At 33.4% G+C, this 72,089-nt stretch overlaps 2 pseudogenes; both read right to left on the reverse strand.

Annotated features, from left to right (window-relative positions):
* Window positions 1-35,403: 35,403 nt before the first annotated feature.
* On the reverse strand, window positions 35,404-36,862 carry LOC149554408 (protein TPR3-like; annotated as a pseudogene).
* An 11,699-nt stretch (window positions 36,863-48,561) lies between these two features.
* LOC149554409 (protein TPR3-like) lies at window positions 48,562-50,884 on the reverse strand (annotated as a pseudogene).
* Window positions 50,885-72,089: the final 21,205 nt, after the last annotated feature.

The raw sequence follows: 72,089 nt of genomic DNA on the forward strand, positions 1-72,089 counted from the left end.
AAATAGGTACATCAACTATGGAGATAGCTTCTACTGGTGAGATTGTGAGCTCAATAGCCTCATCAATTGATCAATCTTCACCTGTCTCCTCTCAGCTCTGGGTACCATCTATGCAAGTGTCTGCCACTTCATTAACCGAGCTGCAACCACCTTCTTTGACTGAGTTATCCTTAGTCACAGCAGTAAGTTTTTCAAGTATATCAACTTCTACTCCAGAGTGTACAGTAAGTGTACCTACAGGTACTACAATTTTGACTTCTCCTCCAATTTTGGCAACTGTTAGTTCTCCCACTCCATCCTGTACAACAATGTTGGGAGCAACACCAATTTTTGATACTATTAGCACTTCTCTCAGTCTTTCTCTAGTTAGTCCTATTCCAGTTTTGTCAGCTAGTCCAACATCATCAACTGTTGTTTCAATTTCAAAGGGCAAAGGCGTAGTCACTGCAGAAAAACCAAAGAGATACATGTTTTCTAGTAAGGCAGTGGATGAGGAAATAGATCTGGATAAGGACATTTTCATTCCTAAGATAGATCTAGATACTGCATTAGTTGATGAAATGAGAATGCTCAGTCAGCTATTAGAGCAGAAAGCTAGGCAAAAATAGCTGAGGCATGAGAGAGACCAGGAATATAGCATTATTGAGAATGTTAAGAATATCATAACAGATGCTATAGGTGTTGAAGTAGATTCGACTCAACACATTTTGATTCAGTTAGAAGAGGCTGTATATAAATTTAATGAAGATAGCTCCATCCAAGAGAAATTGATTGAAAAGGTAGAGAAGAAATTTATTTTGAGTAATTTTGAACATTCCTTTAATAATGTAACTTCACTTTTTGGCAAACTCTGTGATTTTACCGAGTTTACTAAGGAAATAAGAGAAAAGTTGAATAAAATTTATGCGGATATGAAGGTCAGTGCCCAAATGCTGCAATTTGACCATAGTGCAAGTTCATCCCATCATCTGAGAATAAGGTTTTTGTCAGAGAAACAGGCAGAATTGCTGAGAGAGGAAGCAAGGATCAGGTCTACTCTGATTGACATCCAGAATATGATCCTTCCTGTCATGGACACAATGCAGAAGCATATTGCTCATTCTAAAAGATTGATCCATGAAAACAACTTCTCTATTGCAGATCACATGATTGAACTCTCTGCAGAAGTTCAAATTGCACTCTCCACCAGCAAAATTTTGCAAGAAAATTGGGATAAGACTTTGGCTCTTATTCTCAAGGTACATTCAGAATTTATCTCTCATTTTGGAATCTCTGTGTAAATATATACTGTTTGGCATTATTGTCAAAAAGGGGGAGATAGACTTCAAGAGCTAACTGTGCAAAAGATATATGTATTGACTTATAAATACTGTACATATTGTATGGGGGAGATATATGTAAATAAAATGATATGTGTTGCAAGATTTGCAAAAAGATCAATTTTGAACTGTATGTCATTTTTTATTTTGCACATAAACTTTGATTCATAATTGTTTTTGTCACTAATGCCAAAGGGGGAGATTGTTGGCATAAAGGTATTTGCCATTAGTGACAACACTAATTATATAGTTCAAACCGAGCGTCAAAGACATAGTTCAAACCGAGCGTTGAAGACACAGTTCAAACCGAGCATCAAAGACATAGTTCAAACCAAGTAAATTTGCACTTAGTGTTAACTGAGTGGAGTGTTAACTGAGTAAAGATAGAAGCAGTGTTAACCGAGTAAAGATGGATGCAGTGTTAACCAAGTGAAGATGTACTTAGTGTTAATCGAGTAGAGATGGACTCAGTATTGATCGAGTGAAGAAGGACTCAGTGTTAATCGAGCTCAGTCGATTAACAAAGAAATTAGTTTTTACCAAGTGACACTATATCTACCGAGTCACCAATGGTTACTGAGTTCTAGGCAATGTTTTATGACTAGTATGAACCAAGCCCCTACCTTTACCGAGTGCATGATGATGTCATGTAATGTAGTGGATGTCGTGTATCAGAAGGTCATCAAGTCTGTTTGAAGAACCCGAGTTTATTTTACTATTTGGCTGACTTAGTTATATTTTGTTTACTTGTGTTCAGCCGACCTTGCATCTATAATTACTGAAATGGTATATATATGTGTATAATACAGAGTTGTAATTGTTGTAATGGATAAGAGACATGTATGAATATGTACATATTGTGATACAAGAGACATATGCAAATTCAGCAGCAGAGCAGTATATTAGCAAGGTTCACAAGGTGCAGTAAAGATTTCATCAATCACAAGAGGTGATTATTGAAAAGGATCTAATCAAGGTATATGTAGATCTGATTGGTTCATCCTAATAGGTGAATCATCTAAAAATCCTCTAACAAGGTAGACTTAACAGTCTTTGTATAAATCTCCTAACAGAGTGCATACTTGTAAAGTATGTTTTAAATCCTTTAACAAGGTGGATCTAGCAATCCTCTTTGCTCCTAATAGGGCAGATCACCAGAAGTGATCATTGTATGCCTTAACCGGCTAACTTCCTACTGCAGAAAAGAAGCTTTGTGGGTTTCATCCCCACCCCAGTTTTACTTTCTATTTTGGAAGGTTTTTGGGTCACCAAAATCTCTGTGCATGTGTTATGAATATTTATTTATTTCTTGCATGCATCAGATTAGGTGAATGAATGATTTTCTAGTTTATGTTGAATTAACTTAAAAGTTGTATTGTTACTGATTCACCCCTCCCCTCTTAGTAACTTGTTATATCTTGAATAGCTTGGTCTTTAGGCTTAGAGGAATCCACAACTCCATCATTAACCACTTGTTTTTTCTTATTCCAATATGTGTTCTTTCCTTTATCCTTATTATTGTTGTTGTTATTATGACCATTTTTGTTGTTGTTTCATTTTTGTTAAAATCTCTTGCTCTCTCAAAATATCCTCAATTCTAAATGTGACTTCAACCATGGTGTCAAAAGACTAAAAACCATCTTCTTAACTTCATACTTTATCTTAAGAATCATGTTACTAATGAGGATTTCAATCTTTTCTTTCTCAAGAATAGTCCTAGAATAATGAGAGCACTCTCATCTCCATCTTTACAAGAAAGTAACAAAGGACTCTCCTTGATTTTTCTTTGTGTAACATAAGTTCAATAGCAAGATAGATTGTGAAAGATTGTATGCAAAGTGTTGAACAATAGTCTAAATTAACTCAGGGAATGTCATAATAGGAGGAGTTATATTGGTAAACCATTACATTTCTTGAGCTTTAAGACTCCTTAAAAATAATCTCATAAGGTATGAGTCCTCATGATGAAACTCAAAACTCATAGTATATAACTGATGCATATGATCATTCGAATCCCCATTTCAATCATATTTGTCATATTGGGGGATCTAAATTTTTCTAGGAAAATCTTTCATGTCAACACTCTTATCAAAAGGATTAGGAAAAATTGAATCAAGTGAAAAAGAACTCTTGGGTGTTGATATTTGCTTCAATTGGTGAATTTCTTCTTTCATAGAGGGATCATTCTTTTGTATCTTTTTGTCTACATCAAAGTTGTAAGGGACCTTAGCACCCTTTTTAATTAAATGCTGAAAGCACGAATCTCTATTTTGGTCCCTATATGCTTCCATATGTTGCTAAAAATGTGACTCCAGTTGCATAGCCATGAAATCATAAGAATTACAGTCAAAGTTTGAGCTAGCACCTCCATATCTTAAACCATGATGAGCTTGTTGTGAATCTTATCTTAAAACTCTAGGAGATGTTGGTCTCCTATAATAATCATGTATTGAAGCTCTCCTTCCTCTAGGGCTAGGAGATTGTAAAGGAGATCGTGAGTGTCTTCCACTTTGTGGAGTCTTAGGAGGGGTGGATGGAGGAGATTTGTTTCCACCACCAATGTGTACATTTTTGAATTTATTGTCAAGTTGCAAATCCATGAGAAGGTATTGTGCTTCTTGAAATGCTTTCCATTCTATCTCAATCATAACTTTCCTTTCTTCCTCTAGGCATTTAATTTATTCTTCCTTCTTAGCTTGTTCTTCTATAAAAAATTTTCTCACATGCTCAAGTACTTTGAGTCTACCACTTGCATAACCTAAAGGTTTCATGAGTGGTATACATGTTCTTGACTATCTAGACGGGTTACCAATAAATGTTGCATTCACATGAGCACTAGAAGACTCACTAATTTGATCATCATATTGAGATTTCTCTTCTTGATAGGTATAATTCTTACCTTTCGCAGCCCTTTAGTGTGCATCTAAACATCTATCCTCAATACAGGGTGAGGTTGGTCTATTTTCATGAGTGAGATCACTACTCAAAAGGAAAACATAGTATTCACCACTTTAATTCTTCTTTTATGGAGCCATTGTAAAATCCATATCCATATCCAAGTGAGATGATGCTAAGGGTCTACTCCACTCAATAAGGTCATACAAAGATTTTGGAAGATTCTTAGGAAATTGAACAAACACAGGTTCTTTTCCCTTATGTCATTGACGAGTTTCAATTAAAGGTAATTGTTTACAGATGTCTTGAGGTCACTTTCCTTGATCTACTTGATATCTTTTTGTAACCAACATGGAAGGAAAGGTACTAGGTGCAAAGATAACACTAAGAAATATTGGTACCAAACTAGGATAGTAAAAGCATTCACTTATCCAAAAGAGATGTGATAAGATAGAATTTTGCAATAGACATAAACCAACACTACCACAAAGGTGCCCACAACTTTTGGTGAATTTTTGATATATAATTGAAAAGATCATTTGAGTAGAAATATTTTTGAAGAAGATTGTGTGTTTTAATCATTGTTTTGTCACTAATTTCAAACCTTCTATATGCTAGTAAGAAATTACTTATATGTTTCAAGGACTATCACTTAGTTGATTGATGAGAAATATTTGATCAACAAGATGTAACAAAAGTACCTAGAGGAAGGTTGAGTTATGATTATTTATTGAAGTGCAAGAATCAGTTATGATAGTGATCACATAATGTATTGATGATCTACTTCAGGTTACAAAGTGTCTAGATACATTTAGAAAGTTTAGAAGAATAAAGTTAAATAAAGTTTATTTGCCAAGCTTGACCAAGTTGATAGTAGGTTATGAGAAAAGTTAGTGCAAGCTGAGAAAAAAGTCAGTTGGAGCCGAGTGAAAACAAAATTCTAGTGGATGTTGAGCAAGTTAGTTGGTGACGAGTAATGTTTAGTTGATGTCAAACATCAATAAAATCTAGTTGATGTTGAGTGATTTTAAAATAGATGCCAAGTAACATGGTATGTGTTGAGCATCAGAAGATTGATAATGTCGAGCTACTGCATTACGACAAAGATCAAAGATTTTCCAAACAAAAGTTGACAAGTTTGTTTTCTTAGAACTTGTGAATTAGGAGGAAGATAAGATTGATGAGTTGGTGGCACATAATCTTATGTAAACCATATTAGAGGTGAATTCAAATGTATTTCAAAGAGAAGTTTCTAGAAAACACAAGATATGGGGTAGATACATTATATCCTACCTAATTTATTGAAAACCCTAATTTTAGTGATGTATAATGAGTGGGAAAAGTGTTCTAATTTCTTATATGTAGGAATGTCTAGTCATGAAGGAAAGTGTTGAAGCAAGGGGTTAGAGAGTTTTGGTGTGAAAATTTGACAAGGAGAAGGAAAGGGGTTCGCTTCATCAGGTGACCCAAGAGAAGAAGACTGCAATAGCATACTAAGCAAGAAGGCTTAAAGAGGATGAATGCTTGAAGGGTGAACAAGCTATCAGAGCTACAAAGATTGTTAACCAAGAAGAATTAAGGACTCAATAGTGATCTATAATCTACAAGTAAGGTTGTAAGTTGTATAAGATTATAGATCTATTATTACTTTCTAACAATTATATCAGCCTAGGGTAAATCCTTTGGAGTAAGGTTGACTTAATAGACACTGGAAAATCCTTTAATAGGGTGGAATTCCAAGTGAATGGCCTGCAATCCTCTAACAAGGTTCACTTTTAATAGGGTGATTGAAATCCCTTAAATGGGTCACATTTAATAGTGTGTGTTGTAACCTTTAATAGTGTTGGCCTTTAACAAGGCATCACTTGAGAAGAGTGACAAAGGAGTAGCATGTTACTGGTGGTTTTACCCAAATTGGGTTTCCACATTAAACCACTATGTCAAATGTGCTAATGGATATGTTGTGTTTTATGCTTTACATTTGTACAAGTTGTTTTGACAGTTACATATCAGTTTTAGGTGACACACAATGAATGCATGCATGGTTAAGAATGTTTTATGGGTTCACTAAATTGTGTAAAGCTTTATTTGTACATCTATACCTTGAATAATTGATTCAACCCCCCCCCCCCTCTTAGTTATTCTAAAAGAATTCCAATAATTGGTATCAGAGTAGTTTGCTTAAGAGGATAAGTTTTAAGGTACTAGAAGCACAAAGATCAAGATATCAAAAAGAGAGGTAGCCAAGCTCAATAGAGGTAACATTATTGTATGGAAAAGTTTGATGAAGCTACACCTTGGAGGACTTAGAGATTGTGCACAATGTTGCATTTCAATAGAACATATTGATCTATTAGGAGCCCTAATTGCTAAAGATTTGAAGAAAAAGAAAGAACATAATAAAGTGATGTTGGAGGTTGCCTCTACTTTAAGCTATGCAAAATTTGATGACATCAAAGGCCTTAAAAGTGTAAAGTAGATGTGGGATGCCCTAGACACCATCTAGAGAGGAGACAAAAATGTTCAAAGAGCCAAGTTAGAGAGCCTTAGATTTAAGTTTGATGACATCAGAATGGAAGAAGGTGAGAATATTTCTTAATATGTTGCTAGAATAAAAGAAGTTGTTAGTGCAATAAAAGGTGCTACTAGTAAAATAGATGATAATAATATGCTTACTAAAGTCTTGAGAACATTGTTGTCTGTGTATTCCATTAGAGTATCTTCAATCCAAGAGTTAAGATGTATACTAGGAAATGATCTAACCCTTGAAGGTTTGGTAGGAAGACTCATTTCTTTTGAGCTATCTAATTTTGACAACTACATACCAAAGAGTATTGAATAAAATTTCAAAGAAAATTTGTTACTAAAGGATTCTAAGGAGGTAAAGTAGAAGAAGAAGAAAAGAAAGATAAAGTATGCATCCAATGACAGTAACATAGATGAGGAAGACATCGAACAATTGAAAGCATTTCTAGCAAGAAGATTTCATAGAGGAAAAGTCAAATTCAAAGGTAAGCTACCTATCATTTGTTTTAATTGCAATGAAGTTGGCCATATTGCAACAAGATGTACATAGAAGAAGAACTACAGAGAAGGAAACACGCATAAAAAAAAAAGGAAAGATGATGGAAGAGACTATAGAGACAAAGGAAAGAAGTCATGATACATTGCTAATGAACATGACCCTAATTAAAATGATGATGAAGTGGTATATGTTGCAATAAAGGACAAATCTGATGAGGATGAGGCAACTGCACTTATGACTTGTGTGAACAAGAATGATAAATCAATCATTGATAATGGATGCTCACATCAGATGACTAGAGACAAAAGTAAGTTTATTACCTTAACCTATTATGATGGAAATAGTGTAAAATTTGGTAATGATGCACTATGTTCAATAAAAGGAAAAGGATCTATCAAACTCACAAACAAGATTTCATGTGATAATGCATATTATGTTGAAGGATTGAATTATAACTTGCTAATTATGTCATAGTTGAATAACTTGGGATGTAAAGTTGAGTTTGAAAATAAACTAGCCAAGATATATGATAAAAATGGAAATTTCATTGGAAAAGGTGGTCAAACTAGAAATAATTTTTTCTATCTAAATATAGAAGATGCTACTCGTCTTATTGCAAAATTTGATGATGTATGGATTTGGCACAAGAGATTATGTCATGTCAATTTTGATAATCTGATTAGTATCAATAACATGAAAAGAGTTAGAGATTTTCCTAAGTTGAAGAAATCAGAAAACATAATGTGCAAACAATGTCAACTAGGCAAGATGACAAAGCCAAGCTTTAAAATTAAAGCTCATACCTTTAAGAAAATATTTGAAATTGTTCATATTAACTTGTGTGGACCTATTGAAGTACAAAGCTACAAAGGAGATAAGTATATAATGTTGTTTGTTGATGATTACTCTAGAATGATGACAATCATGTTTTTAAAACAAAAATTAGATTCTTTTCAAATGTTTAAATGGTACTTGGTAAGGGTTGAAAAAGAAACAAGAGTTTGAAATGTTTGAGATTAGATAGAGGAGGAGAATTCACTTCAAATGAGTTTGAGATGTTCTATAATGAAAAAGGAATTAAGAGACATACATCTTCACCTAGGATCCCTCCACAAAATGGAATTTATGAAAGAAGAAATAGGTCTACAATGGACTGTGCTAGAACACTCATGATGGAGAAGAATGTTGCTCTAAAATGTTGGAGAGAAGTTGTAAGGATTGCTATATACACCTTGAGCCATGTACAAGTCAAGAAAGATACTCACTCAACACCTTTTGAACTGTGGCATGGTCATCCACCTAATGTGAAATACTTTAAGATATTTGGAAGCAAATGCTATATTCTTAAAGATGTTAGGAGTGGAAAGTTTGATGCAAAAAGTGAAGAAGGTATATTCTTTGGTTACTGCACAAGAAATAAAGCTTACAAGTATTTAAATACTAACACTAGCAAAATTTTTGAAAGTACAAATGTGAATTTTGATGAGTTTTTAGAAGTACATGAGGTTGAACCTACAAAAGAACTAGAAGCATACAAATCATTTGTATACTATTATGAAGGAATGCCTACTAAAGAAGATGCTACAAATCCTGTAGCAAGCCAATATAAAGTCTCAACAATTGTTGAGTCATAGCGTATGAATGTTGAGTTGCAGAATGAGAAAAATGCACAATCTGACTCTAAGATTAACACACATGAAAGAGATGCTAAAATGCCTGACAGAGATGTACACAATGATACTGAAGCTAAGAGATAGATTTCAGCCACAAGAACTAAGCCTAGACTATCCAAATATGTCAAAAAACACCACCCTGTAGATCAAATCATTGGAGATAAATATCCAAGGCCAATGAAAAGAAATAGGTTGAGAATTGAATCATGTTTGTTAAGCATGAAGGAACCTAAGACAATGAGAGATGCATTGGAAGATGATGATTGGTACAAGGCTATGGAAGAAGAAATTGAGTAGATAGAAATGAACAAGACTTGGATTCTAGTTCCTAGACCAAAAGATAAGAATGTGATTAGCACAAAATGGGTATTCAAAAATAAGTTAGATGAGAATGGTGAAGTGACAAGAAAAAAAGAAAGACTAGTTTGCAAAGGGTATGCACAAGAAGAAGGAATTGACTATGGTGAAACATTTTCCCCTATTGTAAGAATGGAAGGAGTGAGAATTCTACTTTCTTATGCTACATAAAATGGTTTTAAAGTTTATCATATGGATGTCAAGTTTGCATTTTTGAATAGAATATTAGAAGAGGAAGTCTAGATAGAACAACCATAAGTTTTTGTTGATAAAAATAATAAGAATATGGTATGTAGACTACACAAAGCCCTATATGGATTGAAACAAGCACCAAGAGCATGGTATGAGAGACTTCATACTTATCTCATTAAGATTGGATTTGAAAGGATAGATGATAACAACAATTTGTACATGAAAGATAATAAAGAAAAAGGTATACTATTATCTGAAATATTTTTTGATGACATCATATTTGAAGGACAAGATGCTTTGTGTAAATATTTTGCAAATTAGACAAAGCAAGAGTTTGAAATGTCAATGGTTGGAGATCAAATTCTTTGTGGGATTACATGTTTATTAGATGAAATATGGTGTATATATCACTTAGTCAAAATATGTCAAAGAGATATTGAAGACATTTGAACTAGAGGATTTAAAACCAATAATTACACCTATGGTGATAGAACTCAAGCTATCAAATAATGATGATTTAGTTGAGATCAATCAAACATTATATAGATCCATGATTGGTAAATTGCAATATGTAGTACACAATAGACCTAATAATACATTAGTTGTGGAGATAGTTGCAAGATTCTCTACTAATCCTAGAGAGAATCACTTGATGGCTATGAAAAAGATAATGAGATACTTGAAAGGAATAGAAGAGTATGGTTTATACTATAAGAATAATGAAAAGTTTTAACTAAAAGCCTACACTGATGCTAATTGGGTTGGAAATATTAATGATAGAAAAACAACTAGTAGAGAAGCATTCTTCTTAGCCAAAAGACTTGTTACATGGACTAGCAAGAAGCAAAGTTATACTTTCCAATCCACTGTTGAAGTAGAGTATGTTGTTGCTGCTATTAATTACACAAACATTGTATGGATCAAATAGTTAATTAAGGGAATGAAGGAAGAAATCAAAGAACCAATGACACTTTATTGTGATAATACAAGTGTTATCAATATATCAAAGAATCTTGTAATGAACACAAAGACAAAGCACATTGTAATAAAGTATCATTATGCAAGGGAATTGGTTCAAGACAAAGAGGTGAAGATAGAATATATCAACACAAAGGATTAAATTGCTGATATCTTCACAAAAGCATTAGCTAAGGATGCTTATGAGTATTTGAGAGGTAAACTAGGGATGATACCCCTATCAAAGGCTATGTTAAAAAAATAGAGGGAGTACCCTGCATCAAAGAATTTGACATTCATTTCATACAAATTGATGTAGTGGATCTTACTTTAGGAATTACCTAAAGTAATCACAGAATTGAAATTACAAATCACTCATAAGCAAGGTGACAAAGAGAGAAAATTAAAGAACGTACAAAAGTCTATATCTACATATATCAAAGATCCCAAGTGTTGAGTGTATGTCTTTGGCATTATTTTCAAAGAGGGAGAAAGTACATTAAACTGATCAAGTGCAGGAGGAACAATGGAGAGCACACCATCAAAAGACTAAAAGAAAGAAAGAAGGAGAAAGTAGAAAGAAATCAAAGGAAGGATTAGAATGAAAAGAGGGAGATATTTGACTAACATGAAAGAAGAAGAAGAGATCCATGAAAGAAGAGAATTAGATAAAGAGGGATTTATATTGTGTAGGGAGTTATATCGTATAATCTAAATAGAAGAGGGAGTTGCTAATAGAGGGAGAAATTTCAACAAGTTTTTTTTGGTATTGCCTTATTGTTTTAACTTAGTGAGTTTGATGGAAAAAGATGTTCATCATTTATTTGACTAGTTGATCAGTTTGGTTTTCCATCAATGCCAAAGAAGGAGATTGTTGATATATGATTGAAAAGATCATTTGAGTAGAAAGATTGTTGAATAAGACTATGTATTTCAATCATTGTATTGTCACTAATGTCAAACCTACTACATGCTAGTAAGACATTGCTTATATGTTTCAAGCACTATCACTTAGTTGATTGATGAGAAGGATTTGATCAAAAAGATGCAACAAAAGTACCTAAAGGAAAGTTTGAGTTATGATTATATATTGAAGTGCAAGAATCAGTTAAGACAGTGATAACATAATGTATTGATGATCTACTTGACATTACAAAGTTATTGGCTACACTTAGAAAGCTTAGAAGAATAAAAATTAAATAAACTTCATTTGCCAACCTTGAACAAGTTGATAGTAGGTGTTGAGAAAAGTTGGTGCAAGCTAAGAAAAAAGTTAGTTGGAGCCTAGTGAAAGGAAAATTCAAGTCGATGTTGAACAAGTTAGTTGGTGTCGACTAATTTTTAGTTGATGCTGAGCACTAGTAAAATATAGTTGATGCTGAATGATTTTACAATAGATGCCAAGTAACATAGTATTTCCCAAGCATCATAAGATTGATTATGTTGAGCTATTGCATTATGAAAAACATCAAAGATTCACCAAATATAAGCTAACAATTTTATTTTCTTGGAACTTGTCAATCAAGAAAAAGATAAGATTGATGAGCTAGTGGCATAGAATCTTATGTAAATAGTTTTGGAGGAAAATTCAAATGGATTTCAAAGAGAAGTTTCTAGAAAAGATATGATATGGGGTAGATACATTGTATCCCACCTAATCCATCAAAAACCCTAATTTTGGTGATGAATAATAAGTAGGGAAAGTGTTTTAATTTCCTATATGTAGGAATGTCTAGTCATAAAGAAAAGTGTTGAAGGAAGAGGTTAGAGAGTTTTGATGCAAAAATATAATAAGGATAAAGAAAGGAGTTAGCTTCATCAAGTGACCCAAGAGAAGAAGTCTGCAATGATGTACTAAGGAAGAAGGCTTAAAGAGGATGAATGCTTGAAGGGTGAACAAGTTGTTAGAGCTACAAAGATTGGAAGCCAAGTAGAATTGAGGACTGAATAGTGATCTCTAATCTACAAGTAAGGTTGTAAGTTGTATTAGATCATATCTCTATTGTTACTTTCTAACAAATGTATCAACCTAGGGTAAATCCTTTTAGCGTTGACTTAATAGTCATTGCAAAATCCTTTAACAGGGTGTCATTCCAAGTGAATGGCCTAAAGTCGTCTAACAAGGCTCACTTTTAACAGGATGATTGAAATCTCTTAATCAGGTCACATTTAACGGTGTGTTGTAACCTTTAACAAGGCATCACTTTAGAAGAGTGAAAATGTGTAGCATGTTATTGGTGGTTTTTCCCAAATTAGGTTTCCATGTTAAAACATTGTGTCAAATGTGCTTATGGATATGTTGTATTTTATGCTTTACATTTCTACAAGTTTATTTGATAGTAGCATATTAGTTTTAGGTAACACACAATGAATGCATGCATGGTTAAGAATGTTTTATGAGTTCACTGAATTGTGAAAAGTTTTATTTGTACATTTAGACTTTGAATAACTAATTCATCCCCCACCCCGTTCTCAATTATTCTAAAATAATTCTAACATGAATACCCTAGCACATATCGACCATGAGGATGATTTACCAAAATTATAAATAATTAAAATTGATTTTTTATGAAATTGGATGGACAAGAGATTACTAAGACTCTCCAAGCATAATATCAAAGAATCCAAAGGTATATCTTTCTCAAGAAGGACGGTCTCTAACTCACCAACTCCAAAAAAGGTCATTTGTGAAATCAAAGATCACTAATTTAATGGGTCAAAGCACAATAACCCAAGGTGCAAACAAGTTTCTAACAATGGGGTAAGTAGCCTAATCTTAACCGAATCAACCTAGGGAGATTGGAAATAATGGGATAGCAAAGCAGTTTGATCAAAAAGTCTTGATTCAAGAACTCAAATTTTATTTGTTTTGAATATCCAACTAGGTGTGATAGATTTTCAATCATAAACTAGGCACACAAGATAGCAATCAGGAATTTCAAGCAAACATCTTCAAACAATGAGCAAGGGACAAAACAACCTTGCATATGAACAAGAATAGTGTCATATTATTAGTCTAATCCTTAGAACCACCACTATGTATGTTCTCAAAATATTTTTCAATTACACACATAATCCTAGAAAAGAAAATTTGGTAGCACTATGGTTCTTAGTAATGCTCAACTTTGCAACTTCTGCAATCTAGAGTGAGCAAAATCCAATCTCAACACACCAGGGTTTTGACATATTTCAAGAATTTAATCAATTAGAGATATTGAGGAGATCTGAAAACCCAACAAAGGACCACACCCATGAGGATTTCCCCCACAAGGGCATTTATATAGCAGTTGCTACTACCACATCAAAAATGGCTATTACTACTTGAGGTTTTGTCCATGTGGTTGACCAAATAAAAGGGAATGTCCACTATAACTGACCCTCTCTTATCAAGGAAGACTTAAAAAGTTGTACCACATGGGGACTTGGTTTGGATTCAAGAGTTCCAAGTTTCTAATGTGCCCAAAAGGAAATAGAGCATACCCCTCTAGCCTCTTCACCTTACCCAAACATAGCAAACAAGATTCTTTGAGACACTAATTTGAAATTACCTCACCAAATTTTTGGAAAAGCCAACAACAAACACAACCAATCTCAAAAGAGAAAGTACTAATGGATGTTGAGGACAAACCACAGCAGAATAGTGAGATAATAACAAATATCCTTCCTTACCTACAAGGGGATCTACTATCAAGAAGAGTTTTTCATGTAAGGCAAGAGAATGAAGCACAATCCCTCAAGAACTCCACAAATAGCTTTCATAGGGCTTAATTACTATGTGAAACACATATGCATGAAAGTAAATCTAGATCGAATTTTAGAGCACCAAATGAAGTGTGAATCTATGAAAGTATGTAAAAGCACTCAAGCCAAACACATGAGAGAGTTCATATTACTTCCAAATTCAAATGTCATAGAGATCCAAAAAAATACCTACTAATCCTTGCAATGCGTCTTTTCTTTGTTCTACCTTTCGTTTACACTTGAATTCTCACTCGCAATGAACAAAGCAACAAGAAAAATAAGAAAACACAAGATATGCAATATATATCCAACTTATGTAAAATTAAGGTTAGATCTAAAAATATAATTTTTAAGAGTGATAATAACCAGAAAATAACCCAAATGAAAGCTCACATCATGCATTGATCCATGCGAAAACTGAATGCGAGCTATTCATTAAATGCTATTTTATTAATATTGATTTTTAACCTAGTCAACATGATTGGACCTAAATGATATGAATTCGGATCCAAAACCCTAACTCTAGAAAAGAGGACCCCTATAAAAAATTAGAGAGCTTTCCAAAAATGTCAAAATTTTGAAAAGATCTTTTAATTTGTGCCCTAGGGAGCCATTTTGTCAAAAGAGACCAATTTTTACAAATTGAACTATTGAGTCTTAATATGATCTCTAAAATCAAAATACAAAAGAACCAGCCTAGTTTAGAATTTAGAGACCTTTCTTAAAATGTAGACTTTTCTAAAAAATCACTAATTTGTACCCTAAAATGATTTTTCATGAAAAATCAAGAAAAAATATAAAAAATCAAAGATACCTTGGAAAAATCTAAAAATTTCACTGAAGCTATTTTGATATGTCATCACCCTAAAAAAAAAAATTCAAACCAAAACACCAAGCCATTTGGAAGATATGATCAAATCTTTTAGATCTAAGGCTTTTTTGTCTCCAAATAAATCTGCATAAGGGGGTTAGCTCCAAAAATATCTAAAACCAGCAACTAAAGGTAGGTTGCCCCATGGTGGGTGCCATAAATGTATGTCTAAAATTTGAGCACACTTCTATGAGTCATTATATCCAAGATTTCTCAAGAATGAGGTCTTGAATGGTAGCTCATAGCTCTCTATTCATCGAGTGTAAAGGTTTATAATGGAGGCCCTCATTTTCACCTAGTTTGTGCCCATGCAAATAAACCATAAAATGAGAGATCTAAAGATCAAAATATGAATGCAAACAAAGATGCAAACTAATCTAAATGATGACAATGAAAAGCAACACAAGAAAAGAAATATAATCTATGAAAGGAAATATCAATGCAAGATTAATCTATGAAAGAAAATATGGATCTAAGATAATATGAAAATGCAAGGATGGATCATGATTATGGAAGCCATGGATGCATGAGAGAAGAAGACAAGAAGATAGAAGTTCTCCACAAAAAGATTTAATGCTTAAACTCCTCCAAAAATTGCTCTCCAAACTTGCAACATAACAATGGCATAATCATGGATGTCAAAAATGAGGAGAGGGCTCTCCCTTATAAAGAAGAATGGGCGATTAAGATTAAGAGGCAATAAGATTTAATTAAGGGTGGAGAAAGAATGATCCGTGTGAGACAAAATTCCACCAATGAGAAAAGAGGAGGAAAATTAAATGCAATCGCACTTAGAAATATGTGCATTTAAGTGTAGAGGAAAAAAGAATTTATTTAATTTCCTTTTTCAAGTAAGATTTCATTTAATTAAAAGGGAGCAAGTTCTTTTAATTAAATAGAAAATATTTAATTAAATTAAAAGAGGGGTTTTTCTCTTAATTAATTAAATGTGGATTAATTATTTAATTAAAAGAGAGGTTTTTTCTTAATTAAATAAGAATTGGGATGAAATGATCAAACCTTAGGAAATAATGAAATAATTAAATTAATTACAATTTGATTAAAGAAATTGATTTGGATTGATTTAATAAATTGAATAATGGGGGCCCATAGTCTAGGTGACCATTTTAGTGTGCATACATGACCAACACTTCCAAATTAATGACTAAATATTTGACACTAATAGAAAATGAACCTTAAAGATCAACATATCTAACATGTAAAACAACTTGAAACATAATAACATTCACACATTTGACACCAATGTTTTTAATGTGGAAACTTTGTAAAGGGAAAACCCACCTAGGACTAGCAACCTGAATTTTTCACTCTTTTCAAGTGAGGCCTTGTAGGGACCAACTTAGTTAAAGGTTTACATAGACATTGTTAATGTGACCTTGTTAGAGGATTTACACCAAAAGATCATCTAAATCTTATCACTCCTTGATATTGTCGAAAGACTGGCTTGCTCTAAAAGACTTATAAAAATCACTAACTTATGTTACCATATAGGATTTCACATACTCATTAAGTCCACTTGGTTAATGAATTTTTTTTCCTACAATGATTAAAAAGTAAAAGTATTAATAATTTTTTAGGTATAGCACTACCTTTCTTTTTCATATCTCCTTTATGTTTAGTCTCTTTCTGATCTCTATCCAATAATCTCTTTACTTGGCTGATCCACTCCTCTTTTTCATTTTCCTTCAACTCTTATTTGATCTTCTCTCTTATCTTATTAGTTCACTTAGCTCTTCTTTTTTCAAAATTCAAAAACTTCAAACTTTGAAATTCTTTCTTCAATAATTCTAAAAATGATCAGCAACTGAAACACTTTCTCAACTACTCGTTAAATAGCTATCACTATGTCTCTAGATTCTTCTTATTATTGTCACTTAATCACAATTGTTGATCTCATATTCATTGTATGTAACCACTTAGAAAATAGAACTTTCATATAATTTTGTGCATCTCCTTATCCTTCTACAATATTCATCATTAGATCTTCCTTGCATTTTCTAATCATTGACCTTGTAGAAAAAATTTACTCATGCATTTGAACTTTATTTATTTCCATCAATAGTTGGTATCAGATTCCATATTTACAAACTTGTTCTTCTTACTGTTACTCACTAAAAATAATATTTCACTTTGATAATAAATACTTGGTCAATACTAAACTTTCACTTTCTTATCCAAATGCTTAGTGAATATTTTAGTAACTCGGCAAACATAGTCTTCCTTCTTTAACCTTGTCACTAGGTATAGCTTGTATAGCTCATTACATTACAATATTACATGATTGTAAAATAATCAAACCAACATTAAATTAACACTATCCAATTAATTCAAGTGGTTATTTAATACCATGCATATTAACTATGTCTTCAACATACTTTCTTCAAATCCTCTTCATCAATCATATTGATATGTAACACTCTACTGAGTTATCATAATGTCTAGTGAACTAAGACTTGACATCAATGACAACATAACAAATAATATGACTCATTTACATACATTTATAGTATCATCAATTAATTTACCAATTGGGGCTAATAATTTCCCCCTTTGGCATTAATGGAAATACATAATACATGATTTTACATTAAAAACCATTATATAAGATAATCAAATGTATGCATTGACAAAAATACAAACTTTCATCTCTTGGTCTTCATCACCAAGTTTTTTGTAACTCGGTCTGTATCTTCAGCAACAATAATCATCTTCAACATTTCTCCCCTTAGAATATGATCTCTCTCAGTTCAACTTCACTCAGTTTCATGTCTAGTGCCCCTTTGCATAGCATTCTTCTGATTCTCACTTTTCTTTAGTATGCTTCTCTTCTTTATAGATTATCTTTGTCTTTTGTATACTTCTCTTCTTAGTAGTCTTCTCCCCCCTGAAAAAAATACCAAAGGTCACTATAAGTTCAAATGTGAAACTTATAAAACCTTGTAGTTATCCTTGTACATTACATGTAGAATTTACATCACTTTCATCATAGTCATTTTCACAACTTGAGAAATGTTCCTAAAGTGTGAACTCTTACATCAACACCATAAAGATATTTATGTTCATCCATGAATTGATGTAGCATGCATCTTCACCTAGTGATTTTTTTATAGGGGCAGGGCCCCCAGGTTACCTCTTAGTTACTAAAAAGTATCATTAGGCAATGACTTAGTAAATATGTAAGCAATTTTCTTTTTAGACTTCACACATTCAAGCCTTACTTTTTTCTATTCTACTTGTTCCCTCAAATAATGATACTTGATTGATATATATATATTTTTTTTCATGCATCACTAGATCATTTGATATAAATATTGCACTAGTGTTATCACAATAAATAGTAATTGATTCAGTTATCTCTTCTTGCATACATTCCAATAATTGCTTAATCCATACAATATTTGAACAATTGATTACAATAACAACATATTCAACTTCAATAGTAGATTGTGAAATACAACTCTATTTCTTTCTTGTCCATGTTATCATTATTTCTCCTAAAAGAAAGCTCCACCACTTGTGTTTTTTCTATCATCAACATTACTAGCCCAATTAGCTTCTATGTAGACTTTAAAATTAAAGTCATCATCTTGTTTATACCATAGACCAAAATCTTTTATTCCTTTTAGATGTCTTAATATCCTCTTCACATTATTTACGTGTGTTTCCTTAAGACTAGAAGAAAACCTTGCAACTATACCAAAAGAATGTGTGATATCTAGTCTACTGTGTGCAACATAGTATACTTTACCAATCATGGATCTATATTGTGTTTCATTTACCTCTCCAATAGTATCTTCCTTTAATAATTTCACTCTAGTCACCATAGGTATACCAACTATCTTAGACTTGTACATTTCAAAAGTATTCAAGATTTCCTTCACATATTTAGATTAAGTCATTTATATACCTTTCCTTATTGATTTACTTGTAATCTAATGAAAATTTTGATCTCACTAAACATTGATTGAAAAATGTCTTACATAGCATATTATCTCCTCTAAATACAATGATTTTTAGAAAGTAAAGACCACCAAAATAACTGAGAGGGGGAGAGGGGGTGAATCACTTATCAAATAAATATGACTTTTATCTACCTTATTAAACCTTAAGCATGTGAATAATATAATCAATAACCATAAGAAGATACACATAGATAATAACACTAGATATGTTAACTAGGGAAACCCTTGATCAGATGGAAAACCTCGGTGGGGTGGTACCCACAAAATGACATACTAATATAAAAGATCCTTATAAGAGGATGGACTTCATTAGGAGCCAATGAAATACATTCAATACATATTAGTCCCTATTAGGAGACTTTAAATCCCTGTTAGGAGATTTTGACCCTATTAGTGTTAGAATATATAGTCCACCAATATAAATGAGGGGGAGGGCGGGTTGAATTAGTTATCCAACTATTATCACAATTATCAACCTTATTAGTCATTAACCATATGATAAATATAATCAGCAACCATAACAAGATACTCATACACAATAACACCTAACATGTTAACTAGGGAAACCTTTGATCATAGGGGAAACCTCGGTAGGTATGGTACCCACAAAATAATGTGCTAATATAAATATTCCTTGTTAGAAAATGGACCATGTTAGGAGTCAATTAAAATATTTAATACATATTAGTCCCTATTAGGAGACTTTGAATCCTAGTTAGGAGATTCCAACCGTATTAGGAGTTGGAGAAGGTAGATGGACCCACTAGCCAAACAACTTTAGGGGCAAGACCAATGAACTCATTGTCCAAATGATCTCTATATTATTCCTTGTAGAATAATAGAAATAAATTGTACTTTTACTTCATCTTACTATGTCCTATCAACCAAACTTTACTTCTTCTAATCTCGATATCAAATCACCAACTTCACATCCAATAATCCCTTGGGTCGCTTACTCAAATTTACCAAACACTCTTCTCTTATTCATAGTTCCTTGATTACATTCACAACCCATGGATATGTCAAGCAAGGAAAAACAAAAATCCTTTAAACCATGTCCTCATTTGAAAAAATTCCTTGATTTGGCCTTGAGACTTTCCCATTTAATTATAATAGGACCACAATAAGATAACTAATTATTTCACAATCACAATAACACTATTGGTGCACATTCTTTCAAAATGTTTATATGTGAAACTCTAGGACTTGTGCACTCATTGACATGATCATTAGACTATCCTTTTTCTCTATATAACTTCACATATCCTAGTTCTATCTATGTTAGAAGATATAATCCAATCATCAAAAACTTATTATCAGGTACTCTATCTTGTACTGCTCTCTATAAATCAAACATATCTTCTTTATTTCTTCAACTTACTTTATGTGCACTTGTTTTTCTTAGAATAGTTTTGACATTTGAGTGTCAACACAATCACTTTCTACATTGAAGTTGAGTACACTATGTATGTCGAGCCATAGTATGTGCCAAGTCAGAATTCCAACAGTTTCTGAGTGACTTCAAGTGTTGAGCATTATATAGGTGTCGAGTGATATATAGGTGTTGAGTCACAATTAATGCAAAGTGAGTCAGAATGTTTCATATGCTGAGTGAGCCAGAACTATAAATGTGTTGAGCAAGAAAGAATGTAATAGGTGCCAAGCAAACTAGGATAGTATATGTGCCCAACACCAATAGTCCAATATGTGTCGAGTAACACAGAATCAACATATGAGTTTGTCCCCTCAAAAAATTAGATGTAAACCATTTTTGGATCTGAAATAGAAGGATTTTGAAGGATGACAAGGATAAGAATGAATCTTTTATATTTCCTATGTAATTAGCATGCAACCAATGAGAAAAATGCAAGGAATGGATGGGAACTCAACATTCAATATAGATTATAGATTCATACCTAACCCTAAGTCTATGAAGTCTTTATAAGAAGGCTTAGACCCCATAATTTTATTTTTTTTAAGGGAAGTCAAGGAAGTTGCTAAGCAGATAACAAATTGTAGAATAGAGCAAGTAGTAGGGGCATCATAGACTTAGTGAATTGAGTAGCAATTACACATCCAGTTGATCAGAACAAAGCAAGGGATACAAAAAAATATCAAATCAAGCAAAGATCACATCCGAATGAGAAGATCAAGTGCCTAAAATCAGCAATTGAAGATTGTAAGCAATCAGATCAAAGGTTTCTAATACTCTCTAGCCACTATATTAGATAGTGAATACCCTATGTTGATAGGTTAGCATAACAACTATTTTGTAGATCCTTTGAAGAGGTGATTAAATCCTTTAATAGGATGACACTTCATGTAAAGTGTTTGTAAATCCTTTAACTAGGTCACTATTGACATAGTGTAAAGCCTTTAATAGGTAGGCCTTTCATAAGGCAGACCACCAGAAGTGGTCAAACTATTATTGCTGTAGTAATTTTTGTGGGTATCATCCCCCCCCTAATTTTACCTTCTTATTTTTGGAGGGTTTTTGGGTTACCAAATCTAGTGTTATGTGTGTTGATGCATGTGTTTACTATATTCTTAATTAATATGTTTATATGCGTGTAGTTTATTTTCAATTACTTGTTTTAAAAGAGTTGAAAAGGCTAAAATATGGTACTTCTAATTCACACCTCCCTCCTTCAAAAGTACTCTTCCTATTTTGAATATTTCAACAATCAGTATTAGAACTACATATGTTCTCATAAGGTAAAGCTTAATAGCTTAGAAAAAATGTTTGAAGATGGAAGCCTTCAAACTTGGGAAGATCATAGACAATCCACTGATTGATGTGCATCCCGCTCTACACAAATTGGAAGAAGCTAGAGAAGAATTAAGAAAGTCCTTAAAAAGAAGAAAGGATATAGCCATAGCTGAAAATGACATATACTACAAGGAGATTGATACCACACAAGTATTTTCCAATGGAGATTCCAAGGAATTTGATGCAACAATAATTGAACTGATGGAGAAAAACAAAGCACAAGCTAAAGAAATTAGAAAACTCAAGCTTGAACAAGAATCACAAGCCATAATTCTTTGTGAAGTAACTAAACAAAACAAGAGAGCCATTGAAGACAAGTTCATGATACAAGACTACAAGAGAAATATTACCAATAGACTAGAGGACAAGATAATTGAGTTTGAAAGAATCTCAAACATGCAGCTGGAAACCTTAAGCCAGATGATGAATGCTCATCATGAACTGAATATGAAGGAAATTGAGATCACTACATTGAAAATACAAAATAATCAACTACAAAATGAACTAAAAAGAGAGAAGGAGATAGTAGAAAGCTTCAACAACCCAATGAGGCTATCAAGTATTTTGAGCAACTACTAAAACCACCAAGGGCAAGTAATGATACTTCAGGACTTGGTTACACTAGCACTAAGCAAGACGAATCATCCAAGACTACAGAAGGAGTAAAAAAGGTAAGAATACTAAACCTACTTGTCATTTTTGTGCTAAAAAGGGACATACCTCTAATTTATGTAGGAGCAAGAATAGTCATTAGCATGATAAGCCTACAAATGCAAGCTTTTCTCACAAATGCAAAAAGGAAGGATATCAAGCACATGAATCTAGAACCAAGACCATAAGGACATCAAGATTTGAGGGTCACTACTACAACTGCAAAAAGTAAGGACATAGAGAATTTGAATGTAGATCAAAGCCTATGTGGATGCCTAATCAACTTGCAAAAGGAAACAAACATGGTCATCACTACAACTAGTATTACAACACCAGGTATAGCTATCACTAATATCAAGAGTATGGACACATTCCTAAAAATAGCATAAGGACACATTTTAGAGGAAATTACAGTAGATGGTTAAGTCAAACCACATGTTTCAATTGCTTTAGGACTAGTCACATTAGTAGGAATTGCCGAAAAAAGTAAAAAGCACTCAAGACAAAAGGCAGCAAAGGAAAAGAGAAGGTTGATGTTGAACAAATAAGAGGGCAAATGAACAAGACTTGGAAGAAGAAAGATGAGTGCAGCACATCAAATGAAGAGATCACTTCACCCAAGAGGTCAAGTGATCAGATCTCAACCAACCAAGTAAGAATGGGTGTATGGGACTAATATAAAAAGTTATATCATACATTAGTTCTAAGACAAAGAAGTATTGCAAGGAAGAAATCTACATGAGCAAAGATGCCAAGTCAAAATTTGAAGTTTTTGCAAATACTGCCAAACTATCCTCAGATGCCGAGTAAAAGCTCCAATGGATGTCGAGTGGAAAATAACAATCGAGTTGATGGTTAATGTTGAGTGAAGTAGAAGTCTAGTGGAAGCTAAGTAGATGGAATATAATGGGAGCTAAGTCATGGTGAAACCTTCAAAGTGCCAAGTTTATAACTATAAGCACTAAGCATTTAATGCTAGGTTTTGATAGGTATAAGGTCAAATTTTAATCATTTTTATGCCATTCAAACATAGAGAAAAGATGAGAAAAGAGTAGGAGTGATCATACAACAACTTTAAAGCCATTTGCATCAATCTCAATAGTGATTCAGCATACATTTCAATGATCTAAGGTTTTTAGGCCAATCCCTAAAGTCACATATAGAAATGATCTAGCTAGTGCATTATCCATCATCCCACCAAAAGTTGTCATGGTACAAGATGTGAGAAAGTGTTATAACTACAAAATAGGTGTAGTAGGTGATCTTGAGATATTCCAAGCCTGTGACAAACTTTGTGAAAACAAATGAAGGAGGAATTCCAAAAAGTCAAGAAAAAGGGTTTGACTAATGCCCTAGTTTACCGTACAAGTTTCAAAACTAAATGGATAAAGATTGTCCTGAGAAGAATTCACAATGGATGTTTATGGTTGGAAATAGGACTAGTAAAGATTACAAAAAGGATAGTGCATAAGGTTATAGGTTTCCCAACCCTAGATTGGCCTAAGACCCTACAAAATGATTCCAAAGAGGTCATTGAAAGGAATACATGAGGCAAATGGAATAAGAGGGGTATGACTGTTGATACTGTAATTGATCCTCTTCTAGATTTTGTAGTGAGTAATTTCTCATAAATTCTATCAATCCAACAAATTGAATAGTGTGTCATGTATAATTGTTGATGTAGCCTACAAACTAGTAAATAAAGATCACACATATGATCTATTAGAACTAATGTCACAACAAATAAATGAAAACCTAGGAGGAATAAAGAGATCAAAAGGTGCTCAACGCAAATTTGGTTAAGTTCTTATGTGTATATTCTTTTATGTTATGGAAGAGTTTCCTTCTATTGAAAAAGTGAATTAGAACCCTAACAAAAATAAAATTACACAAATCAATGAGTTCATTGATCAGATGGGTGACAATTTTGAGGCCCAAATGACAAGGTATTTTGAGGATTTTAAGAAATCCATGAAGCAAAGGGTGAGAATACTAGTTTCCCTAGTGCAAAAACAATTCAATGAAATATGCTTTTTGGTTGACATTGATTATATCTACATCCAAGTAGTAATACCAAGAGTATGATAGCTAAGGCCATTGGGATATGGACTTGATATAGATGAAGCCTTCGTAGCAATCACACCATTTCTTGTAGAAGAGATGGATAAGGAGGCTCATCACTTTGGCGCATATGATGTTGTTAAATCAAAAGTTGAAACTAAATTGAAGACAACCTCTATTACCAAGAAGAAAGATAAATTAGTAAAGAAGATAAAGATGAAATTTGGAGCAAGTATTGAAGGAGAAGTAGGTGATGAAGAAGAAGAAGAAGGAGGAGGAGAAAGTGAAGAATAAGAAGAAGAGAAAGGGAAAGGCCCAATAGAGTTGACCTAGGGCTTAGGAGAAGACAAGGAGGAAGGTATCGAGGAAGAAGAAGCTAAGGAAGCACCTACACTAGTCGAGAAAAAGAAAAGAAAGGAGAAAAATCAGCCTCCAGCATAACCCAAGCCCAAGAAGGTCACTAAGCCTACACAAGCCATGGTAGCACTAGCTACAAGAGCTACCACAAGGGTATCCACTCAAAAGGCCAAAGAGGAAACAAAAGAGAAGAAGAAGTCCACTAAACAAGCTGATGAAGTTTCAAAGAAGAGAAGAAAATATGTGGCACAACTAGACATAGATGATGAGGAAAGAAAAAATTCAAAGGATCTTAGCCAATTCATAGTGGTAAGTCATCCTCCCAAATCTGCCTTAGATGAAATTTGTGAAAATGTTAGGAATATAGATTTGAATGACTTGAAAAACATTGATTTCAATAAGTTAAGTAGAGAAGAACAAAATAGAATATAGGAATTTATGTATGCCATGATGGCTGAATTCAAAAACACACCTCTAGAGCTAGACAATACCATGCCTAGAGATCTATATGAGATAATTGAGAATAAATGGCATTATTGTCTAAAAATGGAAAAGGAGATCAGAGAATCTATCTTAGCTCAAGTAAAGCCTAACTTGATAAGAGGTCAAATAATGAAGGCTAATAAGAAAAATGGTGGAAAATTTGCACCTAAGTATAGAGCCTTTAGCATCCTACAAAATAAGATAAAGGATGTAGTGAATAAATCCACACAACTGTGAAAAATAATTTATAAGATAACTAATGACAAAGAAGAGGAAAAAAATAAGGTAGGGACCAATGCCAAGGAAAAGATAGAGGAAAAGAAAATAGAAGAGAAGAAAGGAGAGGAAAAGAAGCAAGAGAAAGAAACAACAAAAGTTGATGAAGAAAAGAAGAAAGAGGAGGAAGATAAGAAAGGTAAGGGGGATAAAGAAAAAGGTGAGGAGGAAGAAACACAAAAAGGAGAAGATATGGCAATAGCTGAACATCGTCAAGAAGAGGATTAGAGTGTGCAAGACATACAAATTCCACCTCCTAGCCCTCCTCATGTAACCATCACACTTGCAAATACAATAACTATTAAGGATGTTCCTAACAATTTAGCTCAAAAAATCAATCCCCTAACTATAGAGGATCTCTCAAAGATCCTTCACCAATCTAATTTATGGGCACAATTGTGAATAAACCCTATATTGGTGAGTGAAGATAAACTAAAAAAGGTAGTAGTAGAACCAAAACAAGACAAGGTGAAACCACAAGAACCACCTTTCACCTATACAACTAATAGCGCTAAAATTTTGATGCTTCCACCACCTATAGTAGCATGTTATACCTCATAGAAGCCAACCAAAAAAGAAGGGAAGTTTGATGAGGAGGATACCTCAAAGGAAAAGAAGCATGTTGCTATTCAAACATTAGTAGAACTACCAAAGACATGCACTCCTACAAAGACCATTCAGAAGCTGAGCACTAAAGCCATACCTTTGCAAATCTCAACTCTAGACTCAAGTTCAACTAGAGTGGCCAGGGTACTTCATTATGGAGACCTTGAACTAGATGAAGATATTGTAATACCTACTTATGACTCCAAGACCATCACCATGGATTAGATAACAGAAATGCAAGATGCTTTAAATAGAAGGAAGAGGTAGGAAATAATCAGAAAAGAGTATAAACACAAGCAAGCATGACATGGGATTAAGGACATTTTTATGGATACCTTTAGCTTGTAGTCACCAGATGAGGCAAAGCCCATAATAGAACAACTATCTGATATAGTTGACCGGGTGACTAGTGTATACTAGGATACAAATATTAAACTTATGGAATGGTCTGAGAGAAAATTTTAGGGGAAAGTGAATGAGAAGATATCAAGTGCTATAGCACTTGAACAGGTAGAGTTGGCCAAGAAAATTGACAAGGTCAAAGCTATACTTGAGAACATCTTCTCATTGTACAAGAAGTTGCATGATTTCTCCAACTTCACACAAGAAACAAGTCAAAGGATATTGAGCTTGGAGAGAAATTTGAAGATTTCTAGCATGCAATTGCCAAGGGATCTAGCTCATGGTGAGAAGCATTTTGCCCAGTCAATTCACCCTCAAAGAGAGTTAGTTGCATTAGTGAGTGAAGAGGCCCATATAAAGGCAAAATTAATGTAGATTCAATCCTCCATAACCCCACATTTGGAGGTCCTCCACAAAGAGCAAGTCTATGCTAAAACTATCTTAAAGAAAGATCCTAATCTTTCTACATTGGATGGACTTGTACATCTTGCTATAGAGACTATCATCTAGCACAAGTCAATAGACATTGCTTTGGAAAATTGGGATGTAGCTCTGAAAATAATAATGGAGGTAAATAGTACTTTTTTGGAAAAATATGGTATTACTCCTTAGAACCTTTTGACATCAGTGTCAAAAAGGGGGAGAAATAATAAAAGAGATAAGAGGAGAAATAATAGTAAGGAAGATATATCTAAGGGGGAGAATACTAAGTTTTGATTACATTCTTTTATGGGGGAGAAATAATGTTTAAAGACAAATCAGCATAGGTACAAATTATAGAAACAGGGCAAAGGCAATGAATATCAGGCACATTTAGCAAAGAATTTTAGTTGCAAAGGATGTCAAGGCACAATCAGCTTAGGGGGAGTTATAAGGTATTTTGAACAAATTTTGAAATTTTGTACATATGTAGAATAGATTAGATAAGGTACTCATAAGGACAGATTAGTAATGTTTAGTTAAGTGTTTTTGACACTCATGTCAAATGGGGAGATTGTTGATCTTAGAATGGTTTTGACATTTGAGTGTCAACACACTTAATCACTTTCTACTTTGAAGTTGAGTACACTATGTATGCTGAGCCATAGTATGTGCTGAGTAAGAATTCTAATAGGTGCCAAGTGACTTTAGGTGCCAAGCATTATATAGGTGTCGAGTGATATATAGGTGTCAAGTCACAGTTGATTTCTAATGAGTTAGAATGCTTCGTATACTGAGTGAGCCAGAACTATACATGTGCCGAGCAAGATAGAATGTAATAGGTGCCAAGTAAACTAGGATAGTATATGTGTCCAACACTAGTAGTCCAGTATGTGTTGAGTAACATAGAATCAACATATGGGTTTTTGCCCTCACAAACTTAGATGTAAACCGTTTTTGGAGCTAACATAGAAGGATTTTGAAGGATGATAAGGATAAGAATAAATATTTTATATTTCCTATGTAATTAGCATGTAAACAATTAGAAAAATAGAGAAGGCATGTAACCAATGAGAAAAATGCAAGGAATGAGTGGGAATTCAAGATTCAATATGGATCATAGATTCATACTAACCCTAAGTCTATGAAGTCTTTATAAGAAAGATTAGACCCCAAAATTTTATGTTGTTGAAGGGAAGTCAAGGAAGTTGCTAAGAGGATAGCAAATTGCATAATAGAGCAAACAACAAGGGCATTATAGACTTACTGAATTGAGCCACAGTTACACATCTAGTTGATCAAAACAAAGCAAGGCATACGAACAAATATCAAATCAACCAAGGATCACATCAAAATGAGAAGATCAAGTGTCTAAAATCAACAATTGAAGATTGTAAGTAGTCAAGTCAAAGGTTTCTAATACTCTCTAGCCATTATATTAGATAGTGAATACCCTATTTTGATAAGTTAGCGTAACAACTATTTTGTAGATCCTTTGAAGAGGTGATTAAATCCTTTAATAGGGTGACACTTCATGTAAAGTGTTTGTAAATCCTTTAACCAAGTCACTATTATCATAGTGTAAAGCCTTTAACAGGGTAAGCCTTTCACAGGGCAGACTATCAGAAGTGGTCAAACTATTATTGTTGCAGTAATTTTTGTGGGTATCATCTCCACCCCAGTTTTACCTTCTTATTCTTGGAGGATTTTTGGGTTACTAAATCTGGTGTTATGTGTGTTGATGCATGTGTTTAATTTATGCTTAATTAATATGTTTACATGCATGTAGTTTATTTTTAGTTACACATTTTAAAAGAGTTGAAAAGGCTAAAGTGTGGTACTTCTAATTCACCCCCTCTCTCAGAATTACTCTTCCCATTTTGAATATTTCAATAGCACTTAACCTCATCATCAAGATATAGTGTAGAACATGTCCTTAACTATGCTTCACCTAAACATCAAACATCTATTCCTACAACCATGATCTTTGTTTTCTATTCTACTCATCTTCATGGAAACCATACTATATTGTCATCAATAAAAAAAATAGTCATGAATGCAATATGTCAATCATGCTACATGCTCTATCATGCTTAGGATGCTCCCCTAAAGCAATATCATCAAAATTTATGCTAACAATCTCCCCCTTTGGCATTGATGGTAACATAGGTGAAAAACATCTAAGTTACAAGAATACCAAACAACACTCTATTGCAACTATTTTTTTTCTCTTCTTTTCAAATCCTCCTCATCAATCAAATTTGAAATCCTCTAGAACACTACTCTATTCTAAAACTCTTAGGATTGGAATTAGTTGTTCACACACTAAATAACTCTCAGCTTCTCCCCCATTTAGTGTTACCCCCCCTTAATATCAACAACACTTTCTCTTATACATAGGAGATTCCAAACTTTTCCCCATACATTAATCTTCCCTATTAGAGGATCTTCTCCCCCATACATGGTGCTTCTCTATGCAATCTCCTCCTAATAATACTAAGGAGATGTTTTTCATTCATGATTATCTCCCCCATTGACATCAATGACAAAAGATTCATTACGTCAATCATCTTGTCAAGTATTAAACTAGGTCAAGTATCCAAAGACACCATTCAAAACCAATTAGCAAGAGTCCTAGATAACTCTGCTCAACTTAGATACTCCTCCACATAGGAAGCATTAGCATTCATTCTAGTTAAACAATAATGCTCTATATCACTGGACTGATGCAATCTCTTCATCATCTATATTTAGGGGCATAACCACAAGTATACCTCTCATGTACACAAATTTATCTTTAGGAAAGGGCTTTGTAAAGATATCTTCAATCTAATCTTTAGTATTAACATACTCTAATTTGATCTCTTTCTATGCAACCTTCCCTATTAGATAATGATACTTAATAGATTTATGCTTAGTCTTAGAATGCAATACAAAACTTCTAGACATACTTATTGTACTTGTGTTATCACAATATATGATAATAGGTTTTAAAAATTATATTCTAATATCCTTTAGCATCTACTTCATACATATAATTTGATTACAATTATTTCTATTGTTACATACTTTGATTTAGTTGTAATCTATGAAATATAATCTTGTTTTTTGCTTAGCTAAGAAACCAATCTTCCTCCAAGAAAAAATCTCCACCACTGGTGCTTTTTCTATCATCCATACTTCTTTCCCAATCTGCATCAGTATAAGCACATAAAGTGAAATCACTAAATCTATCATATCATATCCCATAATATGATGTTCCCTTCAAATATTTTAATATCCTCTTTACTTCTGCATAATTATACTCCTTAGGATCATCTTGAAATCTAGCAACAATCCTAGTTACATTTTCTATATCTAGTCTAGTGTGAGTTGGATATTACAAATCTCCAATCATGGATTTGTACTTCTTTTTCTCAATTGTAGGTGTGTCATCCTTGCTAGATAACTTGTGACTAGTTATCATTGGTGTTTCAATAGGCTTACAACTTTCCAAGCCAAATATTTTCAACAAGTCCTTCAAATACTTAGATTGTGAAATGAAAATATCATCACTATTTTGCACAATTTGTAAACTTAGAAAAAACTTCCTTTCTCCAATCATGCTCATCTCAAATTCTTTCTTCATTTCTTCAAAAAAATTATCACTTTCTTCATCATTGCCTCCAAATATTATGTCATCAACAAATATTACTATTATTATAAAATCATTCTTAACTTCTTTCAAATGCAAGTTACTATCTATCATACCTTTAGAAAATCCAAGCTTTGCCAAATATTTTTCCAACCTTGCATACTAGGCTCTAGGTGCTTGATTTAAACCTTATATATCTTTCTTTAATATACATACCATATCCTAGTCTTCAATCAAATGAAATTGTTTAGGCTACTCAATGTATACCTCTTGTTCAAGTTATCCATTTAGAAAGATTAATTTGACATCCATCTGATACACTTTGCATTTCTTATTTGCCGTAGAAGCCAAAAAAATTATCATTACTTCCATTCTAGCTGTAGGGGCATATGATTCCTCATAATATATTCATTCTTGTTGTGAATAACCTTTTCATATCAATCTAGCTTTATTTCTCACAACTTCACCTTTTTCATTCATTTTAAATCTAAATACCCATTTGGTTCTTATAACATTCTTGTCTTTAGGTCTTAGAACCAAATCCCATGTCTAATTCTTTATAATCTAATCTAGTTTCTCCATTGCTTGAATCTAATGATCATCTTTACATGCCTCATCTACACTCTTAGGTTCAATTGGATAAATTAAACATAATTCCTCATATACTTTTTTTCTTTTCATCACTCCTTTTCTTTTCTTTCAATTATCTGTTCTATCAGGTGATTCTTTATCAGGTTCTTGATAGGTGTAGGAGTTTCTATCTCAATTCTTATCTCTTCTCTTGGTTCTAATCTTTGTTCACCTCTTTTCTCAACAATTTATACATCATTCTGCAAGTCATTGTTAGTCTCAAAAGAAAACTTCTACATCTTCTCTAACAATTTTAAGATTATCTTCTTCCTCATCATCAATAATAGTCACTAATGTTGTCTCTTCTATTATTTCCTCTTTCTTAACCAATTTAGGCTCATTATCTTTATCATCACTATCATTTTGAGATATTTGGATGAAAATGACCAAACTCCTTACATGTTTGAAAAACAAATAAAATTCATACCTTCTGGCTCCTTTTTCATAAGCAGATCAATACCTTCTTTGATCTTCTTGTCATCTTTGGCTCTAGATCTATCTTTATTTGTGCTTCTTTTCTTTTGAATGCAACAAAAAGATTCTAGATTTGGAAACTCAATACTTATATTTGTACATAGTTCTAAAATCTTAACAAAAAGATCCATCTCCTAAGTATCAAAATTTCCACTAACTGACTTAGGAATTTCTTTTCTGAAGTGACACATTATTGATCTCCCAAAGCTATTAAGATTTCTTTTTAGGGACCTTAAGCTCTAATACAAACTATTAGAGTATATAGTCCACCAATATAAGTGAGAGGGGGGGAGGGGAGGGGGTGAATCAATTATCCAACTATTATCATAATTATCAACCTTATTAATCCTTAACCATATAAGCAATATAATCAGCAACCATAACAAGATACTCATACATTATAACACTAGATATGTTAACTAAGGAAACCCTTGATCAAAGGGAAAACCCTAGTGGGGAATAGTACCCACAAAATGATGTACTAATTAAATGTTCCTTGCTAGAGGATGGACCCTATTAGGAGTCAATGAAAACATTTAGTACATATCGAACCCTATTTAGAGACTTTGAATCCATGTTAGGAGATTCCAACCCTATTAGGAGTTGTAGAGGGCAAATTGACCCATTGTTCAAATAGCTTTAGGGCAAGACCAATGAACCCAGTATCTAAATTATCTTTGTATTATTCCTTGTAGAATAATAGAAATGGATTATAGTTATACTTCCCCTTCCTCTATCCTATCAATTAGACTTCTACTTCTTCTAATCTCAATACTAGATCACCAACTCCACATCTAATAATACCTTGGATTACTTACTCACATTTACCAAACACTCAACTCTTATTTTTACTTCCTTGATTACATTCATATTGCATGCATATGTCAAATAAGGAAAACATCTTTCCTTCATACCATGTCCCCAAAATAATTCCTTGAGTTAGCCTTAAGGATTTCCTAGTTAATTATAATAGGACCATAATAAGATAATTAATTACTTGGTTCCATCAAAGGAAAAGGGCACACAAGTATGGGTGCTAGAGGTAGAGGAGATAGTGTAGAAAATAAAATTGATAGGACTATGTACAGAGCCATACTCAGAGTGCTAGTCTTTGCCATAGAACTAGTAGCAATAATATGAAAGGGAGGCCTTCAATAATCATTTAAGGGGGGGCCTTATAAATAGTAGGGGTATGGGCTATGGGCTATGGGTACAAGGATCAACTTATTATCTAATTCCATTACCTACAACATCCCTTCCATTTCATTTCATAGGTAGTAGGGCCCCACCCCTATCTTGATGTAGAGGTGAAGGTGGTGGTCTTCTATGGGACTTGGCTAATTGGACAACCACTCATGGCTTGGTTATCTTTAGCATCTAGTAGAGTTATCCTTCTACATTTTTCCTTATCTTTCTCCTTTTAGTATGTCTTAGCTTTGCAATTATATAATGCTATCAGCTCATAGTCTTTACAAATTATCACACGTGTGACTCCAAGACTTCTACACTGATTGAAATCATCATGAGACTATCATTTATCTCTGTATAACTTCACATATCTTGATTCTTGGATACTCCCCCAAAGGAATAGGATTAGCATTTATGCTAATAGTTAGGAGTTGTAGAAGGTAGTGGACCCATTATCCAAATAGCTTTAGGGGCAAGACCATTGAACTCACTATCCAACTAGTTTTTGTATTATTCCTTTTCAAATAATAGAAATGAAACTGATCTTCACAACTCAAAATCTTTCTCTATCCTCTTACTGTATCAATACCGCACCAAACACTTTCTCAGATCTGATTACCAAATCTTTAAATTTGCATCACATTGATCCTTGTGATCACTTATTCACATTTAAAAACTCTAAATATTACTTATATAATTCACTAGTACAAAAGCAACAATATGTGACTTTAAAAACTACTAACATTTGTATATATGTGACTAAACTTAGTCACATGACTGATAGTAGTTAATATCTAGTCATTTATAACACTACTAAATAATCTTAGTCACTTATTTGATCAATAATTTTGATCATTGATTTAGTCTCATATTTAATTATGTATTTAGTAGTATATTTAATCACATATTTAGTTGTATATTTGATAGTTGATTTAGTCACATATTTAGTATATTTATTCTCATATTTGGCAGTGTATTTAGTAGCATATTTAATAGTATATTTGGTCATATATTTAGTAGCATATTTATTCACAAATTTGGTAGTGTATTTATTCATAATAGGGTATGATGGAATCAAACCACCATCCTCCTTCTTGTAAAGTAGATGCTCTTCCATTGAGTTAGTACCCTTTAAAAAATAATCATACAATGTGTAACTTTCTACTTTATCTTTGTTCTTATCATTTGAGTTAACTTCATCATCATTTATTTAGTGATTTATACCTAATTTCTATTTATAATTAGTTTACCTTTATCCTTATTTAAAATCTCCATTAGAATGGTCAAATGAAAATAGTGTTAAATGAGTGAACAATTAAAAATGTTTGGACAAAGGGATAAAAACATAGATGCATAAGACAACGATATTGTATGAGAATATTATCACAAATATTGAATACTATGATCCACATTAACCATAAGGAGTCTTCACTCCTTTAATGTATCCATACCATTAAAGAAACAACTTATGGGGACAACCAATGAGCTATCACAAGAATATTATAGATAATGATTTTTTATAGCATGGAATAAAGGTTGAAAGAATCAATGAGCAATATCCTTGTAAAAGTTATCCTCTATTGTGTGTTACTACTAAGCTATCTATTTATTTTTGTGTAATATGAAAGTTTAAATTACTTTTGTGAAGAAATTCTATATCAACTTCAATAACAAATATATCTTTCAATTTGTAGTCAGTCGATTAAACTTGTTATTTGATGTTTTGAATCTACATAAGCATTATTAACTATTTATTATCCTGAATCGATATTGTGTAGTCAATATATTATTTGTAGGTTTATACAATCTAGATAAAGAAACTTTAGAATATACAAATTAAGGTGCATTTTTGATTTTCTAGAGTACCTTGGCATACCTAAGGCTAGAACAAATGCTATGAGATCCTTGAATGGTTTTAGTTTCTACATTTTGAAAGAGTTATTAACATATTAGTATCACATGACATGTTTCAATAAAGAAAATCTAAGCAATAAGAAACAAAATAGATTAAATTTACTTGGTGCTAACAATTATTAATTACCCTAGAGAAACACCTACTCTATAGCATGTAATCTGGAGTAGCTGACACCATGAGTTCTAAAAAAATTGGTTGATATTCTATAGGAGGTGTAAACATGTGGGGAACACTAGCATACTTTTCCATTCTAGTTTCTTTTTAAATGAATTTTTTTTTAAATAACATAATTTTTTCATTTCAATAAAAGAATTGAGCCAATTCTATTTATGTTACCACCAAGACCTCTATCAATACATACTTGTGGAGTCATTGGTGTAGAGTAAAATGGGACTAGGGGATCATTACAACTACCACCAACAATGTGGTGCTAGAATTTAGACATAATAAATAGATACTAATTTAACATTCATTCATTTATAAATGAGATGTAATAAAAATTATTTAAAATAATTATAATTATTTACTTATATATCAATGCCAAATGTTGCAATGTGATACTCATCACTCCCCACTTGTCTTCTAATTCTAAGGGTTCCAAAACTTGCACACCCTCATTTGAAAATCCAAGTGTGGATTGATTTGGTTGATAAGGATGTGTTGTAATAACAAGTGGGTGTATAGTAGAGCTGCAAAATAAAATAGAGTAAAAAATTAGACCAACCTAAAATATCTATAATAATACCCTCACATTTGAAACTATCCAAACTAAAACAAAAACTCATGGCATTTTGTAAATGCACAAAATAAGGAACTACCAAACCTAATATACACATAGAAGTCTGAGACTTAGACATAAACTAGAGGTACATGGTTCATGTAAAGTAAAATGATGGATAGTATCATAATTGTAAAGGTGAAAAAATAGTGTCTCTATGAGAATCATTAATTTTTAGGTACAACAAATAGCCATAAGGTCATGAAAGATATCTTTATATGTATCTTCTAACTTGTGTTTATAATATTTTCTACAAGATTTTATTTAGTTCACTCTATAGGTTTTATTAGGATAGGGAGATACTTTAGAAATTTCCTCTTAAATTTTAGAAAGGTCCATTTTGCTTATTCAAACACACCATACAGAGTACAAGATGAATAGACCCACATTGTTTTGTGTTCAATAAAACCAAAAAAAATACTTGAAAGACATTCAAACATCTAATCAATCTTCCAACAAAGTATTTATGATCTTAATTACCTAACATTTTGAGGAAGATAAGCAGATGGACCAATATGACATCACAAGCACAATGAAGCAGCAATGAAGACACCCACAAAGCAATAAAAAGATTCGGCATATATCAAATTACTACTGAATGAATTTATAGCATATGATATTGGAGTAGAAAGGGACTCCCATGGTACCCATTACCATAAATCATAATTTTAATTAATCAAATACTTACAAACAGATGCCAATCTATTATTTGAATGAAGAAAGATAAATAATATCTACAACAAACCAACTTAAGGCAATGAAGTTAAATGGTTTTTTATGTAGCAATTTGTGTTTCATGTGGAACCAAAAAGTGCATCTAGTTTTAATGAAATTTCACTTGAGTCTCTATCAATGCTGATGGTACTTGACCTACTAGAATTTGTAAAAACTAAAGAGAATCCAGTTTTGATGAAATTGCACTTGAGTCTCTGCTAGTGTTGATGGTACTCAACTTGCTAGAATTTGTAAAAACTTACTCCCTATCCTTTCACAATTTTTTGTTCCAAAAACACAAATCTATAATGCAATAGATATCAGCTATCACAACATCATTTGGTATAAAGCCTACCTAATTGGCTAAAGAAAATGCACATCCTAATCTTGAAAAAAATGTGGATTTCATGGCCATTACCTGAGCATTTGCATTTGATGATACAAGACCATTTTGCACATGAAAAAAGGCAAGACCTATTACTCTCTTTTGATTTCAACTTGCTCTTTACCCACATCAAGTAATAATTTCATATAAGATTATAAATGAAATGTCTCTTTTCTTATTTTATATGATATTTCAAGCCTCTAATCAAATCTTTAAGATCAAACAACCAATCTTTCAAAGATCCACCAATTTCTCAATAAACCCCAAATCGGGTATGCTGGAAATAGTGCCAAAAACTTCATAGCTTCACATATTATTAGTAAATCTAAAAGTGGAAATTTTTATAGAAATTTCAGCAGAATAAAATCCTACAAAATGACATTTTCAGATCTATATAACATTTACACAACAGCTCCCAAACGGAGGATAAAAACAATGCTCATCGGGCTCTCGAAAACAACATAGAATAGCCCGAAAACACCACAAAAGCACTAATAATCTATTATAGAAGTATAATCATGACCAAATACATATATTCAGCTCTATTTTAACATCTAAAAATCTGAAATACAGTAGCAACCTGTTGGTCTAACTTTTTGTGTGAAAGAAGTCTTTTGTGCAATTGTAGAAAAGTCAAATTTTTCATTCAAAGTGAAACATAGGGTTTCTAGATAATCCATCCATTTGCTAGCCTTTGAATGAAAAAACCTTGTGAAAACCCTACATTCTTTCTATTCATAAGTTTTCAAGCATGAAACATTTGAATTTTCAAATAAGGCGAATATTCTATCATCTTTTATCTTCTATGCCCCCGAGATACCTTTCCTCTCATATTCCCCCAGTCGTCCAATCTAAGTAGATCTACCGTTGTTGTTACCTCGCTATGCAAACATGAGCACCTTTTATGTATGGAAAGGTAGCGATTGCTGAATATTTTATAAAATAGGACCCCAAAATGAAGATACATCAGTCGGAGCTTTGTTTTCTAACTAATTTATTATTCAAGTACACATTGCAATTACCGTCAAAACAGGAAAGGGGACCCAATAGAAGCAGTCTGAAGTTAGAGCTGGAATGATGATTTTTCTGATGCTTTGCTACCTTGCTATTGGAAAAAATTGACATCTCACCATTAGCGAAGTAGTGAGGCCCCATGAAATCAAGAGCCAGTGGGACCTTTAGTGACGTGGGATGATGATTAAGACTAAAATAAGATCTTAAAGGGTGCCAACTGTGCAAAATTCCATACTTCATCAATGCCCTTCTAATAAAATGTGCAAAGAGATCCTGAGTGTTAGGTTATAAAAGAATCAACTATCCTTGCTACCTCACTTTGAAAAGTTGCATGTTTTTAAAGCTATGCGACGTAGCAAATATGAATCAAAAGACTACGTGCAGTTTCCTCACCTTTGATTAGACGTATGATCAACGGTCATTGTCTTCTCGCTATGAAGAGTTACAAGGGAGATATGTATAGTGACATAGCGAATAGGGCCCACCACCTTCTTTTTTAGCAAGCCCAGTAACATATCATCTACCAAGTTCAGATCAGATCAATGGTTGTTGCTACTTCACTATGGCAAGGTGATCATTCTTTATGCATAACGAAGTAGTGACCTACTGACATGTGTCCTCTATTGCCAGTGGGTCCGGATATAAGTGTCATCAAGGAAAGAGTTATGTACATGGTAAGTTTTCATTGGATGAATGGACCAACATGTCAAGTGCAATGCCTAGTTGTTCTCTTTGTATCACATGATTGTAGGATTTTTGAAGATCGACGACACAGCTTAAACATAGAATGTGGTGCCACTCTCTGTATTAATTAGACATGAAAGCATCATGCATGAAAAAATAGAGTATAACATAGAAGATTTCATTAGTTCATCTTACACGAGCAAATATTTTGAGCCATTCTTGTGCAGAAGCAATTACTGAAGGAAAGTGTGTTGAAGTCTGGTAGAATTTGTAAAATTGTCTATTCATAGAAAGATTGCAGAAATACAAAGGAAAAAAAAGATAGAATTCAAGTAAGTAGTACTACCATAATCTTCATAGGTTTTTCCAATTCTAAAAAAATAGTCCAAGATGCCTCCGAAGAAGGGATTTTCAAGTCAAATAAACTATTTGGATAGAAATGTGCATGATGACTTGCTTGAGTTGCTCCCTGAGTCTACTGTAGAGACAGTGCAAGTTAAAATGTTAACCTCTTTGAACCCTAGGCTAAGGATAGCTGATGGATTGTATGATAAGGGTAATTGGGTCCAGGATGCTCAAACTTCTCAAACTGGTTTGAGTTTGTTCAAGAAATGGTTCGCAGAAAGAAAATTATATGCCCCTCATGCCAATATATGGAATTTTGATTTGGGAAAGCTAGTTGTTCCTAGTGTGTTTATGGATTATGACATTCTTGAGGCCATGGCAAACAGTTATGATCAAACCACTAAGGTAGTGAGAAGAATGGATGGTGAGGTTTTAATTACCATCAATCTAGAAGAAATTAGGGAAGTTTTCAGTTTGGGACCTCTCACTAGGTATCATGTGCCCATTGATTTGATAGAGTTAGAAAAAGAATATATGTCCAAAAGGGATGTAGTTAGAAAAGGTGCATTGAAGGCCCACATAGGAAGAATTGGAAACCTACCAGCAATAACATCATCTTCTAAAGAACCTTTCAAGAAATCATGCTTTAATGCTAGGGCAGTAGAGATATACAAGACCCTGTGCAGAGTCTTCGGAGAGGGTGAAGAAGATTTTATTCCTGTGAGCTTCATGTATATGATCACCCAAATCTCCTCTTTCGGTGTAGAAATAATTTTTCATTTTGCATCTTACCTGGCTAATGAGATTCATAATGGATTGGTGGGGATTGCAAAGGGCGAGGTGGAAAAGGTTTGGGGTCAGTACTCCCTATTGATGCATATGTTTCTATTTAAAGGAGTTATATTTTTCAGTAAAGAAATGGTTTTAAATAGGGAACAAGAGGAGGAAGAACTACCAGTTCAATTATGGAGTGCAGACATGATTGGGGAAGCATAAAATGCTAGTTTTGTTAGATTTGATAGGCACTTTGCTTCTAAACTAAGATGCCTCATATTGAGTGACAATCCTAGAATTCCTAAGGCACTAATGCACCTTGTTAGGCCTATGGACAGACCCCATAGTCTAAAAGTTTCACATAATTGGGGAGATATCATACCATATCTGGTCTCAACTGTCATTAGGGTTTATGGATTCAAAGGGACACCCCATGTACTACCCTATCAGGTGCCTTTAAAGGTAGGAGTAGCTGAATTTTTATGGTAGTTAGGAGGAGTGGAGGAGACCTTTTTGCACAAAAGGGGAATAAGATCAATTTTTCCTACTTGCACTATAGCTCACCAGTTTGTAATAACTAAAGAGGGGTGGATTTTCCTCTACAAATTTTTGGATCAGTATAAGATGGCAGTATCTCACTCTCATTTTTGTGATACAAAAGAGTTCTTTAATTCTGCTCTTTGACATAGGATCAAGCTACGTCCATGTCAGCATGAATTCTATTTCCCTGAAGATGTAATAAGGAATAAATATTCTCTCCAGGAGCAAGAAACAAAGAAAGAGAAATGGAGAGTCTATTCAGAAGTTTTAGAGTATATTAATTGTTTTAACAAGGATTATAGTCCTCTTAGTAATGTTGCAACTAATGCAGATAGAATAAATAAGCTCATGAGTACATTACCCGAAATAATGGAGGTAATGAATGAGAAGAAACAACATTTCATTGATTCTTTTCTAGATAAAGCCAGGGAAGTTATGAGAAAATTGGATTTCACCCCTAACATAGGGGCAAGTCCACTGGTTGTGTGAAAGAGGATAGGATATACTATTATTCGGGATCAGATGCCCACTGTAAACAAAGGAAAGCAGATAATTGAATCTACTAGTACTATTTTTGAAGAAAGACCCCCTGAACCTTCTGCCAAAAGAAGAAAAATAATAAGGGAAGAGGAATCCCATGATGAGGGTTACTCACCTTCCCAAACTCTAATGAGAATTGAGGAGGAGCAGCTCACCAATGAGCAAATTGAACAAATAGGGTCACAAGGAGGAGTTTTTTTTACTCAAGCAGAAATTGATGAAGGGAATTCTTAGGAGCTTCCTGTGCTAAGTTTTGAATTAACTGTAGCAGATTTCAGGGGAAGGGAATTAGACCCTATTTTGGAACAAGCCAGTCAACAATTTTTGTCTGATAACAGTTTTGTAAAATCTAGGGCTTTCCATTAGTTTGCATGGAGGGAAAACATGCACATTTTTGAGAAAAGATTTAGGAATATGAAAATAGAGCATCCAAAAATGGATGAAGCCTCTATTCAGAATCAAATAAAGGAACAAATGATACAAGAGTTCCAGAATATAACCCCTGAGGAGGGTAGACAGATGGTGAAAGATGCAAATATTTTATTATTGCCCAATTGGGATATTGCTGATGCCTTAATTTTTAATTCTGTGTCAAATAATTTAGGATTATAGGATCTAGATAAAGAGGAATTCTTGGGAACAACATTCAGTAATGACCAAGCTACTCCTATTATGTGGTCATTAAGAAGAGGATCCAAGACTACTCCATTACAACCTGATGATTTAGGACTAACGGGGAGTATCATTGTGAGGAGGGTCATTGAAGCTTCACATATACAGGTAGCCCACATGAATGTGGACTATTCTAAATTTGTCTTGGCCACTGCAGAAAAAGAAGAAAAGGAAATGAATGATCTCTAGAGTAAGTATGAAATAGTGGTGGATGCCTACAATAAAGAAGTAAAAAAGAGAATTGAGCTTGAAAACAAGATGTCTCAAATGGAGAAGATACTTGGGAAAAGAAAGGTGGGAGAATCTAGTACACTTAGAATTGCATACCCTTCGCAGTCATTTGTTGGATCAACCCCTATTATTGAAATACCTGACACCCCTGAAAGGCCCCAATTCTATACTGCAGAGGACTTTGAAGAAGAAAAAACAAAATTACATGAGTTGCAGATAGAATTAAGAAATCAATATGAAGAAAAATTAAAGTAGGGTGTGATATATTTGAGGGATAAAATACAATGGTCAACCTTTTTTGATCAGTTGACAAGAATTGCAACCCTCATGGATGAGTTGAACAAAGGTAAGGATAAACTAACTCCTCTTGCACAGAAATGGAGGGAGAGGAATAATGATGTTACAATCATATATATATTTGCAGTCCAAATGCCTTATCATCAAGTTGAGAAAATATTTGATTTATTAAATAAGCTAGAAAATTTTGATGATAAAAGAGATTCTTTACAGAAAAGATTAACACTCTGTTTTTCCCGATATATTGCTGAAAAATTCACTTTATTTCCTTGTGCTTTAGAATCTGTTGATACAATAAAGGAAAAGGAAAAGTGGAAAAGGGAGTTGGATGAGTTATTTAGTGAAAGAATAATAAACATCATGAGTGAAACTAGCCACTAGTTTTGGGCAAAGACAAATGAAGAACTAGTAAAAATACAATTATTTTATACTGCTATGAGAAAAGAATTTGATGATTTAGAAGAAAGTGCAAATTCTTTAATAGTGATACAAAGAGAAGCTCTAAGTTTTGATTGGCCAGATGATGATGCTTATAATAAATGGAAAAACTAGTTTCTAGAACAAATGTCAGAAGATGATGAGGAGGAAAATGTAAAAGTAAAAGTTACCCTCATAGTTAGTAATGAGGACATGAAAAATCCCTAGGTTGAAATAAATTTGCAGGTAACTGAAGATGATACATCACTTTCAAACCTCATGGCTATTTACACTGAGGATGAAGAATAATTGAAGAATCAGATCTTATCTTCTTGTTTCAACAACTGAGAAACATAATAGAAAGGGACCCACCAAGGAATGTTTTATGTAATAAGCCTTTCTGTTATTTTTTTTTTCTTTTTGACAGAAGTGTATGTAAGTGTCTTTTAAAGGACACCTATCATTTGTCTTTAGCCTGAAGCTTGTAGCATCTCACACTATTTAAGTGAGATCCCAAGGCTAAAGAAGGGTCCGAATTCTATTGTTCTAAGTATTATGCTTAGTCTGTTTTTTGGTCCAAATTTTGAAAGCAAGTTTAAGATGTATTTTCTCTATCAATTCTCTAAGAATACATGAATATAGAATGAGTTGTGCTTTTTTTTGAAGGTCATTCTGAGTCTATTGTAAAGGATATACCATTTTCAAAGAAGATGAATACAAATTATGAACTATCCCCATATTATTCTTTCTGAATCTTGTCTCCTTTCAATTACTTGTTTGTCTTGATATTGTATAAGTAAAGGCTTGTGCAATTGAATGCAATCTAGTTAGGTTGTATATCCATTTATCACTACTGTTAATTCAATGGATTAAATAAAAGCTTTGATCAATGTGATGAGGTTTCTTTAGTAGTGGAAAGGATTTTTGAATGATGAATTCTGATAAGAATTACTGATAGAATTTGTTGTAAGACAACAAACTAGATCTGAGAACTTGCTATAGACTCTAAACCCCAATGGATTAGGCACTGATCAAATTGATTCAGCTGAAGGAGAGATATATCATAAATGGTTATCAAAATGCAGCATTAAATCAAACTTTACTTTTATTTCCTGTAGATCTTCAAAGTTGGCCAGCACTTGTCTGCATGGAATGTTTTAGCTTTAGTTAGCCACTATTGTTAAAAACATCTGTAGATCTATAGAAGAATTCTTGGCCATATCTGTTTTATGGGATGGTTTTACCAAGTTAGTAAGAGTTATGTACATGTTTGAGGATCTTGAAATGAGGATCAGAATGAAACTAAGAATAATCCTCATATAATTGTTCCAGTTTTAAATCATCCCTGGGTATACCCACCCCGATTTTACAGAGCCAAAATAGTAGAAAACCATCTGTGGTTTTGTTGAAGTTGGGTCCAAATACTTTACATATGTAATTGTTAATAAGAATTGGCTAGTCTTTAGATTGTGAATGTATTGTCATTCTGGTATTAAGCATCTTGTCGCTTAGTAGTTTTAGTACATTTTAAAACACCAACACAACCCAAACTGATATGAAATACTCAACCAAAAACACCAAACTCTTACAAAAACACACCCGAAAAACCACAAATCTGCACTGTTCAGCACAAAGGAAAACTCTGCATGAGAATGCACATGGGATGGCTTCAAACTCCCATCCTTAGCCTTCCTAGAAACCTGCAAACTCCCATTCTTGGGTCTCCTTCTCCACAGGTTTGGCAGCCTTTGAAGAATAACAAAGAAATGAGCAAAAATCAAGTTCTCCAATTAGCCCAAAATGCCTCCAAACTCCTTAAAAGAGGGCATAACCCTAACTCACGTCCAAGAGGGGTTAATAAAACATATTTTAATAATAATTTTCATTTATTAGTCCATTAGCTTCCAAAGATTATCCCCTTTTTTCGAAACTTCACCTTTTTGGGCCTGCTTGCCTTAGAAAAGATTATTATTTTTAATTATTTGAAAAGGGGACATGACAAGTCCTCCCCTTCCAAATATTTCTTGTCCTCAAGCAATGGCTGAAAAATAAACCAATCAATCCACCTAGATCCCAAATGTAGTCATGAACTATACTATTGTCAATTAACATAGGCTCCTGCAATATCCTCTTCAATATAACCAAGAGGAATCCATAATCAAACTGACAATTACTGCTCAACCAAACTCCAAAGTCACAACTTCCATAGTCAAAAACCCATGAGACACAAAATCTTAGAACACCAAAACCCAAGTAAAGTGGAAAAATCAAACTACCAACACAGTAAATACCATCAACGCATTCTACTGGCCTTTACGGAATGTACAATCCAACTCTGCAACAATGGTGAATGCTCCCGAATGAAACTGTACTGAGTATGGAGAATCTACACACTATACAACTCTTATAGTCAACACAACTCTGTAGATCACCAACCACTGTCTCATAACCATAACTCCCATGCACCCTTGATGGTGAAAATCCATCACAAGATAAATAGCAAGAATTGGAACCCAAACCAAATTTTCCTGCCATCAACTCCTCAACACAAGGATCAAATGCTAAGTGATGTACATACCTTGCAATATAATGTTGATAAAAAAAACCAACCTCAGTCAACAACTCACCATGAACAAGTGATACAACCCACTGTGACTGATCACCAACTAAGTCAGGAGATGTCATAGCCAAAGGAGTAGAATCAATAACAACACCCACTAAAGCATCACTTCGAAACTCCTTCTCTAAGTCATATATTATCAAGCTATCAACTGCAGAACCTAGCACCATGTCATGCCCATCACAACTCTCATCCTAAGGCATTAAATTATGCCATAACTGATGACAAGCACTAGGAACCAAAGTACATCTCTGTATCATCATCTCATCAACATGGTCATCAAAGGTAAATTGATGAGCATACCTCACAATGTAATGTTGATAGAATGCACCAATCTCAGTCAGTGGCTCAGACTGCAATCCAGATGTAACTAACTGAAATCGATCACTAACCAAGTTGGAACTGACTACTACCTCTAAAGACATTGCCAAGGGAGTAGTATTACTAGCAGGAACCATGCCAACTATCGGCTCACCAATATCACACATGGTCTTTGATATAGCATCTCTAGTCTTCGTGCCATTAGTGCTAGAGGTCACCACCATGTTAGGCATACCACAACAATCAGCTACAACACCCAACTCAAGTGAACCTAACTCTAGTGGGGATGAACCCAATATGCCAATGTTAGTATCAAGGATGGATGCATCCCCATCTCCACTATCTTTGACAATCTCGACCATGGACATCCTCAGATCATCAGACACCATAGCTTGTGACTATACAAAATCTAGTAAAGACTGTAGTTGCTCTAACTCCATGGTCACCTTAGCCAAATGAAATTGTGACTCCTTGAAAGCCAACTGTGTACTCTCAAGAATCTCAGAAGTCACCTCAAGCTGCTCAGTAAGCTCACTCACCTCATCTTCCTTGGCCAACAATGCGTCATATGCTATACTGCCCCACTCCATAAGATAATCTTTGTCAACTACCAACTACATATAATCATGTCTCAGAATCTGAATAGCCTCCCATAAAGAGTGGAACTCTATCAAGGAAAGATAACTGCTTCCCTTCTCATCAGTAGTAGGAGTACCCCATCCATAAATTGATAACAATTGATGAGTAACATCAAAATGTTGGCAAGCGATAGCAATGTCTCGCTCACTAACTCTCAACTGATTAGAAACATGATGGCACTGGCTTGACTATCTCCTACAAACCTCCTCTAATGCACTGTCTAAAGGAGTATCCTCAAAGTTACTAGTCTCTAGATTATTACCATCCATATCCTGTGAATCAACTCTAAAGCTCATATCAACAAATGGAGTATCAAAAACTGTAGTACTACTGTCCAACTCCTTTGTACCCAAGGAAACTAAGTCTTCAAAACTGCCCACCGCATCCTCTTGGATGTCATCAATGCCAATATGATCCTGGGACTCATCTATACACATTGCCAAATATGAAAGATCATCAACACATTCTAGCAAGTATGGTCAACTGGATATATGAACAAAGCCCAAGACCAGTGTATAAAAACTAATACCAACATCAGACAAGTTGCTAACACAAGAAAAGACAACACCGTGCAATCTGCTAATCAAATCCATGATAGCACCCAAACAAACACTGCTACCAAAAAGTGTTAAAGATCTCCAGTACACTAAATCCCAAATGCCAATATAACAATCTCGAGTCCATATCTGTAAACTAGAATCAGCTGGTAACTCAAGCAAAATCCTCACTTGAGTAATATGATCAATACCAACTAACTCCACATACCTGTCATGATGAGATAATGAAGTCACAATACTGTCTTTGTTCACTTTCAGTTGGCTGGACAAAACATGTGAAGTACTACCAGCCTCAACCTCATGTGACGAAGCATATAACTGTGCTTGGTACTCTTTCTTAGCAAAGTCATGAATGCTCAATGTCTGCTCATCTCTACCAGGTATCTCACCATCATGCACAACAACATCCTCATAATCATCATCTAAACCCACTACGCTGTAGTCACTACCTATTGTAACTATACCATCCTGAGTACCTATGATATCACCCTTTAATGACCTGTATACAATTGTCTCAATTTGAGTATCAAGTTGACCATTACTATCAATCTGCATAATATTCTTTCTCACTACCTCCTATGGCAGAGTAGAATCTGAGACCTCTGCGTGGCTATAAGCTAGTTTCTCAAACTCCTCATGCAAGTTCTTGGTAATTGTGTCATCTGCCCTATGAGAAAATTTTCCAAATAGAAATCCAGTCAACTTACCCACCTTAGCTAGGTCAGACAACATGTCATTCATCATACGGTGGTGCTCAACCAACTATTCAAACATGTCATGGCTTATTTTCCTAAGTTTATCTTGAATGTCTAAATAACCATCCTTTCTACTATTCTGACTCTGGATATCAATTGTCCAAGATCATTTCCTTTGATACTCTGTACTATACCTATCCATTATGGATAAAGTAGAGTGTAACCCCAATAGGTTATAACTTCTTCAAACACCAAGAACTAACATGCAATTGATTAGAAGTAGCATGCAACCATAGATTTTGACATGCAACTGATTAGAAGCAACATGCAACCACCAAATTCACCAAGAACTAACATGCAAATTATTAGAAGTAGCATGCAACCATAGATTTTAACATGCATCTTATTAGAAGCAACATGCAACCATAAATTATGACATGCAAGATTTGGGTAGTTGTCAAAACTGACATGCAAACTGCTACAAACCCTCAGGCTGGCAAGATCATAGCTCTGATACCACTGAAATGTCCCTTTTCTGATTTTATATTATATTTCAAGCCTCTAATCAGATCTTTAAGATCAAACAACCAATCTTTCAAAAATCCACCAATTTCTCAATAAACCCCAAATCGGGTATGCTGGAAATAGTGCCAAAAACTTCACAGCTTCACATATTATTAGTAAATCTAAAAGTTGACATTTTTATAGAAATTTCAGCAGAATAACAGCCTATAAAATGAAATTTTTAGATCTGTATAACATTTACACAACAGCTCCCAAACAAAGGATAAAAACAATGCTCATCGGGCTCTCGAAAATAACATAGAATAGCCCGAAAACACCACAAAAACACTAATAATCTATCACAGAAGTATAATCATGACCAAATACATATATTCAGCTCTATTTTAACATCTAAAAGTCTTAAATACAGCAGCAACCCAAACTGATATGAAATACTCAACCAGAAACACCAAACTCTTACAAAAACACACCCGAAAAACCACAAATCTACACTGTTCAGCACAAAGGCAAACTCTGCATGAGCATGCACATGGGATGGCTTCAAACTCCCATCCTTAGCCTTCTTGGAAACCTGAAAACTCCTGTTCTTGGGTCTCCTTCTCCACAGGTTTGGCAACCTTTGAAGAATAACAAAGAAATGAGCAAAAATCAAGTTCTCCAATCAGCCCAAAATGCCTCCAAACTCCTTAAAAGAGGGCATAACCCTAACTCACGTCCAAGAGGGGTTAATAAAAAATATTTTAATAATAATTTTCATTTATTAGTCCATTAGCTTCCAAAGATTATCCCCTTTTTCTGAAACTTCCCCTTTTTGGGCCTGCCTGCCTTAGAAAAGATTATTATTTTTAATTATTTGAAAGGGGACATGACAATAAATGGGTTCAAGGACTTGTATTTCAAAGTGAATTACAGTATTTATACCAAATTTTGGAATCATACATCATCCACGCAAACATTGTAAATTTGAATCATGGAGTCTTCCATGCTAATAGTGATTATGTTGTTGTCTTGTGGGTGGAAAGAAAGAAATTTTGTTTTTGTTATCATTGTTGTTGTTGATGTTTCCATGAAGGTTGTGATTGTCTAAAATTAGATTAGCTAAGCATTAAATAATTTAGAAAGAGAGGATCTTCCTTCCTAATATGGATATAAATATTTTTCCATCTTTCAATAAATTGTTACCTTAAATGTGATCACATTGAACAATGAAACTTTTCCACCACTAGTTGACATAATGTAAGAGTCATTTTTTGATAAGGAAAAATAACACATAACTTCTTCTAGGCTAGTATCACTTATGTCATTTGTCATCAATATGCCACTAGTTGGTTGCCACAATAGAGAGGAAAACACTTACCATTGCCTACAAAAGAGAATCCTTTTAGAAAGCTTATCCCATGTATTTAGTAAAAGAGAAATTAGAGCATATTTTGACCATATGCATGATAAGCTTAATAAATATCTTATTTTCTTAATTGATTGACATAGTAACATCATAGGAACACATAAAAAAAATGTAAATAATAAAAACTTGCCACTTAAGGTACATTCATTTCTTGACCATTTCCAAACCTTGTGAACAACATTAGAAGCCAAAGCCAAAATCACAACTCCTAAATTAGTATATATTAATCTTGAAACCTATACATTCACAAAACAAAATAAATCCTTCAAAATATTAAATGAAACACTAAGCATGTAAGTTTATGATGCATCAAAGAATAACATTCTAAAGTTGGGTGAAGTATTTACAGAACACTTGAGAGAGTATAAAATTAGGCATGTCTTCCAAAGAATCAACTTATTATAGACTTATAGTTAGTCGTACAAGTACATAATAAAATTTTGTGAAATGTGATAAAATCTTGAGCATCATGCCTATATTGATTATTCCTATCTGGATGTTAGTAACTATAAGCATATATGTAGAAGCACAGACACTATTAAAAAATAATTTGCAATAAAAAATAATAACAAGTTCATTTTGAACTATTGATATCATTTATATGAGCAGCCTCGAATAATCCATTATGAGCCATTCAAACTAGAATTAGAATATACCTTACTTGGAGGTAGGTTATTAGCAAGTATTATGGATTAGGATTGAACTGGCTCATTCACTTCAATTAGTTTCTAAATCTTGTTCTTGTAAAATGGATCATCTACCACCCATGCTTTATCCTCAATGCTTGTAGAATTTACTTCATTCTAAAAAATGGTTAACTTCATCATTTTAATTATTTAGTAAATTTTTAATCTCACCACTATGATTTTAGCCAATTTTCTTAGCTCTATCATAAGATTTTCATGGCCTTCAAACCATTCAATAATTACAAAATAGATCTTAAAATGATGTTTTCTATTGTGCAAATTGTTTAGAAAAAATTCAACCATAGAATTAGAGACTTACTATCACAACCATGGAAACTATTGGAACAACCTAATCAAATCCCCTAGTGGTTTTCCCAATAAGGATATTTGTAGCTACTATTTGATTTACTAAAAACACCTATAGAATCAAGATCGGTCAAGAGGTATTATTGTTAATATGTAAGTCTAAGAACCAAACAATACAATAGATATGAGATTCTTGCCTTCATATCTTAAGAAACTCTTGTAGCATCAAAATTTTTATTCTTAGATGTGCGAAACAAATGAAGATCATCACTATTGACTAATATTTTGATGCCATTGTCACTTATTCATATAGCCAAAATGGTTTAGGTTCTTTGTTGAACCAAAGATGGGGGCTAGGCTAAAAATGGATAAAAAATAAGTGAGAAACATTTGAGTTCCAAAACACAAAAATAATAGTAAACAATAATATGTAGATATACAAGTAATCCACCTTATGCATTGACTATTGTTAGGGTACTAGTGTTGTCCATGTCCCAAAATTTGATATAAAAAAATTCATCTCTAGCATCCAAAAAATAATTTCTAGTCATATCAAAGTTCATAACACCTGTAGAGTGCTTATGAAATCCTTAATAAGTTCATTTATTAGTTCCTTCACTTTCATTCCACTCAACAAGATAACAATTCTCTTCTTTGCTCATTCTGCAAGAGAACAACGAACATAAAATTGCCATCTTTTTTTTCAACATATTATTACTCCAATAGAAAAGAACATAGATGTAGACTCTCCACAAAATAAATAGCCATAAAGAAGATTAATAAACCTTGTTCCATTAGCATTGTAGGCCATTATTGTGCACCATTAACCATGAACATCATAATCAAACCTTGAGCCCATATGATCACATAGCTTGTTGGAAATGATTGAAAAGATCATGAATGAAGAATAATGAAACTGGTAAAGAATGTTTTCAATCATTTTTTTTTCATTGATGTCAAACTTGCTACTTGTAGGAATGAAAATTTCTCAAGTGATCCAAATATTATCAATTGGTTGATTTACAAGGAGGTGACAATCAATAAGATGTAACCAGAGCACCTAGAGAAAGGTTGAAGTTATGATGTTGTAATGAAGTATAAGGATTAGCTAAGCCACTGATGAAATAGTGTATTGATGACATACTCTAAGACACAAGGAATGGACACACTAAGACACATCAAAGATGTAAAGTTTAACTAAGTCATTTGTAGAACATGACTAAGTTCATTTGTGAGCACTGAGCAAACTAGTTAAAGCCAAGAAAGTTCAACTTTAGTGTGTGCTGAGAAATTCTTTAGGTGTTGAGTAACATAGAAGGTGCTGAGAAATCCTTCGGGTGCTGAGTAACACTAAATGTAGTAGAAGTTGAGTAACTCCAGATCTAACAGGAGCCAAGCACTACAGAGTAAATAGAAGCTGAGTGATTCAAGAAAATAGTAGAAGCTGAGCAATGTAGGAAAGCTTCAGGTTCCAAGTAAAGTGGAAACTATAGAGGATGTCGAGCAATCTAGACCTAGTTAATGTTGAGCATCAATAAACCAATGATGTCAAGTTGGTGCATTATTGATAAGACAAAAAGATTCACTAGATCAGTAATGATAACTTTGTTACATTGAATTTTGTGAATTGGTTGGATGATAAGGATGATGAGTATATGTCAGAGAATTTCATGTAAACCATGCAAACTAGTTTTGACTGAATACTGATGGACTTATCATGAAATTTTTGGAAGATACAATTTGGAGGGAAAACAATATCATTCTCTCAGATCAAATCAAATTGATGAATAGGAAGATTTGAGTGTGAAATGAAGAACATAACTTCTTTAAAAGGATTTATAGGTTAGAGATTGAAAGTGAGGAGTGAATTGGTCATATGTGTGGTCATGCAAAGAAGCCAAGAGAAGGCGAGTGTGAAGTGTCAAAAGGAGGACACAGTGAGGAGTAACCATAGAGCATCAAGACTCTGAGTTGATTAAGTGACCATAGAGTGCATTGGTATAACAAGTGGAAGAACTCAAGGAGATAGATCTTGAAGGGTGAAAAAGCTATCAGCACTATAAGAAAGAAAAGCTAGCAACGAAAAGAACTGAAGAGTGATACGAAATCTGCAAGGTTAGATTTCAATCTTTGTTAGGTTAAAACCTTTCTAATACTTTCTTACCATTGTATTAGACATTGAAATCCTACATTTCTAGGTTAGCTTAACAACTAGGTGGATAAGCCTCAGGAAAAGAATAGAAGTTCCCTAGGAGAAGGATAAGAGATCCTCGGGAGAAGGATAAGAGATCCTTAGGAGAAGGATAGGAGATCCTTAGAGAGGGATAAAAGATTCTTTTAAGAAGGTGAATGTAAATTCCATGGACTTGGGTGGGCCTAACAGCTCTATGTAAATCCTTTAACAAGGCACACTCCTAACAGGGTCACATTTGATAGTGTGTAAAGCCTTTAACAAGGAAAACCTTTAACAGGGAAAACCATGAGAAGTGGTTGAAATCTATTGCACAATAATTTTGTGGGTGTAATCCCCACCCCAATTTTACCTTCTTATTCCTAGAGGGTTTCTAGGTCATCAAAATCCTTTATGTTATGTGGTGATGCATGTTTACTTTTCATGATTGTTTAATGTTTAATTGCATGCATGATAATTTCAATTATATGACATTAAGGATTTGACAAGAAAGTAAAAAGGCTATATAGAAATATTTGTATTGGACATTATTGGACCTTGAATAACTGATTCACCCCCCCTCTCAGTTATTCTAAAAGAATTTTAACAATTGGTATTAGAGTCCACTACTGATTTGTTTCAAGGTACTACTAGCAGGAAGATCAAGATGTCCAAGAGAGAAGTTCCCAAGCTAAACAAAGACAACTTTATTGCATGGAAAATTTTGATGAAGTTGCACCTTGGATCAATAGGTGACTATGCACAAACCTCAATCATAGTTGATCATGTAGACCCTATAGGACCCTTCATTGCAAAAGGCACAAGCAAGAAGAAGGAGCACAATCAAGCAATATTAGATATTGCTTTAGCACTAAGCTATGCCAATTATGATGACATCAAAGAATGTGATACTGCACATTAGATGTGGAAAACATTATCAAACATCTATGGAGGAGATGATAATCTCAAGAGAGCCAAAAGAGAGAGCCTAAGAGGAAAGTTTGATGACATGAAAATGGAAGGAGGATAGAATGCTGCTCAATACGATGCAAGAATAAAAGAAGTGGTAAGTGCCATAAGAAGACTAGGAGGAAAGTTATCAAAATAAATAATATGTATAAAATACTTTAGAAATTTGCTTCCTATCTATGCTATAAGAGTATCATCAATCCAAGAGCTAAGGTGTGTTATAGGCAAAACATTGTCATTTGAAGGAATAAATTGAAGACTCACTGCCTTTGAGCTATCCAACTTTGACAACTACAAGCCAGAAAACTTTGAATCTGCATTCAAAGCCAAGATGACAATAAAAGACAATGAGGAGGTGCAAGCAAAGAAAAAGAATGGAAAAGCAAAGTATGTGTCTAGTGATAGTAGCACTGATGAAGATGATGTAGACCAATTGGAGGCATTACTAGCAAGAAGATTTCATAGAGGAAGAGGAAAATTCAAAGGTAAGCTGCCAATCATTTGTTTCAATTGTAATGAAGATGGTCGCATTGCAGCCAGATTCACACAAAAGAAAAATTGCAAGGATGGGGGCAACCTCAAGAATAAGAAAGAGGACAACAAGGACTATAGAGGTAAAGGGAAAAGATGCTACATTGTTGAAGAAGACTCTAATGAGAATGATGATGAAGTAGTCTATGTGGCTATGAAAGATGAATCAGATGAAGATGAAGTAACTACCCTAGTAACTTGCATGAACAAGGATAACAAATAGATCATAGACAATGGATGCTCTCATCACATGACTGGAGATAAAAGTAATTTCATTACCTTTAATCAATATGAAGGAAATAGTGTTAGATTTGGTAACAATGCACCATGTCAGATCAAAGGGAAAGGTAGTATCAAGCATACTGAAAAGATATCATGTGATAATGCATACTATGTTGAAGGCTTGAATTATAACTTGTTAAGTGTCTCACAGTTAGGCAACATAAGATGTAAGGTTGAATTTGAAAATGGAATTGCCAAGATCTATGATTCTAAAGGAACTCTAATAGGAAAAGGTGACTAGACTAGGAGTAATTTGTTCTACCTAGACATGGAAGATGCTTCTTGTCTCATTGTTCAAACTGATGATGTATGGTTATGGCACAAGAGGCTATGTTTATGTAAATTTTGACAATTTGATAAGCATCAGCAAAATGAAGAAAGTCAGAGGTCTACCAAAGTTGAAGAAGCCTGATAACACCATGTGAAAACAATGCCAACTAGGGAAGATGACCAAGTCAACTTTCAAAAGCAAGGCTTATACTTCTAATGAAGTATTAGAACTAGTTCATACTAACTTATGCGGTCCTATTAAAGTGCAAAGCTACAAAGGTGATAGATACATAATTCTATTTATGGATGACTATTCAAGGATAATGACAGTCAAGTTCCTGAAACAAAAATCAAATGCATTCCAAATGTTCAAATGGTACTTGACTAGAGTTGAGAAAGAGACTGGAAAGAGCCTAAAATGTCTCAAATCTGATAGAGGAGGTGAATTCACATCAAGAGAATTTGAAGAATTCTGCAATGAAAGAGGAGTTGAAAGGCAGACATCAACACCCAAGAGCCCACCTCAGAATGGTATTGCAAAAAGAAGGAATAGATCAATTATTGACTGTGCCATAACCTTAATGATGGAGAAAAATATTGCACTCAAGTACTAAAGAGAAGCTATAAGTACTATAGTCTACACACTTAATAGAATTAAAGTCAAGAAAGGTAAAAATGCAACACCTTTTGAATTAGGGTATGGGCATTCTCCTAATGTAAAACATTTCAAAATATTTGGATGCAAATGCTATATATATAAAGAGTCTAAAAATGAAAAGTTTGATGCAAAGAGTGAAGAAGGAACATTTCTTATTTATTCTACTAAAAGCAAAGCTTATAAGTGCTTGAATGTTAACACTAACAAAGTAGTAGAAAGCACAAATGTGAAATTTGGTGAGCTTGTAGAAGTTCAAAGTGTTGAGAACACCAAGAAAATAGAAGAATATGAGACCTTTGTATACTTTTATGAAGTTACACCTAATAATGGTGAAGTTGCAACTCAGAATGACAATCAACAACAAAATGCAATATCTGTCAAGTCACAGATAGTGAATGTCGAGCAGCAGACACATTCAGAAGCTGAGCTGCAAAATATAGAGAATGTTCATTCAGACTCTAAGAACTATCAACATGAAGGAAATGAATAAATATCTAATGAAAATATACATGAAGATTTAGATTCTAAAAGAGACAACATGCAAACAAGAAAAGAACTAGTATTGGCAAAGTATGTAAGAAGACATCATCCTGTAGATCAAATTATTGGAAAGAAAGAGGTAGGACCAATGATAAGGAATAGACTCATAAGTGAGACATGTCTTCTTAGCAAAATGGAACCAAAAATAATAAGTGAAGCCATAAAAGATGATGACTAGTACAATGCTATGAAAGAAGAAATAGAACAAATTGAAAAGAACAAGACATGGACCTTAGTCTCAAGATCAACTGACAAGAATGTGATTGGAACCAAGTGGGTGTTTAGAAACAAGTTATATGAGAATGGTGAAATCACAAGGAACAAGCAAAGACTAGTCTATAAAGGGTATGCACAAGAAGAAGGACTAGACTATGGAGAAACATTTTCTCCAGTTGCTAGAATGGAAGGAGTAAGGACCTTACTAGCATATGCAGCTTTCAAAGAATTTAAAGTGTATCAAATGGATGTTAAGTCTGCATTTTTGAATGGTATACTTGAAGAGGAAGTCTACATAGAGAAACCAGAAGGATTTGTTGATGAAAATAACAAAAAAAAGGTATGCAAATTGCATAAGGCTCTATATGGATTAAAGCAAGCCCCTAGAGCTTAGTATGAGAGGCTTCACAAATATCTAGTGCAAATAGGATTTGAAAGAACTGATGATAATAGCAACATGTACATCAAATCAAAAGAAGGTAAGGATGTCCTTGTATCTAAAATCTTTGTGGATGACATAATTTTTGGAGGAAAGGAAGCACTTTGCAAAAGTTTTGCTGACAAAATGAAACATGATTTTGAGATGTCTATGTTTGGAGAAATCAAGTTCTTTTTTGGATTGCAAGTACATCAACTAAAACATGGTATATTTGTCACACAATCAAAGTACATCAAAGAGATACTTAAGACATTTTGATTGGAAGAATCCATACCTATCAGCAAACCAATGGCAATAGGACATAAGCTATCCAAAAATGATGAATCAACTAAAGTCAATCAAACAATGTACAAATCCATGATTGAAAAACTACAATATGTTGTGCATAGCAGACTAGACATAGCATTAGCGGTTGGAATAGTGGCTAGATTTTTTGCTAATCCTAGAGAAAATCATCTCATGGCAATAAAAAGGATAATGAGCTATCTCAAAGAAACTAATGATTTTGGTCTATACTACAAAAAGAATGAGAAATTTAAGCTCAATGCATACACAGATGTAGATTGGGGAGGCAAGATTGGGGAGGCAACATTGATGACAAGAAAAGAAAAAGTGGAAGAGCATTATTCTTAGGTAAAAGGCTAGTTTCTTGGACTAGCAAGAAATAAACATGCACATCTCAGTCCAATGCAAAAGAAGAATATGTGGTAGTAGTAGTCAATTGCACAAACATTGTGTGGCTCAAATATCTATTAAAAGGAATGAAAGAAGAGGTAACCAAACCTGTGATACTATATTGTGATAATACAAGTGCTATAAACATATCCAAGAATCCAATAATGCATGCAAAAACCAAGCATATTGCAATCAAACATCACTATGTCAGAGAATTGGTGGAAGACAAACAAGTGAAGATGGAGTACATTCACACAAAGGAACAAATTGTAGATATCTTCACCAAACCATTTCCCAAGGATACTTATGAGTATCTTAGAGGCAAATTGTGGGTAAAGCCCCTAACTCAAGCAGTCTAAAGAAACAAAGAAGCTACCCTACATCAACAGGTGTAGAAAATTGAAATATCAGAAGAATGATGTAGAGGATGACAACAAAAAAAAAATTCTAGATAAGTCATAAGCATGGTGACAGAGGGAGAAAATATGAGATGCAAAGCTTATATTTAGCATGTTGAAGATGCTACATCTTTGGCATTTATGTCAAAGAGGGAGATTTATGAGAAACTAATCAATAAAAAGTAAGAGGGAGATGCATGAGATCAGTAGTAGACCAAAAAAAAGAGAATGAAAGAGGGAGATTCAGAAGAGATAAGAAACTGATCAATAAGTAGCTATGAAGGATCAGGAATACAAAGTAAGGATGCAACAGTCAAGAGGAAGAAGCAGAACAAAGGATTTAGTTGCTATCAAGAAAAGAGGGAGACATGATACAAAAAGGAAGATATGAAATGAACATGTAATGACAACAAGTTTTCTATTTGGTATATAATTTTGGTGGTAACTAAGTTGATCAGCTCAATCAATTGATCAGTTTGGTTTGCCATCAATGCCAAAGAGGGAGATTGTTGGAAATGATTGAAAAGATCATGAATGAAGAATGATGGAACTAGTAAAGAATGTTTTCAATCATTTTTTTGTCATTGATGTCAAACTTGCTACTTGTAGGAATGACAATTTCTCAAGTGATCCAAATACTATCAATTGGTTGATTGACAAGGAGGTGGAAATCAATAAGATGTAACTAGAGCACCTAGAGAAAGGTTGAAGTTATGATGTTCTAATGAAGTATAAGGATCAACTAAGCCATTGATGAAATAGTGTATTGATGACATACTCTAATACACAGGGAATGGACACACTAAGACACATCAAAGATGTAAGGTTTAACTAAGACATTTGTAAAACCTGACTAAGTTCATTTGTGAGTGCCAAGAAAACTAGTTAAAGCTGAGCAAGTTCAAATTCAGTGCATGTTGAGCAATCCTTTAGGTTCCAAGTAACATAGAAGGTGCCAAACAATCCTTCGAGTGCCAAGTAACACTAAATGTAGTAGAAGCTGAGTAACTCTAGATCCAATAGGAGCCGAGCACTACAGAGTAAATAGAAGCTGAGCAATTTAAGAAAATAGTAGAAGCTAATAAATATAGAAAAGCTTTAGGTGTCGAGTAAAGAAAAAAATACAGAGGATGTCGAGCAATCCAGATCCAATTAATGTCGAGCATCAATAAACCAATGATGCCAAGTTGTTTCATTATTGATAAGACAAAAAGTTTCGCCAGCTCATTAATGATAAGTTTGTTACATTGAATTTTGTGAAATTGTTGGATGATAAGGATGATGAGTAGATGTCATAGAATTTCATGTAAACCATGCCAACTAGTTTTAAGTGAATACTGATGGACTTATCATGAAATTTTTGGAAGAAACAATTTGGAGGGAAAATAATATTATTCTCTTAGATAAAATCAAATTGATGAGTGGGAAGATTTGAGGGGGGAATGAAGAATAGAACTTCTTTATAAGGAGTTACAAGTCAGAGATCAAAAGTGAGGAGTGAGTTGGTCATAAGTGTGGTCGTACAAAGAAGCCAAGAGAAGGCTAGTGTGAAGTGTCAAAAGGAGGACATAGTGAGGAGTAAGCACAAAGCATCAAGACTTTGAGTTGATCAAGTGACCATAGAGTGCATTGGTATAATGAGTGGAAGAACTCAAGAAGATAGATCTTGAAGGGTGAACATGTTGTCAGCACTGCAAGGAAGAAAAGCCAAGCAACAAATAGAACTGAAGAGTGATATGAAATCTGCAAGGTTAGAGTTGCAATATTTATTAGGTCAAAACCTTTCTAATACTTTCTTACTATTGTATTAGACATTGAAATCCTACATTGCTAGATTAGCTTAACATCTAGGTGGATAATCATCAAGAAAAGAATAGAAGATCCCCAGGAGAAGGATAAGAGATCCTCAAGAGAAGGATAAGAGATCCTCAGGAGAAGGATAGGATATCCTTAGAGAGGGATAAAAGATTCTTTTGAGAAGGTGACTGTAAATCCCATGGACTTGGGTGGGCCTAATAGCTCTATGTAAATCCTTTAACAAGGTGGCATTCTAAGTTGAATGTTCTTAAGCCCTCTAATAGGGTGTAGAAATATTTTAACAGGGTCACATCTAATAGTGTGTAAGGCCTTTAATAGGGTAGGCCTTTAACATGGGAAACCATCAAAAGTGGTTGAAATCTATTGTGCAGTAATTTTGTGGGTGTCATCCCCACCCTAGTTTTACCTTCTTATTCTTGGAGGGTTTCTGGGTCATCAAAATCCTTTGTGTTATGTGGTGATGCATGTTTAATTTTTATGATTGTTTAATATTTAATTGCATGCATGATAATTTCAATTATATGCCATTAAGGATTTGGCAAGAAAGTAAAAAGGCTAGAAAGAAAAATTTGTATTGGACATTATTGGACCTTGAATAAATGATTCACCCCCCCCCCCCCCCCTTCTTAGTTATTCTGAAAGAATTCTAACATAGCCAAGTTTTTATCTTTGTAGCAAGATAAATTGAGAAGATAAACTAACACACTAAGACACAAACAAATCCTTTACATTGATAGTCTACCAAACTCTAGAATGTTTCAAATAAGTGCATTCAAATATAAATTTTTCTAAAGTCATATATAAATGAAGAAATTCATGAACTTTCCAAATATATAATTACCTAAATAGTTTCTTTATAATATGGGCTTACCAAATATATGAATGCCTCATGACCTTAAAAAGTATATTTTTTCCCCCCAGTAATAACATTCCATACCTGTTGCACTCTAAATTTTTTATTAGTTTGAGATTTACAAGGACTTAAACTCTACAAAAATAAGTTTGGGTCATTAGTCATCAATATACCACTAGCTGGTTGCCACAACATGGGGGAAACACTTGTCATTGATTATAAAGAAGAATCTCTCTTAGAAAAATTATCTCATGCATTCAATAAAAGAGTATTTAGAATAGATTTTGAGTATATACACGATAAGATTAATAAAACTCTTTGATTCTCAATTGATTGATATAGTAACATCATAGGAATGCATAAAATATGGTAAACAATAAAACCTTTCCACTTTTGTTGTATTCATTTCTTGACCATTTCCAAAGCTTGGAATAATATTAGAAGCCAAAGCCAAGATTGCAACTCCGGAATAACTATATATTAATCTTGACACCTATACATTTAAAAAATAGAAATATCCTTCAAAATCTTAAATGAAACAATATGCCTATAATTTTATGATGCATCAAGGAATAACATTCACTATTAAAAAGTCATTTGCAACAAACTAAATAACAAGTTCATTCTAAACTATTGATATCACTTATGTGATTAGCCTCAGAAAATCCATTATGAGCTTTTCAAACTAGAATTAGAATATACTTGTCCTAGAGGTAAGTTATATGTGAGTCTTATTGATCTAAATTAAATTACCTCATTAACTTCAGTTGGTTTCTAATTCTTGTTCTCTCCAATTAGATGTTCTCGAGAAACAAAGCAATATTTAAAACCTTCACCTTTCATGAATTCCAAAGTCAAGGTTGAATAGCCACCCTTGCCTCTTGCAATTATCCTAGTTAACCATACTATGAATTTTTGCAGTAAGAACATGCTAAAATAATAAACAGTAGATAAATGGTATAGCCTTTCAATTTCCAAGGTGCCAAAAATTAAACACTTTTCATAGATTCAAAATATAAATAATACCTCCATAAAAAAAATACAAATATGATCCTAATAGTAAATTCAAGACAACTTGAATTCAAAAAAATATCATAAAAATGAATTATTTGAAGAGAGGAAGCAAGATTAAATTTTGCTAGATATATGAAAAATGGCAATGCAGAAAATACATGTCAATAAAGCACAAATTGTCTCTGCAAAATACCTTTATAACTTTCCAAAGAGATCTAAGGGAGTATTGTTGGGAGAAACTTTTAATCAGAAAAATATTATAGTTTCCTAAATTATCCACCAACTTTTTATCACACAAAGAAAAATAGTTCAACAAATGTAAAGAAAGAATTACCTACATGAGGCATTATTCTAGCACCAAAGTGAGACCACAATAAGGAGTGTCCATTATGCCATTACCTATAGTTTCCCAATTGATAGTTGTAGGAAAAATAATAATTGAACGATTGTTGTGCAAGGAAAAATTTTAGAAAATAACTTGCTCCTAGAAATGAAAAAGCACAATAATGAAGTATATAAGTTTTGACCCCTAGTCTGAATGGTGTTTGATGTTTAAAGATAATGTTCAACTTAATACATAGCCAATGCCTTAAAAAAAAATTATCTTGATTCATTCAAATTTTTTGAATAGAATATTATAGAGATTAAATACATAAATTTCTAACAAGGAAAATACCCCCTTTTGACTTCTTGAATTCATAAATCATATTACACTCAAGGCAGCATTGTGCACCCGAATTTGATACAAAAGAATGTAATCTTATATCATTGATTTGAAGACTTCATTCAAGATGTAATTAAGATTATACACTTGTGTACATCTTGTCTCTAGACTCATAATTCAGCTTCACGCCTAAATCAAGCCAATATTTGATTGATAGTGATCAAATTAAGACAATTCAACCACAATCAACCAATAATATCTCTACCTAGATTTTTTTTACAGCATTGTAGGAATTAATCCATTACCTTTTCCTTAGTCTAGTGAAATCACCTCAACTCTAGAATATTAATCACACGTATCAATGTTCATCCTTTATGCTTTACTCATAACTCTAGAGCAGCAAGTAACCCTTCCATATAGTCAACTTCCCTCAGGTGAATACTTATGCCAAAGACTCAAAAATATCCATGTTGATGGAAGTATTATGATCATTAGATAGTCAATAGTAATAGAAAAAAAAAAAAAAAACCTACAATTTTGTTCAAACCTCTAATAGAATATATTCAAATGAATTAACTTAAAATTTGTGAGCAGAACACCTTGCAAGAAGGGTCATTGTCAAAGGTTACATTAAAAAATATATAATTTTGGGAATTTATATTGTTGTTTCTAATAAAATGGATTACATTTGACATAAATATTATGTTACTAATCATTTTATGTGTAGGAAAAGTGAATTGAAGGGTGTACACCACAAAGTTGAAGGATCAAGGTGCATGAAAAATGGAGGCTAAGGTATAGCAGTGGGAGATCTACCCCAAGGAGGTGGTCATTTTATGTCAAAAAAAGTTAGGAAATATCCTATATATGGTGTTGGATCATTTAGGCTCGTAGAAGTGAAGGAAAGTGCCTTTTCTAGGAGGACCTTGATTTTAGTGCAATTTGGTGAGGGTTTCATACTTTTCGTATGGAATGAAGTGTTGGGTTCAAATGGGTCTATAAATCCTTTGATTTGGACCAAATAAAACTCTACTCAAAGTGAGAGACTTTACGAATAAGTTGGTAAAAGTAGCCTAATTGGGCCTAAAATTGATGTTGTTAGGCTAATTCCATACAGTTGGTCCAAAAAAACCATATTTGGATTTAAAATATGTTATATTAATCCCAAAAGGGTATCTATATCATTCATTTATTTGTCAAGTGTTTTGGGAAGTTTTAGAGAAAACTAAAGAAACCAACAAAAATAGGGCTAATTGGGCTAGTAGGCCTAATTGAAGGGCAAAGTTGAGTTTTCATATTTTATGAGTGGTTGGGGTTTTGAAACCTATTTTATCACATCATATTAGGTTGGAATCAGTGATCGGATGCCTTAAAATTATTGGGCTAATGCGAGTTTGAGTTTTTACCTTTTGGAGCGATAAGATGCACAAGGAACTAGGCTGTGCTGAAACAGTAATGAAGAAAGACCCAAATCTTTCTACACTATATGTTCTAGTTCACCTTGTTTTTGAGTTAGAAATATACATCAATTCATTAGATGTATCATGTGAGAATTGGGATGCAGCTCTCAAGATGATATTTGATGTTCATAATTCTTTTCTAAAGAAACACACTTTAAGTGTATAGGCCATTAACATAAGTGTTAAAAAGGAGGAGAATAAGACAAATGGGGAGAAATATTTTGGGGGAGAATAATAAGAATTTTGGAGAGATATAAGGAGAGTGAGAAATGGGGGAGAGCAAGAAAAGTAAGAAAAGGGACAGAGAAAGTCAGATCAAGCTAAGGAGGAGCAAGCAAAAAATAGAATATGAAGTCAAAGAGTATCATTTTAGGAATATTTACTCAGAAAGAGTACATAAATTTTGGATATAGAATAGACATATTAACTCAAGGGGGGTTATTAGATTTTGAGGTATCCAAGTTATTGCAAAATTCTGAAATTTTGAACTTTTGTATATAAGCTAAGTTAGAGATATGTTATGCTCGTGAGATTAAGGATATTAATGTATACTCAAATGTTTTTGAAAATCATGTCAAAGGGGGAGATTGTGGATCTTAGATTGGTTTTGACAAGTGAGTGTCAACACACATAAGTTATTTTCTTAGCTCATGTCAAACAAGTAGTACATTTTGAGCACAACATGTATATATTAGACCATGTCAAGTTCACAATGAGTACTGAGCCACTCATGTGTTGAGTCACTCAAGTGTCGAGTAGATAGTATTGTTGGAAATATAAGAGGAGTAACTAATTTTTGATGCAACTAAATTAATGATTACAGATCTTTTTTATGGCTTGTACTTGATCCTTCTTGATTGAATATATCTTTTTAGCTTCACAAGGATATTCTTCTTATCCTTTTGATTCGCTTCCTTACTACATCATTAGATCTTCAAAATCTTCCATGCATTCACATTCTTACACTCTTTCAAATTTTCAACTTGACCTTATACTTATATCATTCATATGGTCAAGTCAGCTCATATACAACTTAGAATAACTAATATTCATCACCTCAATCAGCTAGAACTAATAGATAAATCAATTAAACTCAATATGCCAAAATAAGAAAATCCTTCATTAGCCAACCCTACTCAATAGACACTAATTCATAAATAATTTTCTTGTGTTAACCAAGTGAACTTGGTTAACACCACATATTCACAAAGATCCTTTGATAACTGAGTGAGCTCAGTTAATACTGGTTCCATCTAAAATTTTAGCTCAATTAACACTCATCTTCTATAAACTTTCCTTTGATGCCCAAGTTAATTTGGTAGACATTGCCTTCTAAACTAGGCAAATATAGGAACACTTAATAGACACAAAAAACTAGCTTCACTACCCGATTGAGCTTTGCATGCACTGACTGATAATGATATGACATTTGTGTAACATCAAAGACATACACAATTAATCAATTGTATCCAACAATCTCCCTCTTTGGCATTGATGGAAACACAACATGTCATATCATAATGAAATTTTTGGAATAAGAATAAAGTAAGAAACATATCCTTAGTTTCATTCAGATTCACATCTATAAGAACTTTCTTTGTTAGTATAAACTCTTTTTGTCTTCAGTTTCTCTCTCTGTTATAAAACTTCTATCTACAACAACTTCTACGAAGTTAATTCTCCCTCATAAACATCTCTATGATAGCATACTTCTCCCTCTTACAATAAACTTCTTCTAATTAAAATTTCTTATGACATATGACAGTAAAAGTTCTCCCTCTTTGACAACACATGCCAAAGAATACAACTCTATTAATATCAATGTACCTTAAGTACTAATTTATTTGCAATATGCCCTTGTCAATACTACACAAACTGATTGATCTTCAATAGGTTCTGGTTGATGCATTACTAAACTTTATTAAATGAGTGTCAGATAGGGGAATGACCCCTAGCTTACCTCTTAGATACATAAATGCAGCCTAAGGTAATGGCTTGGTAAATATGTCTACAATCTATTCTTTTGTGTTCACATATTCCTTTCTGACTTCCTTGTCTTGCACTAATTCTCTTAAGAAGTGATATTTTATTTCAATGTGCTTTTTTTGGTATGCATAACTAGATTCATTGATATATTGATTGCACTAGTGTTATCATAGTGTATGACTACTAGATCTTTGATCTCTATCTTCATTCTTTCCAACAGTTGTTTGAACCAAACAATGTTAGAATAATTAATTGATGTTGCCACATATTTTTCCTCTACTATGGATTAAGAGATGCAATTTTGTTTCTTGATTGTCTAAGACACTAGTCTTTTACCAAGAAAGAGTTATCCACCACTAGTGCTCTTCCTATCATCAATACTTCCTGACCAATCAACATTAATGAACACCTTTAAGCTCCAAGTTTGTACCATAAGCCATAGTCTTTAGTACCTTTTAGATAACTCATGATTCTCTTGATTTCCATCATGTGATTTTCTCTGGGATTCACTAACAATATTGCCACCATATCAACTGCTAATGCAATGTCAGGCCTTGATGCACTACATATTGCAATTTTCCAATCATCGATGTGTATGCAGTTTGATCTACTTCCTTTGAATCATCATTTTTTAAAGCTTATGTCTAGTAGACATATAAGTTCCAACTGGTCTTGAATCTTCCATTCCAAATTTATTTAGTATCTCCTTAATAAATTAGGATTGAGTAATATATATACCATTTTTGGTCAATTGAATTTTCAATCCAACAAAGAATTTTGTCTCTCCAAATAGAGACATCTCAAATTCTTTACTCATTTCTTCTGAGAATTCTTTACCTAAGTCATCATTTTCTATGAATAAGGTATCATCAACAAATATTTTTGCCAACACAATCTTCTTGTCTAGTCCTTCTTTGATATACAGACTAATGTTATCATTTGTTCTTTGAAAACCAATATGTATCAAGTAATTATGAAGTCTTTCATACCAAGCTCTAGGAGCTTGCTTTAGACCATATATGCATTGCAATTGGCATATCATGTCTCTTTTTTTATGATCTACAAAACCTTCCAGTTGTTCAATGTAGACTTCCTCATCAAGAATTCAATTTAAGAATGTAGATTTAACATCCATTTGATATACTCTAAATCCTCTATGTGTTGCATAAGCTAGTAGAGTTCTAACACCTTCTAATCTTGAAATAGGAGAAAAATTTTCACCATAATCAATATCTTCTTTTTGAGAATAGCCTTTTCACACCAATCTTGCTTTGTTTCTAGAAACTTTTCCATCTTCATTCAGCTTGTTTCTAAACACCCATTTTATGCCAATTACATTTTTATCCATGGTTCTAGGAATGAGGGCTCAAGTTTTATTCTTCACTATTTGGTCTATTTATTCATTCATTGATTCAACCCAACTTTCATTATCTAAATCATCTTTAACATTTCTAGGTTCAAATTTAGCAAGTAAACATGTACCTTTTAATTTACTTCTTTTCATTGTTCCATCAGATTTATTTATAATGATCTAACTAGGTACATGATGCCTTCTGACATATCTTGCTAACATAGGTTCTTTGGATTTGGAATGAGTTCCATTATTTTCATCATGAACTTCAGTATCAATCTCAAGTTACACTATTTGTGACTCAGGTCCATTAGACTCAGTTTGAACTAGCTCAGTAGCTTCCAACTATGACTCAGGTCCTTTAGACTAAGACTTAGATTGCACTATCTACAACTCAGTAACTATTGGAGATTTTGGGGACTCAGAGGGTGCAGCTTCCTTTCTCTCAAATATATTTGGAAAGGTATTAGGTTGATAGTAAACTAATCTCTTATAATCCTTTGGCTCTTTGTTACTTTCTTCTTTACTCTTTTTTGCAAACTCATCAATTCTCACATGTGCACTTTCTATGATTTTATGAGTAGACAAATTCAAACACTTGTATGCTTTACTTCTGCAAGAGTATCCTAAAAATATGCCTACATCACCCTTGACATCAAATTTTCCTTTTCTAGATTCTTTCAAGATATAACATTTCTTGCCAAATACTTTCAAGTAACTTACATTAGGTTTATAGCCATATCATGTAGTTGATAAGGAGTTTGATTTGAATCTTTCTTCAATTGTACTATATTCAAGGTATGAACTGCAGTGTTGATAGCTTCCTTCTAGTATTTGATTGCAACATTCTTTTCAATCATTAGCGTTCTTGCACAATCTATGATGGATTTGTTTCTTCTTTCATCTATACAATTCTACTAAGGAGTACCAGGGGCTAATACTTGTCTTTTGATCCCCCTTTCAATGTAGGAATTCTTATTGAATTCATTGGAGATGAATTCACCACCTCTATCTAATCTTAAACATTTCAATCTCTTTCTAGTTTATTTTTTTACTCTTCTAAGATACCACTTGAATTTTTGAAAAGCTTTAGATTTTTTTTTTAGATACATGATAGTCATCATTATGGAATAATCATCAACAAAAGGAATGAAAAACTTTTCTCCACTATAACACTCTATTCCAATAGGTCCACATTGTTGGAAATATTTTAGACTAAGCTAAGTTACTGAGAGAGGAGGGGTGAATTAGCAACTTCTAAAACTTTAACAATTTCAACCATTCAATTAGCATTTAATCGACCACATAAATTTTGATCTAATTGCATGCATAAGAAATTGAAAGAATTCATAGCACTAAGACACAAAGATTTGGTGACCCAGAAACCTTCCAAATAAAAATTAAAACAGGAATGGGGATGATACCCACAACTTTAGTACTATAGAAAAAATTTAGCTTGTTAAAGCTTACATTGATCACTTCTGATGATCTACCCTATTAGGAGCAATAAGGATTGCTAGGTCCACCTTGTGGAAGGATTTACAAATATACAATTAAGTATGCACTTGGTAAAGAGATTTACAAAAGATTGTTAAATATACCTTGTGAAATGATTTTGACTAATCCACCTATTAGGATGAAGTAGTAGTAGATCTTTGATCTACAACTTAGTTTGCTAAATGAGATTCCTTTTTTTACTAATCACCTTTCTATGATAGATATGTCTCTATTGTTCCCTATGTTGTTATGGCCTTTACAATTTTCTCCTTCTACTTTTCTCTGATGTAATTCACATTCACATCTTCATTTTTTTTAACACACATTACATTCTTGGATATGAAATAATGCATTACATATATATCAATCCAATTATACAATTACAAATTCGGCCATCATACAAGCTACCACAAATGTTATGAAGTTAGCCCACATGAAGATATTCAGGTTTTGAAGATTGACTCTGTGAGGTTCTGATACTCAACATCCACTATCAATACTCAACATTGTCATGCATTTTGTAGAGCTAGAAGCTTGATTCATACTGATCACTTCTAAGTAGTCCTAAACTTGATCTACACTAGTGACTTGGTAGATATTGTGAAACTCGTCATATAAACCGAGTCTCTTGATTTACACTATATGACTCGATAAGCATTCTCACCTAGAGCTTGGTATAAACTAAGTCTCTTGGTTAACACTAGGAAGCTTAGTTAAGATTGGACTCTCATCACATATACTATGAACTTGGCAAACATTGCACTGCTCGGTAACTACTAATAAACTTGGCATCAACTAAAATACACAGTTTACACTATTCATCTTTATATTAATTGAATCTACTCAGTAACCACTAGGATGTGTCTGAAGGACTTGGTAGCAACTATAGAACTTGGTGAACAACTAAATTACATGGAAAACACTAAGAATTGAACAATGAGCTTAGTAGCTATATATAGTTTGAATAAGTGTGTGTCACTAATAACAAACTTGACTGATATGTCAACAATCTCCCCCTTTGGCATTAGTGACAAAAAAAATTATCAGCCAAAATTGAATACTTCGTATCCATCACCATGTGATATTGGCTTGGTAGAGTATACTATTTTTGGGATTTTTTAAAATTGATTTTGTAAGGTATATATAGTATACTATACATATTCTTGCTATATACAAAATGTCTTTCTGTTTATTTCTTACTTATTGCAAGTTCTTCCTCATACTATGTGTCTCTCTATGTGTTTCACTCTCAATTTTCTCTAATATATCTTTTCTCCCCCTTTTTGATAGTAATGCCAAAGATTTATCACAATTTTGGGAAGGATCATGTTTTGTATGTCAATCAATGTGGATCTGATCCTTGCTTCTTCCCTTAGCAAGTTTTCTTTTTTTCTAACAAGAAACTTATTTTCTTGAAGTGTCTAGAGCTTGAACTAGGGTCAAGTTGTAGCCACTGAACACTAGCCTTTAGATCTTGATGTATTTTTGACAATTTTTCCTTTATTTCCTTTGTAAAACCAAAAACATAACATAGCTTCCCAAAAAGTGATGACACATTTGAACATGATGTTTCTAAATTGCCCAAAATTTTAGAGAGCTCTATTTGATGAATGGAAATCTACTAAGCAATGTGCTCTGACACTTTATTGTCAAACTTCTTTTTAGCCTTCTTCACTAGCTTATCTAGTCCATCAGTATCTTCATTGAATTTATGGACTACTTCTACTAGCTGATACAAAATAGGTTGAGAAGAATCAATCTCAATTCCTATAGCCTCTAGCAAAATGTTCTTAGCATCTTCAATTATCTTATACTCTTTATCTCTCTTCTCTCTTAGCCTTCTTTTGGAGTTCACCAAATGTTTACTTTTGGTCTAGAGTAAGATTGTAAATATAACAATTGGGGATTACTATTTCCTCATCTAAATCAATGTCTTCCTCTATCTCCTTTCCTTTTCCCAAAAAATTTGTGCTCGATTGAACATTGGGCTCAACTGTCCTTACACTTATTGCTTTTGTATCCAAAATAGAAACAATGGTAGAGATACTAGGGCTTGCAATAAAAATTGATACTGTACTAACTAAAGGAATTCTTATAGAAATACCCAAGGAACCCAAAATTAATGTGCTCAAAACTAAAGAAGTCAAAATTGGAGAAGTCAAAATTGAAGTACTCAACTCGATAGATGGAGGAAGAATTCGCAGCTTGGTGGATGAAGTGGAAGTCACTTTTGTTAGTGATGTGCTAAGATGAGTGTGGGCAAAAATTGATTGGAAATTTGAGATGTCACTAGTAGTCACAATCAAACTTGTTGATGTTGTCTCCATGCTTGATGTTGACACTGGCTTGCTTGGAGAGTGAGGAAGTGAGGCAAAGACTGCTACAACTATCTTGACTGGGCCAGTCTCCTCATCATCTTGTTTTTCCTCCTCATTAGTCTCTTGTCCTTGATCCTCTTCATGTTCTTCATTGTCAAAGTGAGTTACTTCTTCAACATTCTCTTCTTCATATTTCTCCTTATCTTCTTCATCATCATCATCTTTAACATTGACTGGAAAATCACTTGGTTTATGTAACAAATATATATTCTTCCAAGTGTTTTTTTCATTCTTCACAACATTCCCAATGTCCTTAATCAAAACTAGATAAGTATTAAACTTTAAAGTCAAATTTTCTTTATTTTTCTTCAATGACTCTTTCACCTCAGCATATGGTATGCTCAGGAATAACCGCCTCAATGTTTGCCCATATATATCCTTGATAGTTTGGATAGCAAAATCCCATCTTGGCTTTATCTTTTCTAATAACTCACTAGGAACTTGAGAAGCGAGCTGATCTAGTGAGTATTTCCACTTACCCATTTTATTCAACACCAGGTCTTCAATATGCTCCTACTCCTCTACTATCCTAATCTCATATTTTAGTGATTTAAAATTTTTTGCTCCTTCTTCAAATTTCTTTAATCTATCCTAGAATGTGGGTGGAGGTTTTCTAAATATGATGTCTCCTCCTTCTTTGCCATCTTTCTTTCTTGACTTCTTGTTGAATACTATAGTGGGTGCTTTTTTTCGCTTGGTGATGATCACCTTGTCTGTCTTCTTTAAAGGTTCTTCTTCCTCAAACTCTTCCTCATCCTTTTCTTCTTCACCTTGCTCATCCTTACCTTTTCCCTCAGTTAACAATAGGGGTGAACTTGATTTCAATTTTGTAATCCTTCTTTTCCCTTTGTTGACCACTTGAGGGAGATTTATTTCAAGTTTAATTGTGGCCTTTGCTTCATCATACATTCCAAACTACACAACCTTAGGATCAACTAGTTCATTGATAAGAGCTTCCATGATATCCTTTGCTTGATCAATGTTGACCTCATAATGAAGAGGTTTTACCCACAAAATTCTAGGCTTAACTGCCTGAATATACACCTTATCACTATCTACCATGAAACATATATCATCTTTGTAGTCTTCAACTTGCTTCTTGGGAATTCTGAACCTATTGTTCATTTTCTCCTTAAATACATCGAAGTAGTTGTCCATGATACTATTGTAGTTCTCACCCATCTCGACATTATACTCATTGTTTTGATGGAGAACAAGCACATATTTTCTCAATAGTATATTGCCTTTAGAGGGAAAGAATTTATGAACTTAAGAGAATAGAAAAGTCAACAAGGAGATGAACTTACATGGCTTGTTCTTTGATGTTCTTATGCTTTCCATGTTCTTTTTGAACTATCTCAACAATAGCTTGGCAAGGTCATATGATAAATTTTTCTTAACCACCTTGTAAGCTTAGTTTGCAACTTCACATGACACACTATTCAGTCTACTTGAACTATATATCTTGTGTGCAATGACATGAATACCAAACTTCAATTTTGCATCAGTGACACTACTGATTTTCATTCCTCTACCATCCCATTCAGCTAGGTTTTTCTTTTCTAGCTCTTCTCGACCTAGGATTTTTGTCATTTTGCCTTTGGCTAGCATAGGGAGGGCCATGATTTGATGAATCATCTTCCTAGTTATCAGAATTGGTTGTTCTAGCCATAGCTACCCATTATGCACCTGGTTGAGAATAAACCTAATCCATTTGATTTGAAATTCTTAGGGCATGTGAGGGATGTGTGTCAACCCTTTCGTTTCTAGATGTTGATTCTCAAGTTTTAGGACCCCATTCACACATAACTAACCTAGGGTGTCATCCATTTCTAGTGTTCCAATTTCTTGGATAATGCATTTGAAATGAGTAAAAATATCATTGATAAGAAGTA

This window comes from Cupressus sempervirens, chromosome 5 (genome assembly GCF_028749045.1).
Source record: "Cupressus sempervirens isolate cs-2001-9-10 chromosome 5, ASM2874904v1, whole genome shotgun sequence".
NCBI classification, from domain to species: Eukaryota; Viridiplantae; Streptophyta; class Pinopsida; order Cupressales; family Cupressaceae; genus Cupressus; species Cupressus sempervirens.